At 39.8% G+C, this 72,089-nt stretch overlaps 2 protein-coding genes across 2 annotated transcripts in view; both read left to right on the top strand.

Annotated features, from left to right (window-relative positions):
• The window catches only part of LOC103054683 (cytochrome P450 2J4-like), a 16,995-nt gene extending 5,616 nt beyond the window's left edge, over positions 1-11,379 (top strand). Inside the window, exons 4-7 of the mRNA XM_025173094.2 lie at positions 5,491-5,632; positions 8,955-9,142; positions 9,953-10,094; positions 10,323-11,379. Coding sequence (XP_025028862.2) covers positions 5,491-5,632; positions 8,955-9,142; positions 9,953-10,094; positions 10,323-10,513 — 663 coding nt within the window. The 3' untranslated portion in view covers positions 10,514-11,379. The remainder of the gene's footprint in view (positions 1-5,490; positions 5,633-8,954; positions 9,143-9,952; positions 10,095-10,322) is intronic.
• Positions 11,380-43,129: 31,750 nt separating this feature from the next.
• Positions 43,130-68,253, top strand: LOC103064890 (cytochrome P450 2J5-like). Its single transcript, XM_025176069.1, has 9 exons — positions 43,130-43,300; positions 50,605-50,764; positions 58,829-58,978; positions 59,164-59,324; positions 61,116-61,292; positions 63,157-63,298; positions 66,091-66,278; positions 67,151-67,292; positions 68,063-68,253. Exons 1-9 carry the CDS (start codon positions 43,130-43,132, stop codon positions 68,251-68,253), a joined length of 1,482 nt encoding a protein of 493 aa, XP_025031837.1.
• Positions 68,254-72,089: the final 3,836 nt, after the last annotated feature.

The following is a 72,089-nucleotide window of genomic DNA, read 5'->3' as shown; positions in this document are numbered from 1 at the left end:
TATTGGGCAGGGAGAAACAAGCAGAGAAAGGCAGTGCCATAGCTTTCCAAGTCCTAAGCCATGAAGGAATTTATAGGTAACAACTCCCACCTTGAATTGCACCTGGAAACCAGCTGGTAACCAGGACAGCTTGCCAAATAGAAATGTTACATGGGCAAAATTAGGAATGCCTTTAGTTAATTAAGCAGTTGCATGCTGTAGCTTACAAGTGGTCTTCAGGGACAGGCCCATGTGGACCACATTGCAGTAGTTCAAATGGGAGACTAAGGCAACAACAACTGTGGGAATGGTCTCTAATCCAGAAAAGGGTGTTATTGGTGCCCCAGATAAGTCTGGCCAAAGGCCCTCCTGACTAAGGCTCATGCAAGCAAAGAGTTGTGGGCTGCATAAAACAGTCTGTCTTTCCCAAGGCAACCAGTGCCTTACACATTCAGCCAATGTCTGAATGCCATAAACATTCGGAGATTGTGCTACATCAGCTAAGAATTGCTACCAGGTGGCTGAAGAGAAACTCGGTAATATTCATCGAGAAAGCAAGCTTTGAGCCTCCACATTGGAATAAGAGCAACAAACAGAGCTGCATCTTAAGACCTTGGTGGGTTTTTTTTTTAAACTGTAGAGGGTTATGGACTCATGAGGTTTTGATGTCACCCTTCACATGGAAAGGGAAGAGACAGACATTAGGCCACAACCAAGGATCCTGTCTACAAATGGTCAGAGTGGAGGTATAAGAGAGATGGAATAAGAACAATGGAATGAGGAGGCCAGTGATAGGGAAGATAACTACAGCTGGGCTGGTATCCTATTCTTATCCAAAGATTCAAGATAATGGTCACAGATAGGATTCGGTTGTTAGAAACAGTTGTTCTAACCCTCCCAAGTATGCATATTCAATTCAAGCATATCTGTATTGCTGCCCAGAAAACAACAGTCATATCCATAAAGTCACAAGGATTTGAGCTTGACTTGAAAGAGATTTTATTTTGGTTTTTACTTTTTTCAAGCATCCCCCTTTCCTCTCCAAGCAAATCTGACTATTGTCCTCATATTGTTTTAAGAGGTAAAAAGGTAAAGAACATATCTGTGAAGCCCCACACAGATGAGTGAGATCAAAGAAGCAAGAACTGTGGAGTCCCTGGAGTTCTCTGAGTTTAGCTGTTTTCTTGCAAACGTTTCATTACCTGGCTAAGTAACATCTTCAGTGCTAGAGTGGAGTGGGGTTTGCTCTCTGTTTATATACAGTGGCATGCCCTGCCAGTGTTGCTGGAGGTGTGGGTTTTGTTTTGTTTTATTTTTTTCCCTCTGGTAGTTCCTTGATTAGGGTATTGTTAACTGCTTGATTGTATGTCTGGTGGTAATCTTGGTATTAATCTCTGCTTTTCTGGGTGATGATTGCTGGTGAGATGTTCTGGTCTTTTGTTTTCCTTTCTATCGTCTCTTTTGAATAGTGCGTAGATGTTGTTTATCTCTGTGTGCCTGCTGATGGCTGCCTTGTCTGAATACCAAGCTTCCAGGAATTCCCTTGCATTTTTGGATTTAGCTTGGTCTAAGATGCTGACAGTTTCCCAGTTGAAACTATGGTTAAGTCTGTCCACGTGTTGTGAGATTAAGGAGTTTTCATCGTGTCTTCTGACTGCTAGTTGGTGTTTATGGATGCGCTCTGCTAGCCTTCTGCCTTCTTTCCTACATAGTGGTTGTTACAGTCCTTACGCTGTATGTTGTAGATGACTCCTGTTTTTTCTTCTTGGGCTACTGGGTCTTTTGGTTTGCTTAGGATGTTTTGGAGGGCTTTTGTTGGTTTGTGTGCTACGGATATGCCATGTGGTTGTAATAGTCTGTTGGTAGCTTCTGAGACATTTCTGATGTATGGCAGTGTGATTCTTTTCATAGCTTGTGTTGGTTGTGTTGCAGTAGGTTGAGTGGTCAGGCACTTTTTGATAAAGTTGCATGGATATCCATTTTGTTGGAAGATGTTTTATAGGTGGTCTGTTTCCTTTTTCTGCTTTTCTGGGTTGCTGCAATGCGTTTGTGCTCATTTGAATAATGTTCTTACACAGCTCCTCTTGTGGGAGGTTGGGTTGTTACTTTGGTCATGGAGAACTTGATTAGTGTGGGTTGTCTTCTGATAGACTTGAGTTTCTAATTTGCTGTTGTTTCCTCTGCTGATGAGGATATCCAGGAAGGGTAGCGAGTTGTTGTTTTCTTCCTCTCTGGTGAATTTTATTCCTCTGAAGATGTTGTTGATAGTTTCATGTGTTTTCTCTAGTTGTTCCTTTTTTATTATAACAAGGGTGTCATCTACAAACCTAATCCAATATGTAGAGGACACCTCACAATCTCTCACATTGCATTATAGATCCTGTATATGTCCTCCTAACTAAGAACCAAGGACTGATGTCCCTTTCTAGATAGCAGGAGAATGTGACCTTGTTCATGCTCTTTGATCTCTCAGTAGAGTTTGCTACAACTGACGCTGATTTCCCCTTGGTGGGTTGGGATCTGGGGGTTGGTACAGTGGTTCTGATTCCCTTGTTGAGCCAGTTCCAGAAAAAGTGACAAAGGAATTTTGCTTGGCCTATTGGTAGTTGAAATCTATCTTGTACCCTATAATATATGTAATCTCTATGAAATCATTATCAATCATGTCAGTCATCAGATCCTGACTATCTCAGAAAAAGCTAAATGGGGTTTAGCACTTGGATGGGAGATCTCCAGGAGATCCCAGGTCTGTAGGCTACATTGAAAAGTTTAAAAACATCCTGGAATAAGGCAATGTTTACCAGTTCCATATTGTTACAAGAAAACTATGTGTCTATGTAGTCACTTAATTTTACATGCTAGCAAACTAATGTTTAGGATCATCCAATGCAGATTAGAATTCTGCATTGGAAAAGAGATGCCAGATGTTCCAGCTGGCTTTAGAAAAGGCCAAGGAATATGAGACATTATTGCTGATACAGGCTGAATAATTAAGAAAGCCAAAAAGAACTCATACATGCTTCATTGATTATAGAATGGCCCTCAGTTGTATCAATCACATCAAGCTGTGGAATGTGCTTAGAAAAATGGGAGTTCCAGAACATCTCATTGTCCTTATGTGAAACCTATATACAGGTCAGGGAGCCACAGCATGGACAGAGCATGGTGAAACAGACTGGCTCCAGGTTGGCAAAGAGTGACATGAGGCTGTGAACACTCCCCTTATTTATTCAGCCTACAGTATATGCTGAATATGTATATTGAGAGAAACTGGATTGGAAGAAGATAAGCGTGGTTTTAAAACTGGAGGAAGAAACATCAATAATCTGCTCTATGCTGCTAGCACTACTCTAATAGCCAAAAATGCAAAGGATCTGCAAGATGTAGTAATAAAAGTCAAGAAGCATGGTGAAAAATGGGACTAAGATTAAAGATAAAGTAGAGGAAACTACATAATGATAACAGGTACAACAGCAGTCTTAGACTTGACAACAAAGACACTGAAGTGGTGGATAGCTTCTGCCTTTTAGGACCAACCATCAACAATAAAGGAAAAAGCAACAAGGAAATATATAGTAGATTAGCATTTGGTAGAACAGTTATGAAGACCTTGGCCTCCTGAGAATGCTCTGGATGGGCAAGAAGGCAAACAAATGGATCATTGAACACAACCCCAAGTTCTCATTTGAGGCACAAATGACCAGGCTTAAATTATAACATTTTAGATACATTATGCGAAGATGTAGCTCTCTGGAGAAGGCTCTAGTGCCTTCTGGAGTAGAAGGAAAGAGAAGAGGAAGATCAGCAGCAAGATGAATGGACTCAGTTACAGTAGTGATGGGTTTTAGCTATTCTTTCCACTGAAATCAGAAGTTATGCCTATGTTTAATTCACACTTGGATGAGTTGGATAAGGGTCAGTACGCTGAAGCTGAATTTCACTAGGATAGTAATGCTGTAAATGGCAAGTTCTCTGGTATGAAAATTAAGAGAGGAAGCCTGCTTTACATATAGGCCTGCCTTACCTCGGGACATTCTTATGAGGAGCAGATTTATAGTCTCGGAAATTGCAATCTCTAAATACAAGTTGCAGCTTGTGCAAAATTTAATTGTGGGTTTAGGCTGGCTGGCTGACTGGCACAGCATGAGTCCTTCAAACATTGCACAGCAGAGACAGCCTCTGAGCCCTTCAAAGCTGGCCAGGTCAGGAAACAGACACTTCAAGGTCTGTAAGAATGCTACTTTATTGTTTCAGGGTATAATAACAGAATCTTGAAAGCCCACCAGAGTTTCCTTTGCCCCTTCTTATACCATGTACAATCAAAGCAGAGTTATTTTGAGTTTCTCATGCTTTTCCCTTTTCCAGGACTCAGTTGTCATTTCTTTTCCCTTAACAGCTCTTGGGGGTCAGGATTATCTCCACATTGCTCTCATTTAGGGTGGGGAGGGCAGTACTTTCATCTGTGTCTGGGATTCTGATTTAGTTCCTTGCCTACGAGCCTTGGTTCCATCAAGCTACCCTGCTCTCTATTCCTCTGACTACAGCAAGTGTCACCACTAGTTGCTGTTGGTCATTGAGACCAATTCAAAATGTTAATTTTGATACATACAGGTATAAATGGCTAAATGGAGAATGACTACCTGCTGGAGAGGTCTTCTTACTGATTCCATCGTCAACTAAAGCTCTGACTTCTGCAGCTCTTTAAGATTCTCCATGTGGAGAATCCTCAATTGCAGAGAAATAGACCTCTCTGTCAGTGAAGATTCTTTTTGCTAGGGGATTTGATTAATAATTAGGACTATCTGGCAGTGTACAATGGTGTAAGGGTTATGCTTTGTAATAAAAATGGAAAAATGGATTGAAAGGTTTTCCGTTTAACAATTTTTCCTAGTAGAAATCCCAAATAGAACCTACAGGATCTCCCTAAAAATAAATTATCTTTGTAAGCATCGCTGGAGGTGTCTTGATCAATTATAGATAGTAAGGTGTTAAAAGCTTCCCACAGACGTTTTCAGAGTCCAAAAATATTAACATGTTCATTTCTTTCACAAGCTATGTCACTACTTGTCCACATATCTATAGCCATATTTCAGCATTATAGTACATTTCTTTGGACCAATTGAAATTATTCTAGATAGTGTGCATAGCACATCAGTGGCAGATAAGGGCATTGGGGGTTGGGAATCTAACTCAATAAGGGTGTCTGAAATGACAAGATGGTGGTTGTGACTTCACAAATGAAGCCCTTCCACTTTTTGACATCTGTGCAACGTGTGCAATATACATTAAAAAGGGTGGGCTTTGATCACATGGTTGCATCCATCATCTTGACTTTTTTGCCTCCTTGAAAGGAATGGGCCCAGTTCCAGAAAGGGATCCTAGATGGAGCTTCAGAATAATCGTTTTCTGTCTCCATAGATTACTATCCCAGCTCAAAACTCTGCAGGAAGTTATCCAGGAAACAGCTTTCCTTCTAATGATATTTCACCTTCTTTCTAATGATCAATACAGAGCAAGAGTGATCCCAGCAATACCTATGATGAAGATAATTTGGCTGAGTGTATTGTCGATTTTTTTATAGCTGGGACAGAGACAAGTGCCACCAGTTTGCAGTGGGCACTGCTTTTCATCACAAATCATCCAGATGTCCAAGGTGAGAGTTAGATGATTAAAGAGGTGTTCTTTACCCCATGGGAAGGAACTTATTTTCTCTAGCAGGTAGTTGTCATCTTTCTTTGAATTCATACAGGGCAGATGATGAACATCTAAAATAATGGGGAAATTTGGGAAAAGATGCCTTCAGACTTAATAATCCAATTTAGACCTTAATGGAATCTACTTCAAGCAGGATGCATTTATTTTTTATATTTGGGAAGCACTAGAAGACAGTGGAATAACTTTGATTTTTATCCAAAGAGGAGGAAAAAATCACATTTCCTTCTCTAGTCAACTTTGATGCTACATGTTCTGAGTAAACATGTTTAGTGGAATTTTAGATATGTCTACTCACAGACAGGTCTCTTTGAATTCAGTGGAACTTACACCTAGTGTGGAATAGGATTGAAATCTTAATAGAACAAGATCTTCTGCAAGTTCAAGAGATATTTAATGTTTTTTGTCAGATACTTTCACATTTTAATCACAATTATCATTCTTTAATATATAATGAGGTCATTGAACTGGTAATAATTTATTAACTGTGTTTTCATTTTAGAAGAATGTGTGTATAAGAGAGAAGTTTGTAAGCATATGTTTTTTGTACTTGTAAAAGATACCAGTGTAACTTATCATATCCTCAGACAGGATTTATTTATTTAACACAGAGTTTAAATATAACTATTCCCCAATAATCTAGAAAGAAGATGTTGAACCTAACATCTCATTTAATTCCCATTCTGATCTATACAATGAATTCCATTCTTTTACTGTAGTTGTGCCATTTACCAAAATGGCAATGATTATTTCCCCAGCATTGATTTACAGCATCTTCTAAAGTCATCCAGTAATCATTATGACAAAATAAGAATAAGTCATGTAGCTTGTGTTGTGATGCTGTAGCATATACTTCATCATTTGTATTCCCCTCGCGGACATTTACAAGACAGCAATGGCTGGGTGATGCTGTGAAGATGTAAGTTAATGGCTACTGTCTAGGAACGTCTTTTGCCCTTTCGCTGCAGGCAGGCAATTACAATGCCATGTGGGTCCAAGTAGTAGAGAAATATTCAACTGTCACCTGAACTTTATGCCTACAAAGTAAGATGCATTGAGAGTGAGTGAGGCTGGATCAGTTATTTCCCTAGCTCCCAGGAGCCATTCTGTCAAGCGGAAGAGTTAGAACAAGGAAGTCTTCCATTTCTCCCTCTTACTCCTTAGAAACTTTTTTCTATTTTTCTCCCCTTTTTTCTGCTCCCCATCTGCACATCACCTGCCATAAAAGTCCCCCTATCCTTACCTGCATATTATAAAGTCAGTCAGCACTGGGAGACAGTGTCAGAGATGGTAACATCTCTTTGGTTGATTAAATGCTGTCAAGTTGGTGTCATTCTTAGTGACCTTATAGATAGACTTTCTCCATGGTGATCTGATTTTGTCCTGGCCTCTTAGGTCTCTCAATGGTGAATTCATTTTCTTCTAATTGAGTGTATCCACCTTGCTGCTGGTTGCCCTTTTCTTCTTTTTCTTCCACTTTTCCCACCATGATGGACTTCTTAAGGGAGGTCTTTACATAATGTGTTCAAAAAGGATAGTTTGTGCCTTGGGTGAGAACTCTGGATTGATTTGTTCTATGATCCATTTGTTTTCTTGGATAACCTTGGTATTTTCAAGAATCTTCTCCAACACTGAAAATTCAAAAGCATCAATATTCTTCCTATCCTGCTTCTTCAAAGTCCAACTTTTGCTTGCCTCAGCCAAGACCTGTTCCTTGGTATCAGGAGTGGACATCCCATGGACCACAAGTTTCCTTTTTTTCTGAAGCCTCTGGAGGGCCCCCCCCCCTTTTAGTGGGAAATCAAATATATATCCATTAAAGTTAATAACAAAAAAGCCCAATGCAGGCCAACATTCCAGTTCCATGCCTTAAATACTGTCTTTTCGTTTGATCATTGTCATGTCTGTTGTGGCTCAGTAGTATGGCTCTTGGCTTAAGAAAGATTGCTCACCTCTGCTCTGTTAAGACGGACCTGCTTCATCTTAACGGAGGCTGAAAAGAGAGGGGTATGTGCTTTTGGTATTCTACTCTTTATTCTTCTGTTATCTCTAAGGTAGATCAGTAGGTTGCATAAGATCATATGGATTCATTTCATCCAGGGTTGTTATAGCTTTACTCCCAGGACAAATAATTCTTCTTGGTTTAATTTTGTTTTTCTGAAATGGATCCCTAGTTAGGACCTCAATGATACCTTTAGGTAAATTTTAAAGCAAGAGCAAATTTCACTTCCATAATAGTTCACGGATCCCCTCTTGCTGATTCAGCTGAATTCTTAAAGAGCTAGGGAAGTAACTGAGCAATGTAAAGATGTCAGTGTTACTTGTCTTCTCATCACTGGGGTAAGATTGCCTTATTATCTTCTTCTCTCCATGCAAATTGCTCATCCTGTCTTTTGAATTTTCCATTGTAGACAGTGATTCTTCAACCTGATTTCTCCTTTGTTCCTTTTTCTTCTCTCTTGACATCCCAAATTGAGACCCTTTCTTTGTTACATAAAGCCCTTCAATTAGTTTTTTCTTTTTGGCATCTAGAAGGAGGGATAGAAGTAGGACTCTTTCCAAAACATCCACTCCTTGTGGGTTGAGACTTCTAGGGAAATGTCTTTGTTTTTGAGATCTTAGTTTATTCCTTCCAAAGAGCAAGGTAGCACTCGAGACATTTGTTTTAGAGAACATTCCTTGAAGTGGTTGTGTAATGTAACAAACTGGCCTTGTCTTCACACATCCTTGTTTGGAAAAGAACTGATGGCTCTTCTGATGGAGTTGGTTTCAGCTCTCATTATCCCTGACATGGTGGCTGGGGCTACTGGGACTGCCTCAGATAACATTTGGAGGAGAAGTTCAACATCCCTATATTATAGACTTAGTTTTTGCCTCTGCTGACATAGTTTTTGACCATTATAATTCAGTTATGACTCCTCACCGTTATTAAATCCCAGTATCTGGACCACTGGATAACATCAAGAAGAACATCTTCATCTCTGAATTCTTTTTCTCCTTATTTCCCTGACAGTGGTCCAGCTGCTGAACTCTATTTACTGATCTTGTTTTGTTGCCAGAGCCTGCATGGGACTGAGAAATAAAGATTATTGGTTACATTTTGGCCTTCAGAAGGAAGAATTGCTCCCTAGCTTAGCCAGGTTGTTCTTCAATTAAAAAGGTACCTCCCTGTTGGCAACACAAAGAGCACACAGGGATCTGGGCCCTGATGAATAAGATGAAGTCACAGATAAAAAAACACTTTGTTCTCTTGTTTTCGTCAGATAAAGTGTACAAGGAGATGGAAAATATTTGTTGTTCCTCGGGTTCAATCTGCTATCAAGATCGAAAGAAACTACCCTATACCAATGCTGTGATTCATGAGATCCAGCGTGCCTATTATGTCTTAAGTTTTGGCCTTGCCAGAAGATGCAGGAAGGATGTGAACATGCTTGGTTTTCACATTCCAAAGGTACATAGAGATACACCACATTTATACACCATTCAAAAGAGACAATAAAAAAGCTAAGAACAAGACGAAACGACCAGAACACAGCAACCAACACTCAGAAAAGGAGGGATTAACATCAGACAAATAATCAAGCAGAAAATAGTACCCTAATCAAGGAACTACCAAGGAGAAAACCATAGCCCCACCCACACTGGCGGGGCAAGCCACTGTATGTAAACAGAGAGCAAACTCCCACTCACTCACATTAGCACAGATGTTACCTAGTCGGGGAATGAAATGTCTGCAAGCAAACAGCCAAGCTCAGAGAGCACCAAGGACTTCACAGTTTGGGGTGTAGTGGGGGGTGAGCACAGAAACAGCTCACAAGGTTATTCTTATTTTTTTTAAAAAGGAAAATTGATATGTGCTTCATCATGAGCGTTGTAGGGGCAGACCAAATGAGTCTCTGTGATAGTCTTCGTTTCTGATAGTCTTCAGTACTTAGCTATTGACCAGAAAGGGCATACACTGGCTAGTAATTCTCTGTGAGCTGAACCCCTAGGCTTGCAAGCATGTAAATGTGTCTATGGCCATTGGTAACCCTGGTATCTGTAAAGAGTTAAGAATGCCTACAGCTTTTTGCATTAGCATTGTGCATGTGTGATGCTGGAATCAGAAAGGTTGGAAGGTGGAAAGGCTGGTGGTCAGGATGTGATCTAAGTAATACAGTTCCATAATTTCATTCATATACCTGAAACACATTTTCATTAAGAATAGAATAGTGGAGTATTGCTTTAGAAGCATTCTGATTCAGTTGTTTCTTCTTTTCAGGGGTCTATAATTGTCCCTGATCTCCGTTCAGTTCTTCTTGATCCCATGCAGTGGGAGACACCTGAAAAATTTAACCCCAATCATTTTTTGGACAAAGATGGAAATTTTGTGGCTAGAGAAGAATTTCTTCCATTTGGAGCAGGTAAATGTAGTTTATACTCTAACTATAACCCTAACTTCTGAAAGGAGCATAGATAGACATCCTGCTGTTTCAAAGCAGGCTGGCAAAGCTTCTTCTGAGCCCTGTTTTTGTGGCCTCCAGAGTTGTCATATGTTTCTTAAGGTCAAACTCAGAAGTGATAGAGACAACTGCTTAGAATAATATATCATTTAGTTTCTTACTTGCTGCTGTCCTCTATTTCCTTTTCAGGGGCTCGTGTGTGTTTAGGGGAGCAGATGGCGAGGATGGAGATTTTCATTTTCTTTACCAACCTGCTGAGGAAGTTCAGGTTCCAGCTGCCTAAAGGAGTTAAACAATTCAGTCAAGAACCTATGAACGGACTTACAGTGCATCCCCATTCTTATAAACTCTGCGCTGTTCCTCGCCACACTTCATTGTAAATATAAAAATAATGATAGTGGTTTATTTATTACTGTGAAATTCTAAGACTCTGATCAGTCTTCAAGCAGATCTGCCAACTGTGTTAATATGGCATAGCTGACTACAATGTCCTTCCATTCCCTAACTCCGTGCACTCGCTGTGCACAATCAGGAACAGTCATTCCCAAAATCATTGCAAAGCAGATGGGAGGCTGGCACCTTCCTTCTCATTTCTTGGTGTTTTCCTTCAGAGCAAAAAATACCTGAACCCCCCCCCCCACAGTAGCATGATTGGGGTTGAGGCTACCACAGTCAGAGCTGGAGAGGTTGTACCCAGTCTCCACCCATTCCACACCGTTTTTGACCTCCCATGTGGCTGCTACAAGATGACAACTGAAATGGCCACAAAGATGGAGTGCTGGGGAATTCTGGGAGTTGAAGTCCACATAACTGAAAGTTGCTAAGGTTGGGAAACTCTGGCCTAGAGACACCATTTGGAAATTGTTCTTGCCAGAGATAGGGGAAAGGTTAATCTTGTTTGGATGATATGACTGACCAAGGAAAGTTAGTTCAATCCCCTAAAGTCGCATGATTCTGCAGAACTAAATCTAACCCCATCAGTTTTAATGAGCTGGGTCAATTGATCCAGGTTTTGCACGCTCACCCCTCTTCCTTTGGCCCGGCTGGCTGTGATGTACAAACAGGACTGTAAGTTTTAAATGAATCAGTGTCACTGAGAATGTTTCTAAATGACCAGATCCCCAGCTGAGCCAACAGGACTGTCTTCCAATCTGTGCTCAGTTGCTGACCAACTTCATTCCACTCTCCCACCCTATATCCATGCTGAGACACCTTGTGGCTTATTTGGTCACAAGGTGCCTCAGGGATAGATGTCATAGCCCTGTCCATCATTTTATAATAACCATTGTGATTGTTTTTTAAGCTAACTTTCTTCAGGTGAAGAAGATGCTTTCTGATTTTGTTGAAACACAGCATGGAATCAAAATGCAGGACTCCAATGCAAAATAATCAAGGCTTCACTGCTGTTTTATTAGACAGTGCGCACTGGAGGGGGACCCCACCAAGGGTTAGTGGGAGACACTCCCTTACAAGCAAAAGAGATGCTCTGATATTTGTACATTTTGAAAAAGGGGAAGGGACAAATGATGCACACATTCATATTCATATGATGATGCAGGCATACATAAGTGAGTATTAGATCTCAGGTTACATTCTGCCCCTCTGCTCTTCTACTATCTACAAGGGAAAAAATAGCCTTACTGAGAAGAAGAAACAAATCAGTTCAAGGTGCCAAATGCCAGGAGGAACACATCCTCCTTCAAGACAGAAGTCTTGGTTGCTGTAGGGATGTTTGTGATCAGGTTTTTACAACCATCCTGGTTCACCCCAGCTTCAAGGGTGCTGCACGTTCTTTTACTGTATGTTTCAATTTTATTCATCTGAAGCCTCTAAAAACCTATTTTCCTCACAGTCCTCCCCCTTTTTGACCACCTGGATTTAGCCTTGTGCTCCTCTGGAGGCAGTTGTTAAAGAGACCAGTCAAACATTGCCCAGTACAAAGCAATAGGATTGTAACAGTCTGAAGAGCTAGGCATCCTAGAGCCAAATTTTATTTGAATTAGTATAGATGTTAGCTGGTTGCGTCCCTACATAGGACGGGGCTTGATGTAAGGCTACTAGTTCTGCCACTTGGGCTTAAATGGGCCGGGTGTGTGTGTGTGTCAGTGCTGTCAGCTTCTATAACGGGATGTTCTGTGGTGACTGCATAGCCTGCCATGTGCTCTCCCCCCCCCAATGATAAAACTAGTTGCATCAGAGTAAATTTCAAATTCAGCATTGAAACTGGGTTCATCTTTCAGATTCTCTCATGGCTTTGTGGCTGCTCTTGTGAAAGACAGGCAGTCTTGGTACTCTTGCATTGGAGGCAGGAAAAATGCAGCTGGATTTTAAAGAGGAGCTTTTGAAAGAGTCACACTTGGATTCTGCAAGAGTTGCATGTCGTAAGATGTGAAGCGGGATGCTGAAATAGGTAAAAGATGCCCATGGTTTAAAAGAGCCTGAACCTCACGAGGCACGTGTACAATTATATTGTGTTGGAGCAAAATGTCCTTGGCATGAGTCAATAACTTGTTGCTGACACTGCCCATAGACAAGGTAGGTAAGCTTGGGCAACTGGATCCAACTGGTAAGACAAATAGGCCAGTGGTCTTTTTGAGTCCTTGTGTTGCTGAGTTAAAACACCATGAGCATAGCCCTCTTTCTCAGCCAAAAACAAATGAAAGTCTTTAGTATAGTCCAGGAGTCCCGGGTTGGTGGTTGTACAAGGTCTGCTTTTAATTGCTCAAATGCTTGTTGCTGGGCAGGACCCCAGACAAAAGAGTCTCTGGTGGCAGCTTCATCAAGTGGTTGTAGCTTTGCAGCCACTTGTGGAATCCACGGCCTGCAGTAGCCCACTTTTCCAACGAAAGACCTCAGCTGCCTGACTGAGCTGAGGGGTGGCATTGAACCCATTCTGGATCAATAGCCTTGGCCGTGTGATATTATACGGCCTATACATTGGCCAAAAATGGCAATTCCTCCTGATGTGTGAGTCCAATAAGCACACAGGTTGGAGCGAATAAACTTTTTATTGAAGTACTTCAGCAAAAAACGCTCCCGGCTCTAAAGGAGCAAGAGCCCCTTGCCTCGAGCAGCAAAGTCTTTCATTAACCGCTATAAGTAACAAAATTACAAACTTTCCATTGATCACAACACCGCGCAGTCGCAGTAACAACCTGTTGCATAACAACCCTTCTTTACTTCCTTATCAAGGTCTCCACCTTAGGGCGTGGAATTACCTCACAAGGGGAGGGAAACTTACTATTATAATCAGCTAAAGGTTAGGAAAGTTCAGCTACTCTTATCTACACACATGTGCCATTGAGGCAACCCCTTTCTATCTCACCTTAAACCGGTATAATCTGGTTTGTGTGTGTTTTTTAGGCACGAATAGCTTCCTTGGACCTAACTTGAGGTCCTTTCAACACACTTCCAATCTACCTCACAATATTCATACATACACAATCCATCTTTTCCTGAGTCCTTGCCATCATATAAACTTGCCTTGAGTCTCAGCAAACTGTAATTTGTTTTGATTCGCTGTAGCCTTCCTCATAAAGGAACCCGAACGAGGCTAAAGTGACTCCGTGGCATGCATCATCTTCGGCAGCTGCAATCAGTACATCATCAGCATATTGCAAAATAGCGCTCTGCTTTGGCAAGGGGCTGGAAAAAGTTGCTAGACTTTTTGTAAGAGTCATTGAAAACCACGTTGGGCTTAAAGCTAAGCCTTGAGGGGCATGCAAATGCATATATTGAAGGCCCCGAAAGGTGAAAGCTAGTAACTACCAAGAATCTTCATGGAGTGGGAGAGAGAAAAAGGCATTGCCGAGCCCAACAGTGGAAAATGTTGCTGTCCCCAGGAGGGCTGATAGAATGGTGTAAGGATTGGCTACCGCTGGTGTTATTAATTGAATGACTTGGTTGATCTGCCTTAGGTCTTGCATCAAGCAATACTTGGGAGATCACTTCCTGGTTTCTTCAGAGGAGGTCTCTTTAAGTACCCGTTGCTTGAGCAGCAAATTAGTCACAGGGGAATGCCCTGTTCTGCTTCTGGTTTAAGTGGATATTGTGGCAGGCATGGCCCAGATTTCCCTGGAAGGAGCTCCAATTTAAATAGAGTGGCCCTTTTTAATGAAGCCATAATTTCCTTCTTCAGTTGCCCACACTGTCCTTAATGCTGCTAACAGAATTGAAGGCATGGTGTGAGAACTTTGGCAGATAAGAGCTGGAACACCTCTTTTTTAACTTCTTGCACATTGATGTCATCTGCTTCTGGAATTAACAATTCCAGTTTACCTTCCAGATGACATGCAATCTGGCACTTTCATTTACATGAGAGATCCCTGCCCAGTAGCTTTGGAGATCCATGATTGCCAATCAGAAAAGAAAAACTTCTGGTCTCAATTGTATATTAATCTTTAAAATCCTCTGAATCAGTGCATGTATTTGAATCCAGAATTTGCTAGCTTTTTTACATGTCCGCTGAACATGATAAAATGTCATTTCTTGTTCACATTTCCAAGATAAATTTGAAGTGCTTTTATACATTCTAGCCAATTTCTCTGGTAGCCTATACCAGTGGTATATCATTTTATAAGAATTCTCTTTAAGATTATAACATAGTGTAAATTTCAATCCTTTCAGCCGCATTGGTCCATCTGTATATTATAACCAAAGTTTTTAGCGCACATTATCATACATTCTTTCACTTGTTCTTCTGTTTCAAATTTCAGTAAAAGTTTATACATTTTAGCAATTACATGTTCATTATTTGTACACAGTTCTATTCCAAACTCAGTCTTACAATGTTCAAAACCATAAATTCTGTTGTCTACTTTAAATCTTTCTAATAATTGTAAATAAGAGAACCATTGACAACTATATCACTCTGCCCCCAGTTCTTTTGATTTTATTTTACATTCCCCTTGACAAAATTCTAGTATCTCATGATAAGTTATCCATTTGTGTTTGCCTGTCGTTTCTCTTCTATAAAATGCTTCTTGTGCTGAGAGCCACAAAAGGTGTTTTTGGGCACAATCTGGGTTTGTATCTATTCCGTATTCTCAGTATGGCATGTCTAACATAATGATATTTAAAATCCACATTAACCTTGGCTTTGTTGTACCACAAATATCCGTGCCACCCAAATCTCAGGTCGTGTCCTTCGAACTCCAAAAGCCTTCTATTTCTCAGCAACACCCACTCTTTCATCCAATCCAAACAGCAAGCTGCAAAATACAATTTGAAACCAGGTAAACCCAATCCTCCTGTTTCCTTTGCATCTTGTAACACCTTATATTTAATTTGTGGTTTTTTTCTCCTCCCACATAAATTTAGATATGTCCTTCTGCCACTGTTTAAGAGGTACATCAGTTGTCAAAACAGGTATTGTTTGAAACAAAAACATCATTCTGGGCAAGTCATTCATTTTTATGACAGAGATTCTCCCCAGCAATGACAGTTGTAGTTTCTCCCATCTTAACATCTCTTTTTAGCTTCATTCCATGTCTTCATCTAGTGATTTTGAAATAATATTCAATTCATATTTGTCATAGTGATATCCAAATATTTTACTTTCTTCTCAATATTAAAACCCATTTTATTCATTAATTCTTCTATTTTCATATATTTTGTTAACATCTTAGTCTTCTGTTTATTAATCCTGAAACCTGCTAATGCACCAAATTCTTTTAATTTGCCTATTAATATTTCAGTTCCCTTTAAAGGATCTTCCAGAACTAAACCAAGTCACTGCAAAAGCCCTTCACTTGTAAGTTTCTTTTTAAATCTTTACTCCCGCTATCCTCTCATCTTGTCTTATATCTCTATTCAGTATTTCAAGAACCAGAATAAACAAGAGAGGAGACAGTGGGCATCCCTGTCTTGTTCCTTTTCTATCTCAGAGTTTTGTTGGATCTCCATTAACAATTATTCGTGCTTTCCGTGAAGTATAAATCGATCTTATCCATTTTATAAAGTTCTCTCCAAAATTCCTATCTTCTAAAACCTTGAACAAGAAAGAAAATGTTTTGAGGATGAACTTTTACAACCTTTACAAAACACAATTAACTCTATCCTACAGGGAGGAAAGATGCCAGAGAGTTGGAAGGAGGCCAATATAGCATTAATACCTAAAGCGGTACAAGATTTGACTTGAACAAGAAACTATAGGCTGATATCATTATTGAATAATGACTACAAGTTGTTCACAACAATTCTAGTTGATAAACTGAAAATAATTTTGCAAGAATTTATTTATGAGGACCAATGAGGGTTTTTACCTAAAAGTCAGTTAAAGGACAATGTTAGAAATGTGCTGGACATTTTGGAATATTTGGAGCAACATAATGAAAAACAAGCCACATTGATCTTCCTAGATGCAGAGAAGGCCTTTGACAATTTGAACTGGACTTTCTGAAGCAACAAATAAGTTTTGTACTCTTTGCCTAGGCATTTGTTCAGAATGGGATAGATGAACATCATCTGAGATTCCCTGTAAAGAGAACAGCAAAGGACCGTGTGACTCAGGGACCCCACAGATCTGTCCCCACATGGGCATAAGTGCTGATGTAAAGAGATATTCTTATGATGCCCCCACATGATTGAAGGGAGTAGGGTAGTGTGTCCAACCTGGCCAAGGTGAAGGCCCATTGAAAGTGCAGAACTAGAAGGGAGAAAAGATAGGATGAAGGCATATGCGTAATCCATGGACTGTGGGATTGGATACCAGGCTTAGACTGATTGGGAAATCAATATCCCAGATACATTGCATAAGAAGATTCCTGGGATTTTTAAACTCTAATGAGCAGAAGTTCTCCAAAAAGAGATCTAAAGACTGGACTTTGCAGTTAACTCTTTTTAGCCAAGGTGATTTAAAATAGTCTCTAAGAACTAGTGGGGCCAGGCTCACAGGGGAAAAAATAATTTTTACCAGAAATTAATGAGATTACCATGCTCTGACACCCACAGAAACCAAACCTATCTCTAACCATAAAGCAATTTTCTTGATGCATCTCGGAACTGCAAGGATCGCTTGTATAAAATTGGACTGGACAGTTACTAAAGTATTAAACTTTGTAAAAGTACAAATATAAATTCCATAAAGAAGTTGTGAAATAACAAGAAAGACCTTGCAGGCCATGGGAATAAAATGTACTTCCTTTGAATGGAAAAATTTCAGGACAGCTGAGGAACTACGTTGGGCATCCTTGGCCCAATAAGAGAAGCCGTAAGGAGATATGCGCCTGGTCTATTAGAGTCCCATTAATTTGTCGTGTATGCATCCTATAGTAGTGTCATGCAAGAACTAACACTTTAGCATTTTGATCATTTTTGCAAGCCTTTGTAAAAATTAGGCAAAAGGAAGCCAATGCCCTCAGTGCCCTTCTCATTCCCACCTGGGAGACAATTGAAATCTCTACATCATTTGCATATAACAAAGGTGAAATTGCATGATCTGCTAACATTGAGGATGTGCCTTGAGGATGCTCTCTCCGTTTTTTAACTTTGTCTGGTAGCCTTTTCAACTTTGTTTTGCACTTTTTACACTGTTTTTACGCTTCTTATATGTGAGCTGCCTAAAGTCACTTACATAGTGAGATGGGCAGTGTATACATTTGATTTATAAACACATAAATAAATAACATTGGAAGATGATGAACAGATGATGTGAGAGCATTAATGTATTTAAATAAACTTGATGGGAGTTTCACTGTCAGCTCTAAGGCTGGTTGCTGTACCAGTAGTCATTAGTTTGGCCATCTTTATATTTAATCATTGTCCCATTTTTTTCACTGGGCTCCTTGACTGTCATTATTGGAGCTTGAAGATCATTTGCATTTTCAGTTTTCAGAGTAGTCTCATTAGCATAGCACAAATCGTGATGTTTCTGTCTCCAAGTTTAAAACCATACTCTTCTTCCAAACCAGCCTCCTTACTCAGCATATAGATTGAAGAAATATGGAGACGCTATACAGTCATGTCCTACTCATTTGCTGACCTGGAGCCAATCTGTTTCAACATGTTCCAACTGGACTGTGGCTTCCTCTTCTGTGTATAGACTTTTCATGAGGACAATGGGATGTTCTGGGGTTCCCATTTCTCTAAGGACATTCTACTGCTTGATGTGGCTGACGCAATTAGAGGCCTTCTGTAATGAGTGAAGCACATTTTGACTTCTTTTTGGTATTCACAACTTAACCAACCAGGTTTTTTTATTACAACTGGTCCTACATCTACATATATTTAAACTTTATGAACCTCTAATATTTACTGTATTCATTTCTTGTCTATAATTCTTGTTGTCATTTTTATGAGAATGCTTTTGTTTTAACTAGCTAACTAATATAGAATATTGTCAGTAAGCCCCAACCTGACAAAATTGAGTGCTGCAGGCATAAGTGAATCCTTCCCGAAGGGGGAGGAGGGGCAAGATTGCCAGTGAATGCCAACTTTTCTGGAATCCTGGCATGTCAAGAAATTGTGATCAGAGGCAGCAAATCACCCCACCAGGACCAAGGATCATTCTTCATGTGTGGAACTCTAGAACAGCAGGTCAAAAAGAGCTTACCTTTTTACTACATTTTACTTTTAAGATGAAATGTTGAACACAAGTTGGGTTTTTTACTGGCCAGTTTGGAAGCTGCTGTGCTGTTTTTTCCTCTTCCTCTTCAATCTTTGCCTTAAAGGAGATGCAGGGGAAATAGTACAAAAATACTGTGATGAAACCCTTGAAAACAAGGGTTACTGGTGGGATGGATGATCCTCTAATGGACAGAGGCATTGGCGAATGTAATCCAACTAGGTTGGGAAGGCAACTTAGTTTTCAATCATGATTGCTTTGTAAAGATGATTAATTATGCTGTTTGCTGATTATATCACTTTCCATGTGTCAGTGGAAGTTCTGTATGTAAACTAAGATCCTTATCATGCTATAATAGTGAATAGCTGATTTAGTGAATCAGCTCACTAAAATAAATTAAAAGATGCTTGCTTCTTGGGAGGAAAGCTATGGCAAACCTAGATAGCCTATCAAAAGGCAGAGACTCTGGCTTGACCCTGCAAATGCCTCTGCAGTTTCTTCTTGCGTATGTGTGCGTGTATCAACATTCTGCCTTGGCTTGTTTATGGCTCAAAGTTGCTGTGACCTAGAATTTCTCCACTGCCAGATGGCATTGCCAGTGATCTAATTGAATCCATGAATAAGCTATTATTATATAAAGCCCATATTGAAATATTTCATATTTTTAGGCTGCGAGGAGTCTAAAACAGATCAAGTAGTTTCGAGTAAGGTGTTGCTTGCTGTTATCTGGAAATCTCTTTTTTCTCTTTTTTCATACAGACTGCAGTGGCTATATGTTAAAATAAATAATAACCACATCGCTTTTCTTTTATTTCTTTTTTAAAAAACCTGCTGCACGTATATCAATATGAATTGATTTTATATTCTAAGTTGAATCCATATATTTGACACCAATAATTGATTGTCTATCCCATTTTAAAGTATTCTGACTTATTGGATGGCACTAATTTTAATATGTTAGGTCCACTGGTTTGTATGATCTTTTGTTTTTACTCTCCTCTATGTAGCGTCATGATAGGGATGACAAGAGATGAAAAAAAGATTATTATGGAAGTGAGTTCAAATGACAGCTGCTGGGGAAACATGCCGTTCTGGATAAAATGTCATATTTTGGGGGTTATTTAGATTTACATTTTCTCTTAGGCTTAGAATTGAACATCACTGGATGGAACTTTATGTACATCCATAATTTGTATTTTTAAATGCTTTGTTGTGGAATTGTCTTGTGATCTGGACCCCAGGTAGAAAACAAAATGTTACATTATTCTTGGAGTTCAACATTTTCTCTTTCAAACTAAGTGTCTGAAAAATGATGAAAATGATTCAACGGAGCCTTTTGGAATCTTACCAGTTGGATCCTATGGATCCTATGGATACTGGAGCAAAAGCAGATGAATATGAGAATGAGAAATAATGTTGGAATGCTGATGAGATGATTCTTTATGGAATTCCTGGGAACAAAGGAGTGGAAAGCTGGCCTGATGATCCCATTGAACCAGAATTAAACCAGGAATGTAGGCATCCAGAAAGTCCAACAAAGTTATTCTTGATTCAGATATTGGTTCAGGAATGTGTTAGGTGGGGACAAACTGCATATGGGAGTGATGGGTGTGAGTCGGAGTCATGAAACCTATCTGTGATGAGTCATTAAAGGAAGAGGATGAGATGTCCTGAAAGGCTTTGGAATGTTATGGGATTATGGAAAACAGGAGGAACATGGAATGGGGAGGAAAGAGCGTAGGTTAAACTATTTTTAAAAACGGCAGTTGGGATTGAGGTGGAAAAGTGAGGAGGAGCTAAGGGGTAAAGGGTGAAAGAGGAAGAGAAATGAAGTAGCAAGGGAGTGAACATATAGAAAAAGTCTGTGTTCACACATGTTTTACCAGCTCAGATTAAAAACCCAGAAGCTGCATTTGCACAACATGCTCAGCTTAAGCAGTGTTAATCTTAGCTTTATTGTGGTGAGGGTGCTGTGCAAAACAGTCCCTTTGATTGGTTTGGGATTTAATGAATAGGGCAACCCTGAAAAAAAGGTTAATTCAGTAACCTAGTTAAGTGTGGTACGAGGAATGGAGCAATACTCATGAAGGCCAAAATTCTCCGGCAACAGCCTCCTGAAAAACCTGTGAACATTTACTCCAATATGGTTTAGGGTGAGGACTATTTATGTTTCCTTTATATTGTTATAGTGGGTATTTGTTAGTAAATGAATATCATGTAAATAATTTCTGAAACGAATGCCAATCTGTCCCACCCAAAAAAGTCAGTTTTTTCTCACTCAAGGATGGGTGGAGAGCACTTCATTAGCAAGTGATGTCACCACTTGGCAGAGATGAGAGACCTTGAAAATTATCTTCAGATCTGAATAGATGTAGGTTATGGGAAGAAGTGATCCATGTACGTAACATTTTAGGGGGTGGAGGAATATTAAGTTTGCTTGTACTTCTTGTGATGAAGATAGGAAGTCATTTCTTTAAATATTGCTTTATTTTTTCTTTTTCCTTTTTTCCCTCCCTCCCTTTTCTTTTCCTTTGTACTTTTTCCTTCCTTTTTTTCCTATTCTTTTCTCTCTTTCTGATTTCAGCTTATATTTTATTATGGTTAAAATCCTTAATAAAAATTATATTAAAAAGATCTCAGTAGGGGTATATAGACTTGTATTGGATGAGACACTGCTTGGGAATCCTAATTGCAAAGATGAAAATTAATACTCTGCATTGGTTCAAGAAACAGGTGAATGTGGATCACAAGCATTTCAATATGGAAGCAGCCCCACATATCAGTAATGCAGACAAAAAAAGGGGTCATAAGAAAGAAGGATGGATGTTAACAGAGATGACAGAACTTGAAGCACTTATTAAAAATCTTTTATTGGATGGAGGAATGGTTGGTTAAGATGGCAGAATTTGCAGAGGTGGCAAAACTGACTTGTCTGATTAGGGAAAAGACAATAGCCACAGTTGTGAGTGACTGGATATCGTTTATGGACTTTTTGCTGAAAACAGAAAAAAATGAACTTGTGATTGATGGGTCTGATGATTAGAAAGAGTAGAATATGGAAAGAAGGGAGCCACAATGCAACCTAAGAGAGAGAGAATAAAATATAAATGCATTTATAACCGCTGTAAAGAGGATCGGAAGTCGCTCTTTATATCTTTTCTTTTTTCTTTCTTTTCTCTTTCCTTTCTTTGCTATTTACTTATCACATTTCTTTACTTTTCTTTTAAAAAAATTGTATTGTTGTTATTCTGTTTTTAAAAATAAAATATTTTGATTTTGTAATAAATTTTTAATTTTTTTTTTAAAAATCAAAAATAATTTTTAAAAAAGATCATTTATTGGGATGCATGTATAAATTGTTACTGAAACATGACACGGGGACAGAACAAATTCAAAAGTAATTACAGTGGAACCATGGGAAGAGTAATGGAAAAAAATGAGTAACATTCAATCCAAGCTACAATCTGATGGAAAATTGGTACAAAATGTTTTATAGATGGTATATAATTCCTCCAATGATTACCAAGATGAACAACTGCTGGAAATTTCTTAATAATAAATTTCATAATAAAGAAAGAACATTCTATTGTATGTGATGGCCTTGTAAAAAAAAAAAAACCCAAAGTATTGGAAAGAAATACACCAAAATATTAAAGAAAATTAAAAATAACTTTTGAATTGAAACCCCAAACCTTTTTTATTAGGAACCATTCCACAGAGTATAAAAGAGAAGTCCCATTCTTAATTGAGATCCATGTTGACAGCTGCAGGAACTCATCTGGCACAACTCTGGAAAAGTGAAATCTTGCCAACAATACAAGAATGGGAGACCAAAACTGGAGAATAGGCAATGATGGCAAAATGGACTGTAAGTATTCATAACAGAAGTTTAATTAAATTCAGACAGGAGTGGCTTCTCGATATATGATATATTTCATGGCAGGGCCGGTTTAGACATCTGGCGTACGGCTTCTAAGAAGAAGAACCAAGAGACCAAACAAAGATAAGAAGAAATGGTTTAAATAGTTATATTTAAATATATTTAGATATATTTAAATAGCAATAATATCTATTCCTCAAAGAAAAGTACAAACACAGTTAGTGGTTGGGAACAATGGAAGGAAAAGGGAAAACGTGCTATTGAAATATTTCCTTACCTTGTTTTTATGTTCTGTTTCTTACTTTGCTTAAAGCATTTCACTTTTTGGTACTGAAATTCTTACTACATGCTTGTAATATAGTAATGCAAATGAAGAATACCAGAATGTGTTTAATTATAGCTAGGATAATCTTGTTTGACATGTTTTATAATTTCAGTTTAAGCTGATAAACTATGTTTTGCTCCAAAACAGCTACCTGAACCAAGAGTAGTTCTAAACTATGAAGCTGGTTCATTCAGGAAGTAGCAGCTGAACATTCTTTACCCAGGCAGATGAACCCTAACCTTAATCCTAATTTTATTCTCATTTGAATATGCTGCTTCCCTAATCTATCATGAACTGCTACCGAGTTTTAACATTTAGTTAAAAACAACAGCAACAACAAAACACTTTGGTTTAAAGTCAGAGGTTTAAATTATTCCAATTTCTACATGCTTCAAAAATCCAGGAAAAAACTGTAGGGCCACGTTCTTTACAGTTTATATGCCACATACACTTTAAAGACTCTGCTCAGTTTTATATGGCATTATAGATGTAGAAATCAGAGTTCCTGTAACTATTGTTTACATAGTTTAGATTGTGTTTCAGGTCAGCTTTCAGTTGGGATGTGTCCAGACAGATATTTCAGAAATGTACTCCCTGAAATTATGATTAATGCACCTCTACTGATATGATGCTTCTCCAAATTGCAGCTAATGTTGTAATTGTCAAGAGCCAGTTTGGTGTAGTGGTTAAGGTACCAGGCTAGAAACCGGGAGACCATGAGTTCTAATCCTGCCTAGCTGTGATGGATAGGTGGTGGTGGTGGAATAGAGTGGTCCCTTCATCTCTGCCGTGCTGTGCAGGATGGCCACAAGGGTAAGATAGGGAGGGAGGGAATAGGCGGATGGGGGGAGTTGAAGCGAAAGCAGTTCGTGCAGAGTAGGAGAAGTGAGTCGGCCTCTTCTGGCTCAGTGATCCCCTGAAAATGTCCCTTACCTTCAAAGAACTGAGGCTTGGGGCCGGGAGGGACCAAGCCGGGAATGGCTTGGATCAGAGTTGGTCCTCGCCTAATGACCGTGCAAGATTCGCTTAACAATGGCAACCGGAACTGCCGGAACTGCTGTCACTAAGTGGTGTGGTCACATGATGTTTCACTTAATGACCACTTTGCTTAGCAATGGAGTTGCTGGTCCCAATTAGGATCATTAAGGGAGGACTACCTGTAATCAGAAAATGGCAAGAAGCATTACCTTCTTTTTCTTTATCTTTGCCATCTAAGACCCATCCAGATTTTTGTAGCCTAAAAATGGGGCACTGATATGAATGGTCAGGGTAAGGTAAGTTATAATGGCATTTGATGAACTGTGGAACACCTAAATGGAGGGACCCAAAATTCATAGTGGATAATGGGTGGATTTTTCTGGGGTTGGGAGGAAGTTTCAATAATTTTATTGATTTGTTAAAAGTACAGTATGTTAAGGCTATTTTATGATCTAATTTACAATTTTAGATCACGTGACCACAGGATGCTGCAATGGTTGGAAATGCGGACCAGTTACCAAGCGCCCGAATCATGATCATGTGACCCCAAGGGCACTGTGGTCGCTGAATGAGTGGTTGTTAAGCAAGGACTATCTGTATATCATCAGTTTCTTAGCCCAAAAATTACCTTTCTTTCATCCTTAGTTGAATTATTAGTCCTGGCCAGCAGGCCCAGATTTAGATATGATGAGGCCCTAAGCCATGAGAAGCTGAAGAGGTTCCTGGCTTCGGTTGAACCTTGACAAGATTGAATGGCTGTGGATTTAGGGCTGCAGACCTGGTGAGTGAGCCCTAGTGAGTTTCTGTTGTTAACTGAATGGGGTTGCATTCCCCCAGACAGTATGAGTATTTTTTTCCTGGCCTCCTAGCTCCTGCTTGAGGAGCAGTTGACAACCATGGCCAGGAGAGATTTTGCATAAATACATCTTGTATGGCAGTTGTGACCATTCCTAGATTGGGAGCTGTTATATTAGTTGCTTCTCATTTGGACTATTGCAATGTGCAATACAGGGGGTTGGCTTTGAAGAGCATTTGGAAACTTCACCTGGCCCAGAATGCTGAGGCATGGGCAATTTGGGGGCACCATGGTATGCCCATGTAACACTGATGCTGTGAGCTGCACTGGCTCCCAATAGGATTCTGGGTGCAATTCAAAGTGCTGGTTGTCACCTTTAAAGTCCTATATGACATGAAACCAGGTTATTTCCTGGACTGTCTTTTCTCAATGGTTTCCACTTGTTCCACTAGATCTGGCCGAGTGGGCATCCTCCACAGACCCTCAGTGAAATAGTGTTACCTGGTGGGTCCCAAGAAATGTGCCTTCTCTGTCATGGCACCTATCCTATGGCTCCCTCCACTGAGGTATAAGATGGCTCCCAACACTATTGGTCATTCAGAAGGCCGTGAAAACTTGGCTGTTCCCCCAGGTGTTGGGGCTGAAATGTTAGTGACAAGAGCTTTGACCTGGGTATATGTGACATGTGGTGACTAAGATTTTAATGAGCCTCAGTTGAATGAGCCTCAGTTGAATTTTTTGTTTTTTTTACTTCACTGTGTCAGAGATTTTGGGGGCCAAGTGAAAAGCACTTAACCCCAACACATCTTTTGAAGGGAAACAAAGCACTGGCTTAGCTATGTGGTGTCAAGTTGGCCAACTACACCATTACAAAAAAATTTTTTTCCAGGAAAACTGCACTGTCAGCTTAACCACAGAACATTTAGAAGGCCACAGAATACTGTCCTAGTCATTTATTTCAAATTACTACAGGTAGTCCTTGCTTAATGATCACAATAGGGACCGGAAAATTGGTCATTAAGTGAGGCAGTTGTTAAGCAAGTCACCACATGACCGAATCCAATTTTAAGATCATTTTTACAATGAATCACCATGGTCATTAAGCAAATCACATGGTCATTAAGTGAATTTAGCTTCCCTAATGGACTTTTTTGCCAGAATTTGCTTAATAACCGTCATGAAAAAGGTGGCAAATCGCAATCACGTGACCCTGGGGGGTGGTTTGATGGTTTGTGATGGTTGTAAGTGCAAGTACAGGTCATAAAGCACTGTTTCCAAGGTTGTCATAACTTCAAACCATCATTAAATGAACGGTCATTAAGTGAGGACTATTTGTATATGAACTGAGCCTTTTCCAAAGCCACAGAATCTGATCAGAGGTGGGTAAGATATTCTGAACAATGGTTTTAAGTGTTCTGAGTGCCCCATAAAATCCCTTGTTCCAATATTTTTGTCCCTAACTTGGCTTGTTGCTTTATCAATTGCAATTAGCTTGTTGTTTTCAATATAGTAAACCTCTCAGCATTAACTAACAAATCACGAGCAATTCTGAGGTTAGGCTGAATACTTCCTCCTTTAGCACATTGTTTCCAGTCTTCACTTTGGGCAAGCTGTTTGGTCCCAGTAGAGCAGAAGCTAAGCAAAGTCTTGGGTAGACCAGCAGCTGTTGAATATCATTCTCTGCAGGAGGATTTACAATGTTGGACAGTATTGGGAGACAATCAGAGATCAATTTGAGGGGCATGAGGAAGGGCGAGGATCTTTTGCTGGGACAAGCAGAGGAGTAATGCTCTGGTCTAGTTGGCCTCTGCTTCTTCAATAACAATCCAGGGACTTGGGGTCAAGAGGAGGAGATAATGTCCCCTCCTGTTGCCAAGTCCATGGATAGTTCTGCCAGGAGCCAGGCAGAAGCACCAATGGAGCCCCACCACAATCAAAAGGCCTGCGATGACAAGCCCATGACTATGTTGCACAATCCCATTTTAAACTTTATTTAAATGGTTCTGCATAAGCATCAGGCAGGTGTTCTGGCAACAGATGACAGCAGTTGAAAACTTATGCTGTTAATTTGTGGCAAGCAAACAGCTCTGAAGTTGAGCAAGGTGTTAATCTCTGCTTATCTGGGCATTGGCTGCTGGAAAGGATGCGTTCTGGTTGTTTTGCTTCCTTCTTAGCTTTTTATTGTCTCTTTTGAATGGTGTGTAAATGTGGTTTATCTCTATGTGTCTACTGATGGCTGATTTGTCTGAATGCCGAGCTTCCAGAAATTCCCTAGTGTTTTTGGATTTAGCTTGGTCTAGGATGTTGATGGTTTCCCAGCTGAAGCTATGGTTGAGCCATGTGTTGTGAGATTAAGGAGTTTCCATTGTGTCTTCTGATGCTAGCTGGTATTTTTATGCTGTATGTTGTAGATGACTCCTGTTTTTTCTTCTTGTGCTGCTGGGTCTTTTGGTTTACTTAAGACATTTTGGAGGGCTTTAGTTGGTTGTGTGCTACAGTGATGCCATGTGATTGTAATAGTCTGTTGGTTGTTTCTGAGATGTTTTTGATTTATGATAGTGTTATCCTTTTCATAGCTTGTGTTGGTTCTGCTGTAGTGGGTTGAGTGGGATTAACACCAGACAGAATCAAGCAAAAAACTATAATCAAGGAACTATCAAGGAGAAAACCACACCCCCACCAACACTGGTAGGGCAAACTAGTGTATATAAACAGGAAACAAAGCCCACACTCACTAGCACTGATGATGTTACTTAGTTGGGTAATGAAACGTCTGCAAGCAAACGACCAAGCTCAGAGAGCACCAAGGACTCCATAGTTCAACCCTGAGCTACAGAGATTCTCTTCTATTGGAACTGCCTCTTTGTTCTTTCAAAACCCCTTTGTCTTTGTAGTCATGCCCCATTACTTCATAGTTACACTCTAATGGCTTCACTGGGTTCACTAGATGCATGATATATTATATCTAATGAAATACCTGTTCACATATGATTCTATCCAATCATATGTGCATTCTAATTTGTATAAGTCTATAAAGGGGGACTGTAATTCCACCCTCTTTAGGTTAGACCTGGCCTCCAGGGCTGTCAATAAACCAATTTGTGCTTCAAGGTAATGCACCTTGGTGTAGAGGGAAGAGGGAACAGCCTTGAGGGACAGGAGGAAGAGCAACTACCAAGGCAATGGTCAGAAAAAAGGGGTCTGAATCCTGAGCAAGAATAGACCATAAATAAACATCTCAGATGAGACCCTCCCTAGTTCTCATGAAGATAAAGGGAGGGAGTGGGGAACTGCATTCAGAGTTGCATGTTTCTGTTACTATAGCTTTACAATAAAAGTAGTACTGATCCACATGACACTGGATTCCTAGTCTGATCTACCTTGAAGGGCTGACATCAGGTGTCTGGTCCAAAGGTACCCCTAAGATACTCTATTATAATTGGAATATTTTGTTTTGATTCTCTTCACCACCCAAAATTTCTTTGGATAGATAGTTAAACATATAAATTGGATTAATACATACATACATACATTCTTAGCAAGTGCTAATAGATAATAAGGCTGTGTAATTACACAGCTTTGCAAGAATTCCACCAAATTGCATAGGAAATCTGTGATGGGCTGGGGAAGGGTCCTCTTTGAATGCAACAGAAACAAAGCATATCTTAATCAAGTAATGGGGGTCATGTGAGCCCTCCAGAAGGGCTTAATTTACTTTCATATATGAAATTATAATAAACCTGTAACAAATGACAATTCTACATTTTGAGAGGCTCTTTCAGACTTTGAGTCTTTAGGCTGCAGCATGTTTAGCTTACACCGAAATCTGGTTCTGCTGAGCAGTCTGCTAAGGAATTCACATTGCACAGGTTCAAGTATCCATAAGAAAAGCAAACTCCTGTGAGAACAGCAACCCACACAATTTCAAATGACTAGCTATTATCTCAATGGTATGGGAGGAACTGCAGGATCTGCTCTGTCTCAACTGATAAGAACATCTGAAGGAAAGTGTAGATTTTCTTCCTACAAAGCATTTTGGTTTTAGGAACTCATTTTGAGAGTGCATTTCATTTCTCTTGTGTTCCTCTTGTGCTCCTCATGTTAATTCAAATGAGTTGTGATCAGGGAGAGATGAGTTGAATTATTTGAAGGAAAAAGCTAGAATTTTGACTGGGAATATTTTGTTTGCATGACCTGGAATTTAGTTCAAATGCTTTGCCAGCATTGCATCAGTTAAGAACATATGATCATCATTGGGTGGAAGAACTGAGCGTGAGTAAATCACAGCCCATTTGCTGTGTTCATCATAACCAGTTTATTGTCCAATTATGGAAATCTTCACTAGGCATATAGTCTTCTATCAATTGTTACAACTTCAGTTTTCAAAGTGGTCTTTCTATCTATTAACAGGAGAATTGCTACGCCATTTTAACAACATGTTGTAGTTGCTTTCAGGAAGGTTATTTGGAACAATATGCACAGTACCAGTTTGAAGGAAGCCATCAATATCTTCAGTTTACAGCCAATTAAGAATTTTGACTATGTGATCCTTCTCTCTTTAGGCAGTGTAGTTATAAAATAGGGACAGCCATCTTTTTTCCCCAAGGATTATCCCAACAGTAAAGGAACCAGCAGTCAAGAGATATGGCACAGCCTAGCACTTGGTAGAATAGTAATGAAGGCCTTGGAAAAGATATTCAGATGCCAGGATGTGTCGATACCTACAAAGATCAGAATCATGGCTTTCCCTCTGATACTCTATGGAAGTGAAAGTTGAATTTTGCAGAAGCAGAACAGAAAGAGTATTGACATTTTGAATGTTGGGGTTGGAGAAGGAATACTGTGGACATCCAAGAAAAGAAACAAATGGATCATTGAACAAATCAACCCAGAGTTCTCAGTCAAGGCACAAATAACCAAATTCAAACTATGATATTTTTTTACATATTATGTGAAAGCCTAGCTCTGTTGAGAAGTCTACAATATTGGGAAAGGTGGAAAGAAAGAGAAAAAGAGGATGACCAATCCGATGTACTTTGTTAAAGAAGCAATGGATGCACCACTGGAAGATCTGGAGGGCCAGGTTGGGGCAGAGTGTCCAGGAGAAAAATCTATGTGGCTGCTAAGAGCTGATACCGACCTGATGGCACATAATCAATCAATCAATCAATCAATCAATCAATCAATCAATCAATCCCACAGATATTTGACCTCCTTGTGAGTGGTTGTTCAGTACTCAAAAATCAATTTGTAACTCTGTATTATTTAAACCATTAGCTTAACAGTGACTAGACATACGTAAAGTTTTTGAAATGTACTATCCAACTTTGAGATTTGTCTCTTGCTATCTTAAAAGAAGAGTATTTATCTTTAAATAATTATTTTAGATAAAACATGTCTTTTTTTTATTAAAACCATTCTAATAGCATTGTCTTCTATCAAAAGATTAGTTGTTGTTGTTGTTCAGTCGTTAAGTCATGTCCGACTCGTGACCCCATGAACCATATTGCGCCAGGCCTTCCTGTCCTTCACTGCCTCCCTGAGTTGGCTCAGTTTCATGCTCATTGCTTCAGTGATACTATCTAACCATCTCATCCTCTGCCGTCCTCTTCTCCTTTTGCCTTCAATCTTTCCCAGCATCAGGGTCTTCTCCAAAGAGATCTCTCTTCGCAAAAGATTAGTATGGCGCACCATTTACACAATTAAATCACTATGGCATTTGTACATCAGATTTCACAAATCTATTTAAGCAATAAGCTTATTTAAGCAATAAGCAATTTAAGATTAACAGATTTATTTAAGCAATAAGAAAAAGGAACTGAGCTTGCCATTCAGATAGCAGATCTTCCGAATCTAATCTTCAATTAGCTGCTCCTTTCTCATGTTTGACAGATACGTACCCACAGATAGCTTGAGACTGACACCATCTTTTCTCCCAAATCACAAAAATTCTCATGTCAAATATCTGTCAGTGTTTATTTTCCAGATGCATTTATATATGTAAACAGTGGTACTCCGAGTATTTAGAATATCTGTTCAGTGCCTTTGCAACTTTTCTGTCACTTTCTGGAGGTCAATCTAAGAATCAAACAAGGAATTGATGACTCTAACAGTTTTCATCTGACAGTCCGTCCAAATTTGAAATCCACTGATGTAGTGTCAATAAATACCACCGTCTTAGAACAAGGAATCTATCTTCCTTTCTATCCTGTAAGTTTCTTCTTCCCATAATCCTTTGTATTTCATTTCATATTTAAATACTTCTCTTGGAGATGTTCCAACATTTTTATCCAAATTAAATGGTGCAGAGCATGCTTTCTCTCAGGCACTTCATATAGACAGTATTTGACAGCTGCTTAGAGCTGTAGTTTAGCTCAGCTTAACATTTTTTTAAAAAGATAAATGTCTTGAAAGGCAAATACTCTCAAATCCTTTCGGTCTCCCCTTCTAGTCACTCCTGCAGGCTGCAGTCAAGGAAGGACAAAAAATCACCCAGATGTCAATGAGGAGTTTTAATGCTAGAATTAGAGGTCAAGTACAGAATCTTGGAAGCCGAGATAGGAACCTCCAGCCTTCTTTCATAAAAGTAGAGTCATTCAGTGGAGTCTCTTCTGATGAATTGAATCTCTTCTTCCTGGGATTTTTATGGCTTGAACCAAGTGGCTGTTCATGGGATGTTACTAACAAACTCCTTGGCCTTGTCTGTTGGTTGTATTTATGTCTAGCATTCCTCCAATTACTTCCCAGCATCCTCATGATTTCTTGCAAATAAGCACAACCTTACCTTTTGCAGAGCAAAACAATCCCAAAATGTTATCAGTAAATATGTTGAAGACAATCAAATCCATTTCTCCATGCCGGGTCATCAGACAATGCTGAGTCTCCCTTTTGTGCTTCCGTTTCAACAGGGCTGGATGAGACAAAATTGAAACTGAATCCCAGTAAAGCAGTTGTACTCATTGGAGTCATCATTCCAGATCTGTGATACCTCTGCCTGTTCTGGATAGGGCCCTACTCTCCCACAAACAGCAGGTACACAGCTGGGCAGTGATTCTGGATTCAGATCCCTCCCTGATCCCTCCGGTAGGGTTCATGGCTGGAACTGATGAAGCTGATTAAGGTTTCTACTGACAAGCCATCTCCATCCATTCTTAGATAATAATTATCTGAAAAGTGGCACATTTATTGATTAACTCCAGGCTTGATTTCTGTTATGCATGCTACATAGGGCTGTCAGAGGATGAGAAGAAAAGAGCTACACATACACCATTCTCTGAGTTACACCTCAACATTACAGTGACAGTTCTTTGTTACGGTGCGTTTAGGTAAATACTTTGTGTTTACTTCTCACATATATGGTGGCCTTAGTTTAACAAACTATACAGAAGTTCTATTCAGACATTTTTATATGGAGCTTTTCACACTTTCTTAATTGTCACTTCCCACTCTTCCTGGTTCCCATAGATGTTTCTTATCACAGCTTTCATAGGGATTCCAGCACCTTGGTCAAGCGGTCCTCAAGCTGACATCTGCTCTGTCCTTTGTTCTTAGATCTTTGGGATTTTGTAGCCTGTTGATGGGTAATTGAAAAATCAATCAGTCAAACCAATGTGGAATAAGGAAAGACACATCACTATGACATATGAGAAGCTCTGAAATTCTTTTCCTCTCCAAAAGAGCAACAATGATGCTTGCTAAAATTTAAGAGTATTACTTTTTAAACCCACCATAAAAACGGATACATTTCAGAGTTTTTTAATCCAGTGGACCCCAAACCTGGACTGTTCATACAGCTTATAGAAAAAGGTCCCCACCTCTACTATTCCTGCTGTATCAGAAAGACTTTTCTATCAATCTCTTTAACTTAAGAATTTTAAAATATTGTTTATTATTTGATGGATACATGATATGTAGAGATAGTTTTTAACCCTTTGTTGTTATTTCTTTCTTGTTTAGTTTGTTGTTGCTTTTTTGTTTTGTTTTCACTTTGTTTTGTTTTTGCTTTTTTCCCCATTTTTGTGTGGGGTGTTTTTGGAAAGATTTGTCTAAATCATTAAAAACTATTTTTTTAATGAAGGCAATTTAAACAACTGCCCTATTATTATCTTATAATTTCTATGATACTGGGAGAACATCAAGTGCTTGAGAAGCATCATCATTTAAGTTAACCCAGAAGTAGCTGTTATCAAGTTGGATGATATAGAAGGGACTGAGTCAACTCTATAATGCTATACTTCATTGAAAGAGATCCCACTCAGAAATAACAAAGGAAGTACACAACTTAATGAAAGAATTTCCTACAGGTACCTTATACAAACACACCTCCAGAGGCACAACCACAGCTCTTCTGCTATCCAAAATATGCTAACCATCAAGTCTGCATAGCTTAGATAGTTTCTTGCAATGATCGGAATTAAATTTAGAGAAGAGATGCAGGTCGCCTTTCTTCACCGAGTAGCAAGCTTCCAGCCTGATACCTAAAAAAATGTGGAAGGAAAGAGACATGAGTTTTGACACTTCCTACAGAGCCTTATTCTGAAATTGGGTACTTGCTGGAATTTGGTTATAATTTAAGTCTTCCTTCTGATAAATACTGTTAATCAGAGCTCTGAGATTCTTGTTCCTGAAGTTAACTGCTTCGAGTCTAGACCACAAGGAAGGAAGTTTGGCAATCAGACTAGTTGGTCAGGCTGCTGATTGGAATACTTTACATGCTCGCATCATTCCTCTTTCAGATGTAGGACTACTGACTTCTTGAGGGATCTACATAAGCAATCTGCCAGAAAAAACCCACCATTTTAGCTACCACATGGGTTGGGGTTATTTCTATCACCATCTTTCCCAGAAGTAGGCAATTGTCCATCAGAAATTATGATCGTGATGATGCAACAGCTCTGTTATTTTGTAAACTAAGTCAGTGTGGCTATGCACTTTATAGACAAATGAAAGTACAAATAAATTGCATAAGCTTTGGGAAGAAGCTGCCTTTTTATTTCCCTAGCATAGCTGGGGGGGTTTACTTTGACCTACTGAATGCTGATGTCAAGGCTGATTAGAACAATGCTTCCTCCGGTCCTATATTTATACCTATTTATTATATAGGCTCAGAGACAAGATGCCCTGGAAAAGTTTAATCAGGACTTAAGTAACCTTTATCCACCATCACACTAGAACAATCTACTTATCAGGGTTTGTTTCCAGTAACTTAGTGGCTATATAAGTATCATCTAATATCAGAAGATGACATCATAATTTTAAAAAAATGTTGGGTTTCGAAATTCCGAATTATAACAGTTTGATGATCCACAGAGACATTATTCTAGTTTTCTTAAAGAAAGTGTATTTTTAACTTTCCACTCTGCTCTGCAGCCCTGAAACTCTACCATATTCTCTCATCCAGATATCAACCAGACCCGCTTCTCATTTTTTTAAGCCCAGATACGTGCTCAAGCTAAGATGTGTGTGCTATCACCAGCTAAGATTTATTTTATGTTCAGAAACCAAAAAATATGAGGCTTTTTGTTTCCACGTGACATTCTGTCAATATCAGTGACTATGCATAGGACAGATACTGAGGATGTTGTTGTTGTCGTTAAGTCATGTCCAACTTTTCGTAACCCCATGAACCATATCGTGCCAGGCCTTCCCGTCCTTCACTGCTTCCCTGAGTTTGCTCAGTTTCATGCTCATTGCTCAGTTTCATGCTGATGCTATCTAACCATCTCATCCTCTGCCATCCCCTTCTCCTTTTGCTTTCCATCTTTCCCAGCATCAGGGTCTTCTCCAAAGAGTCCTCTCTTTGCATTAGGTGGCCAAATATCTGAGCTTGAGCTTCAGTATCAATCCTTCCAATGAGCAGTCAGGGTTGATTTCCTTTAAGATTGACTGGTTTGACCTCCTAGCAGTCCAGGGGACTCTTAAGAGTCTTCTCCAGCACCACAGTTCAAAGGCATCAATTCTTTGGCGCTCAGCCTTCTTTATGGTCCAGCTCTCACAGCCATACATTACTACTGGAAAAACCATAGCTTTGACTATGCAGATCTTTGTCGGCAAGGTGATGTCTCTGCTTTTTAATATGCTATCTAGGTTTGCCATAGCTTTCCTCCTAAGGAGCAAGCGTCTTTTAATTTCATGGCTGCAGTCTCCGTCTGCAGTGATCTTGGAGTCCAAATAAATGAAGTCTGTTACCGCTTCCATTTCTACCCCTTCTATTTGCCAGGAATTGATGGGTCCAGATGCCATGATCTTAGTTTTTTTAATGTTGAGTTTCAAGCCAGCTTTCGCACTCTCCTCTTTCACCCTCATCTAGAGGCTCTTTAGTTCTTCTTCACTTTCTGCCATTAGGGTGGTATCGTCTGCATATCTGAGGTTGTTGATGTTTCTCCCTGCAATCTTAATTCCGGCTTGTGATTCCTCCAGCCTGGCATTTCTCATGATGTACTCTGCATATAGGTTAAATAAGCAGGATGACAGTATACAGCCTTGTTGTACTCCTTTCCCTATTTTGAACCAATCGGTTGTTCCATGACCGGTTCTAACTGTTGCTTCTTGGCCTGCATACAGATTTCTCAGGAGACAGGTAAGGTGGTCTGGTACTCCCATCTCTTTAAGAATTTGCCACAGTTTGTTGTGATCCACACAATCAAAGGCTTTTGCATAGTCAATGAAGCAGAAGTAGATGTTTTTCTGGAACTCTCGTGCTTTCTCCATGATCCAGCAAATGTTGGCAATTTGATCTCTAGTTCCTCTGCCTCTTCAAAACCCAGCTTGTATATCCGGTAGTTCTCGGTTCACATACTGTTGAAGCCTAGCTTGTAGGATTTTGAGCATAACCTTGCTAGCATGTGAAACGAGTGCAATTGTGCGATAGTTTGAACATTCTTTGGCATTGCCCTTCTTTGGAATTGGAACATAAACTGACCTTTTCCAATCCCGTGGCCACTGTTGCGTTTTCCAAACTTGCTGGCATATTGAGTGCAGCACTTTAACAGCATCATCTTTTAGTATTTTCAATAACTCAGCTGGAATACTGTCATCTCCACTAGCTTTGTTGTTAGCAATGCTTCCTAAGGCCCACTTGACTTCACTCTCTAGGATGTCTGGCTCAAGGTCAGTGACCACACCAGTGTGGACATCAGGGGCATTAAGATCTTTCTTGTATAGTTCTTCTGTGTATTCTTGCCACCTCTTCTTAATCTCCTCTGCTTCTGTTAGGTCCCTGCCTTTTTTGTCCTTTATCATGCCCATCTTTGCACTAAACGTTCTTTTGATATCTCCAATTTTCTGGAAGAGATCTCTAGTCTTCCCCATTCTATTTTTTTCCTCGATTTCTTTGCATTGTTCATTTAAGAAGGCCTTCTTATCTCTCCTTGCTATTCTCTGGAAATCTGCATTCAGTTGCTTATATCTTTCCCTTTCACCCTTGCTTTTCACATTCCTTCTTTCCACAGCTATTTGTAATGCCTCATCAGACAGCCATTTTGCTTTCTTGCATTTCTTTTTCCTTGGGATGGTTTTAGTTGCTGCCTCCTGTACAATGTTACGGACCTCCGTCCATAGTTCTTCAGGCACTCTGTCTACCAAATCTAATCCTCTAAATCTATTCATCACCTTCACTGTGTACTCACAAGGAATATGATCTAAGTCATACCTGAGTGGTCTAGTGGTTTTCCCTACATTCTTCAATTTAAGCCTAAATTTTGCAGTAAGAAGCTCATGATCTGAGCCACAGTCAGCTCCTGGTCTTGTTTTTGCTGTCTGTATAGAGCTTTTCCATCTTTGGCTGCAAAGTATATAATCAATCTGGTTTCGGTATTGACCATCTGGTGATGTCCATGTGTAGAGTCGTCTCTTGTGTTGTTGGAAAAGAGTGTTTGCTATGACTAGCTTGTTCTCTTGACAGAACTCTATTAGCCTTTGCCCTGCTTCATTTTGTACTCCAAGGCCAAACTTGCCTGTTATTCCGATTACTCCTTGACTTCCTACTTTAGCATTCCAATCCCCTGTGATGAAAAGGACATCTTTTTTTGGTGCTAGTTATAACAGTTATAAAAACACAAATCTATATTAAAGCATTCTCTCCTATCATACAATTACATTGATGCAATGGACTTTGGATCATTTATCTAATTAATCTATTCAGTAAAATTATGTATATGGTGTCATTTGCATATGCATATGCATATGTTGATGTTGCTGATGACATACTCTCCAGTTTAAGGCACACCTGGGAATAATGGAACCCTTCTCCCAACTGGTTGATTGAATTGAGATTTCTGTACATCTGCATTCACACAGAAAAGCAACACAGATCAATGGATCAATGTGATTTAAATAAATTTGATTAGAAATATCTGTGATGCACTGCTTCTTGCTTGCTCATCAGCCTAATTAATTCTGTCTCAATTGTTGAGTTAGTTGCGTCATGGCATTTTTCAGGTTAGTTATTTGTAAATCCAGCTGTTGTTGGTGTTGCAATAAGGCTACAGCAATGTGTTCCATGGAAAGTGGAGTGCCCTGAGGGTCAAATGGCATCTTAACTAGCAAAGGTAAAATCTTTGGCCTCTCTTGAAAGAGACTAGGAGACCTGCAAGATTTACATCAGCCCTTCAGGGTAGCCCAGGTCAGGAAACAGATTCCACAGGAAGACAAGAACTATACTTTATTGAGATAGGATATTGTAATGCATGTGGGAATGACCTTGGGAAACAGGAGGAAGAGCCGCAGACTGAACAACCATCACGTAAAAGATATCTCAGTCCACAGAAGGAGGGGGTGAGTGGGTGGGAAGCGTGTCAGAAGGGATCCTCCCTAGTTTTCTGAGGAGTACAAGGAGAGGAGGGGAGAAATACTCTGTCTTGCAAGATTCTTTAATGTAACCTTACAATAAAGATAGAGCTGGTTGTGTTTCTTGTCTGGAGTACCTCAAAGGGCTAACAGTCTTAAACGGTATCAGTCTTAGATGGGAAAGTGCATTAATTAAGACAAGTAGATTCTCAACCTCCCCTCCGAAAACCCTAGGGGAGAAATTTATCAATCCCACCTCTCCCCCTCCCCCCTTATACACAATCTTTTATAAAATGTTAGGGTGAGATATTCTACTATCTGGGTAAATATGGAGATATGGGTTAGTATTTATGGTTGTGCTTCTTGTCTGGACTATCTGGAAGGTTTAACAGATATAATAACAGAATCTTGCAAGTCTATTTGTGTCTTCTCTTCTCTCCCTCTTATACCCTGGGGAGTTGGGAGGGGAGGCTAGTTTGAGCTCATTTGTAACACTGTCCCACTTGTCTGTACTTAATGCACATTTCTTCTGCACCTGGTCTTTCCCTAAAGAATCTTGCTAGCTCTCTGCATTATTAGAGATCATTTTTGATTTCATCAAAACCATACCATGCAGAATTTTTTTCCTCCCTTAGCTTCTTCAGCTGGTTTCAACTCATATGTTAGGTTTTTTTTTAATTAACTCCAGATACCATACTTTATCATTTCAATCGTTTTTGACACCCCTTTCTAGATGTTTTCGATATGTAACGCTGAATAACTTGGCAGCCATTAAATTTAATAGTGCCCTATTTTTTTTAAAAAAAAATCGTACTAGAAAATAATGACAAACAACATAAATATTACATTTTCTCTATGTTCTGATTAGCAATGGATACCATTTCCAGAAATACTGTATCAAGTACCAAATTCTTTTAAGATCAATCAGCCCCTTTCAGGGTTAGAACCCTTTCAAAATAGTACCAGAAGTGTTTTTAAAGTGAAATTGAAGGCAGAATTGATGAGGGAAATGGAAGTGCCTACAGCAACACATTGGAGCCACTCCTTTGATGACTGCAATATCCCAACAAAAATACAAAAGCTGCAGAGCTTGTTGTGTGACGACCCTTTAATGCTGCTTTTGTCATTTGCTTGACCCATCCCTCATGGACACTTTTAGGTGGAATCTGGTCATCTGAAAATGAAGTTAAAGGCACAGACAAACCTTTAGCTGGTTATCTAAGAAGAAAACAAATCAAAGCTCTGGACATCAGTATATTCAGAAATGTTGAATATATCTAAACAAGGGTTATTATGAATTTAAGAATGATCCTTAGCTTTTAGGCAATGCTTCAACATGCTGCAGGACAAATATTAAATTAGAATTTGAAATCTGGATGATAGGAAAGTAGCCCTATGGCAGTGTTGTCCAAACCTGGCCACTTTAAGATGAGTGGAGTTCAACTCCCAGAATGCTGGCTGGGGAATTCTGGGAGTTGAAGTCCACTCATCTTAAAGTGGCCAAGTTTGGACAACACTGTCCTATGGGGAGACATCTTGAGTTCTTCAGTTGCTGCTCAGCAATGTTTCAAACGTTTCTGAGATAGACAGAAATCTTGATTAGTCGAAACCCATTGCTGATGCATAAAGATGCATCAGCCCAGCACCAAAGAAATATAGAAAGCTATCCAGAAGCTAAAAAAGGGAAAAGCCAACGCTGGATGACTTTGCCAGATCATTTTACAAGGTATGTGCTAAAGATTTAGACAATGGCATTCTTTGAGGAACGGCAGGTCCTGACTGACAGAAGCTGGGGCAACTAATAATTCTTTTGAATCCAAATAAATAAGCACAACAATATGGGCTCTTACATAATCTACGGCAGCGTTTCTCAAGCTTTCTGCAATTGTGGATCATAAATCAATATATGTAAAATGAAGGGGCCACCCAGTTAGACAAATACCTTCCTGCTTTTTCATCTTTAAGACCATGGGAATTTGCATTTTTCAGTGAATAACAATGATTCTAATTGCAAACTTGTATACCTTGCCATAGGGGGATGCGGTGGCGCAGCGGCTTAATGACGCTGAAAGTTGCCTGCCAGAAATGGCTGACGCTTCGGCGGTTCGAGTCCAGCCTTCGCGTTAAACAGGGTGAGCTCCTGTTTCCTCCCCAGTTCCTGTCAACCCAACAGGTCGAAAACTCACATGAGTAGATAAATGGGGACTCTCACTCCGGTGGGAGGAAAAATGCTGGCGGTGCCTTGCAAAAAGGAGTCGGGAGCAGTTGCCGGTAAGCGTGAAAAACCGCGCGTGCCCGAAAAGGGCGCGAAGCAACGGAAACCCGCCTCCTGCGCTCGCCAGCTGGGCTCTGCTCTAGGAAGGAGGCTCTGGCAAACCACTTCCAAAAAACAATTGCCTTGAAAACTGCAAGGACTCATCCAAGCAGTCACTGCAGGGTCAGCAATGACTGAGCGCAGACAAAAAAAAAAAAAACCTTGCCATCCCTTCTATTTTAAAAAGTTTTTTAAAACTAAATGTGGACCAAAAAGTTAATCCAAATGAAGTATTTATTTACCACTTCAATTATTTTATTGCTTAATACCTCCCACGTCATATAATCACAAGAACTCTTAGCATAAACTGGTTAGTCAATAATGTTCAATAGAACATTGGACTGAGTGCTAAGGGTCCAGAGTCAAGTGGATCTTCAAACCAGTGAGATCCATTTTTAGGTATTCATAATTGTATTCCAATCCACACTTTTCTTTTGGGGTTGCTGTGATTAATTTTTTGAAACGTTAGTACTTACATTGCTACCTGCATCGTGATTTATTTGCTTCTCTGAAACAGTTTTCAGCCACGGATCTGTTTTTTGAAACTAGTGACAATCACCCCAGGCTCAAGTGGGACCATTTGGCTGATGGTGAATTCAGGGATGTAGGTGCTGGAGTGGTGAGCAGGATCTAGCTGGTGAATATGGAGAGGCTGTGGTAGGCCACCTGGTGGAGCTTTGTGAAGCACCAGTGGCTTGCAGACTACAGTTTGAGAATCCCTGCTCCGTTGAACCAGGTTGCTAAGATCCTGATGGCAGATTTAACTAAATGATTGGCTAAATTTATAACTTGAGATCAGACAGCAATTATGGATGGGGAACAGATGGAACATTCCATCCGAAGAGTATTGAATACTATTCTTTTTGAAAACTACCACATCCTTACCCTTGTTTCTTTCATTAGATGCTCATAAAACATTTGATCAACTAAGTTTGCTTCCTTTGCTTATTTAAAAGGTTAAAGAGAGTTCAGTTTCTCTTTTTTCTCTCCTTTATAAGGGGTCTAAAAGCAATATTAACAGTCAGATTCCAAGCCATTTAAATGGAAAAATGAGGTTGTCTTCTCTCTCTGCTTTAATTGGTTATTGTTGTAGAATCCCTAACGTGCATGATACAATTGAATCCCTTAGAAGATTGTGAAATCCACAGTGTTACTCATGCTATCAGTATCTTTCCTGATGATATCTTTTTCTTTATAACGAATCTGGAAGAGGTAATTCCTACCCAAACAGTCCTATTGAAACAAAGAGCAGAACAAAAATAATAGGTTGAAATTAAAAGGCAGGAGATTCAGGATGAAAAGCAAGAGGAATTTCTTGATAACAAGACTTGTTGAGCAATGGAACAGCTTGCCTAGGATAGTGGAGGACTCCTACTCCCTTGATATTTACAAAAAGGAATTTGGGTACCACTTGTTGGGGTTGGTTTAGCGAATTTATGAGCAGGAGTTCGGACTAGAAGCCTTCAAAGGTCCCTTCCAAATTATACCATCTACAATTCTTGAATTTTTTCTCATGATGTGTTTATCTGGGAGCATTTCTGCGTCATGTCACACATGTTGAAGTTTCTGTTGGCTGTTGGAATTGTTGAAGGATACAGATTGATGAGGCAACACAGTGCTTCATTTAAAGCATTGTCAAAGCAAAGCACACCTTCAAATCTTTGCGTAGGCCTATTATTTCTACAGCCCTTTTTGTAACCTATTTTTTCCTCTTTATTTACATCTAAGACAATGAAACATCTCCCTCCCACATTATCAATGTGAGACTAGGAGGAAAAAGGCAGAAAGAATGAAAATAAATGGATCTTACATATCCCAACAGACAACCACAAGAGCTGCTTAAAAAAATATTTTTGGTCTGGATTTTCAACTCACAATGAGCAGAATTTTAACTCAGGGAGGTAGTTGTGGTTATACTCATAAAGCTTTTGTATTAGGACTCTCAGTCATCTCAAGCAGCACATACCACTTTCCATAATACCTAGAAAAGGTAACTTGCATTTGCATAACCAACCCATCATCTCCCCATTCCCTCATCTTTCTGCTCCACCCCAATTTAAATCCTACATCCCAGTGTTCCTCAACCTTGGCAACTTTAAGATGTGAGGACTTCAATTCCCAGAATTCCCCAGCCAGCTGGAAAAAGGCTGTGAATGTACAACATACCAATTTATGCTACCTTTTCAAGTGTATGTGACTGTGGGAATACATACTGTGAAGAATGTAGGCAGCTTTTTCAGCTAAATTTGGAGATACATTTTATAAGAATCTCAAGTGGATGTCACCAAAATTCTGGATCCTGCTCAAGCACATGAGATATCAGAAAGACATGTTTAGTTAGATGAAAAACTAATCCTCTCCACACAGTTAGAAACTGTCGATATGCTCAAGAAATGCTACATCAGAGGAAAAAAGAAGTAAAAAGAAGAAACTGTCCTACTAGTGGCAGAGTCAGTTACAGTGGTACAAAGAAACCACATTAACAGTATTTCATTTACATTTAATTTTCTTTTAAATCAAATCCTATTTCTTTTGGTCTTATAATCATGTGCTTCCTGTGGCATGGGAACTTATGATGCTGAAGCTGTTTTGTGTCTATTTTGGATGTGATGTGATAGGAAATGGTTTGGAGTGGTTGAGAGTAAGGAATTGTAGAGAGTAAGGGAGATGACCTTGATGGAGACATGCAGGAACCATTACTTAGGCAAAAGGGGATAAAGCATTTTTTAAGTCTAGAACAAGATAACATTCAGAAGTGACTCTGGCAGATGCGTCCCGAATTCACTGAACTATAAGAAGGAGGAGGAGTTAACCCTAACCCCATCAGACTTCTGTTATGAGAGCCAATCTCAATAAGAGTAGTTTTAACCATCTTATGGAGTTGATTTCCTGGTCTGGTCTCTCTAGCGGGGCTGACAGGTGCCCACTCATCTGATTTTTCCATGCTTGCAGATCACAAATCCACTGTTCACACAGCAGCCTTTAACTGAGATGGACTGGCCACCGAGCTGCCATTGTTGTCCATCTGCTGTTCTGGGCTGGGTGAACATAGCATTTGGCATATATCACTCCTCCAATAGTAATAGGTATGCCGAATTCTCTTCCCTTCAATTAGGCAAATGAAGGGCAACCTAGCCTTAACTATGTTGATCACGTTCTATTACAACAGGTTTGGAGAGAAGGCATTCCTATTCTAATTGAATAAGGTGATAAGAAGTGTTGTTTACATTTTTAACCCGGAGAGTATAAAAGGCTGAAAAAGAAAGGCGTCCTCTCTCAGGAAGGCAAAATCTACAGAAGAAAGCAGATCCACCTTAGCCAGCTTGAAATATACAAAAAACAATTTAAAAAAAAATGGATACAATTGGACAATTGTTGTTTGCTCTGTTCCTGGCTGGGGTAATGTTGTATTTCCTGAAACAGCTTTGGTCCCGCAGAAATTACCCTCCTGGGCCCTTTCCACTTCCTTTCATTGGAGTCGCATGGCAGACTGGAATCCGAATAACTCCGACACTTTTAATTAAGGTATTGTCTCCCCAAACCAGTGACTTAAATCATGACGTTCTTTAGCGAAGAGAAATATTATTTTCCTGCTAGGTCAATCAAACTTTCTGGAAGGTGGTTATGGAAATTGGCTTAGCAGAAATGCTTCCTGGTAGAGCTAGAGTTGCATTCACCAGATATTGACCAGATGTGGTACCATAGCTCTGTGTCCTATGGTTTATTTAATCATTTATCACCACCCTATCTGGTATATAATGAGTCTTCTGCTACTCTACCTGTCTACCAATAATCAAGTTATTTTCTTATAAAACAACAAAATGACTGGCTGTATGATTTGCTATGTTTAATGTGTATCTTAAAATGGAAGTAAGTTGTGTGTAAGTGTGTGTACATGTGTAAGCTTATTTTTTAATCTGGTGTCTTTTATAGTTTATTATTTTTACAGGTAGGTTTCTGTTTTTATGTTTGTTAGCTGGGTAGAATGATTTGATTAAGATGGGTGCCCGTATAGGTTTGTAATAATAATAGTAACAATAACCTATCATCTCTCTCTCTGAATGAATGAATGAACGAACGAATGAAATATCATTAAAGTGGAAAGACAAGTAGCATTTTCTGAAAGTTATTCTGGGTTGTGCCTTTCATCCTATTTATTAATTCTTTAACCTTAACCAGAACAGCATTACATGATGTATCATTCAGATTAAAATCCCCAAAAGATTAAGGCACTTTCTTTTTCTGCGCATTAATTCTGCTTAAGGCCCTCAGTATTCTGGTAGCACAGTTCTCTCAGAAATTACAGGAATAAATTCATATTACCTTTAAGTTGTGGACCAATGTAATGATTTTTTTTTGGCCATTTTTTTTAGTTTTCTTTTTTCAGTTCTTTGTTATATATTTTGAAAGCCCACAAGAAATAAGTAGATGAAAATCAGGTAGAGACACCAAAATACAAGTGGATAAACAACAGATCTGAAATATCATGAAACTAATATATTCTAATGCATCATTAGAAGCTTATAATATATTTAACACCCATTTTCTGGTCAAAATCCAGTATCCCTATTGAACATTAAACTAAAAAAAAAAAAAAATTGGTTAACATTATTCAAATGATTAAAACCAGAAGTAGTAAACAATGCATTCTACCAATTCTATAAATTATACAATGTTACAATTTGAACTTTAAAAGCCAATTTGGGGCACGGCACAATTCCATACTTAATATTATAGTCCAATGGTTTCCATTTAAAATTACATTCTGAATTGGATTTATTTTTGAAATACAAAGTTATTCTAGACATTGAGGCATACACCTACAACTGGTTTGCCATTTTTCTAAACAGGGAATCAAAGGTCTTTTCTAATAAAAGGCACGTAAAATCCTGGTATCCCTTAACATATTCAGTGATAATTCAATATATTTTGAAAGGATGTATGGTTTGGTAAAATTTAAAACAAATATCTCAGGTTGCAATAGGATGGCAACTTTCATAAAATCTATTCCAGTCAATATAATGATCCTAAGTACAATTCATACAGGTAACTATTTGGTGCATATCTTAATGTGGATCCCCAAATTTGCTTTCACTGTTGATGTTTCTCTGACTTTTAAGGTACAAAGGACGGACTTCATCCAGAAACAGATAATGGGACTTTTTCAGTTACCCATCAGGAATCTAGATAAAAACTTAAATTTTCCAAAGTTTGGCTCTATGGAATTGATAGCAACACAGATGAAAACCTTTTGCTAGCTAAGTAACAGTAGTATTTTTTAAAAAACAAGGAAATTATTTTTCCCTATCTCACTTAGGAAAGTCTTTTTAAATTATGCTGGCATAAATGTTTTTGTTAAAACCCCAAAACCAATGCAAATGAATATATTCAACTGGGCTTATGGTGTTAATACCCCTTTTCTTAATTTCCTTTCTGTAATATTTTGCAATGTAGATAGATACAGTATGCTTTGTAATCTATCTGTGTGGATGCTAGGAGTCGAAAATGACTTGATGGTACATAATCAATCAATCAATCAATCAATCAATCAATCAATCCTTGGTTCAGTTGTTCAAATACCCTCAAACCAGAACCACCCAACCAAATCATGCAGCTGCTTGATTCAAGTTCCAGTTTCACCAAAAAGCCTTTATAATTCCAGAGCTTTTTAAGAGCATTCTTTTCCTTCTTTTCCTCTCTGTCTCATTTTTTCCCATGTAGACCTGACTTCCTTCATTTACCCGCATCTGGTTCTTTGCCTTCTGTGTCCCTTCTGCCCTCTGCTGTCTTGATTGCTTTGGAAGTTTCAATTCTTGGAGATCAGCCAGCCATTTACCATTGTCAATCATTCCCCAGCTATGAGACATTAGCTGTCTGTGAAGATGAGTTGCAAGTCATCAGTTAACATTCTTCACATATATCTTTCCTTCAGTGTTCATCCTTCTCATCTCTTTGGTCCTTCATTCCCACAGTCAACCCCAAACACCATAAATAAATAAATAAATAAATAAATAAATAAATAAATAAATAAATAAATAAATAAATATCTAATTTTGTATGCAAATGCCCTGCCATATTTCAGAAAACCTACATAGTCGCAAATCAATTATCCATCATTACAGCCTGGCATTGTGTCAGCTTATAGTCTGTTATTACACAAATCGCTGCGTGATCATTTTGGAGTTGGGCGGACTAGAAGTTTGACAGATAAATAGAATAAATAGAAACTATTAGTTTCTATGGTGCCTATGGAAGATTTGTAGTTTACATCCTTGGTCCCCTCTAGTTTTGTGTAACTGGAGATTTTAATTGGACTGGTGAAATTGGTATTCTGAGTCATTTTTTTAAAAAATGTATTCCCCCCTCCCACCAATGGGGAGTGGAACATTGTTTCATGGACATTCTGAATTGGCTTGCATCAAAACCTCCTAGCTCTACCAGAGCTACTGATGAGTTTGATTATTCTGGCTGGTTGCAAAGTTGTTGTTTTGGACAGTCCAAGCTGTTACTGGTGGATTTGGGTGTTAGAGGGTTATTACAAGTATAATTTTTAAAAAATTTCAGTTTTTAAAGAATGTGCTCATTTATCTCTGCTACATTTCACTTTCTGCCATAAGTTTTCTTTCAAAAGTGCCTTTTCTGGTCTATTCTAGCCCATTCTATCTTTATATCAGCTCTAACTCACCTGTTCATTTTCTAACAAGTCCCCTGGCCTAGAATGCAATTATAAAGTCTTCCTCCCAAAAAGAAGAGGACAACTTCCCCTGCTGATCATTAACATAGACAGCCACAAATGAAATATGCCTTCCTCTCCGTCCTCAGTCCCCCACTCTGTCCTTACTATTTTCTAAAATGTGCTACAATATTAAGAACTGATTTCATTCAGTAGAGAACATAAGATCAGTCATGATAGATCACAACTTGGTCCATCTAATCTAGCATTCAGTGTCACAATCACCCAGGTGAATTTAGAAGCTCACAAGAGGTCTATAGTCCTTTTTTACTGTTGCTTCCACAGCTGCTTTTCATCTGTGCTGCTTGTGATTCAGTTGGTAGCATAGAAACATCAAAATGAATAGACATTGATTGACAAGTCCTCCATGAATTTATCTAGTTCCTTATTTAAAACTGTCTAAATTGACGGTCATCATCACATCTGGCAGCAGTGAATTCCACAGTTTAAATATGCATTGGATATATAAGGACCTTGTTTTATCAAACTTGAGTCATGCTGCACTTAATTTCAGGGGATGATCCTGAATTCATGTTTTGCAAGAGAGAAAGAAAAACTTCTCTCTGTCCAACTTGTTCCCTAATGTGCATAATTTTAATACTTCTATCATACCCCCTTTCTTTCTGGAAGCACAGAAGTCCATTAAATCATACAATTGATTAGAAGGCCCTCAGTTCAATTTGCATTGAATCCATTTACAAGTTGATTCAAGGATTCTGTCTGAAACAATTTGACTCAACTGCATTTGATCAGAAACCTGGGATCAATGCTTCATAGGGTTCTGTTGGGTTCCTGGCGTTCTCTGAGCTTGGTTGTTTTCCTGTAGATATTTCATTATCAGGCTAGGCAACATCAACAGTGCAGGGAAGGTGGAATTTGCTGGTTGTTTATCTATAGTAGCTTGCCCTATCTATCTTGGTTGGGAACTGATTTCTTCCTTAATAGCTTCTTGATTAGGATATTGGTTCTTCCCTGATTGTTTAACTGGTGCTATTTACTGCAAGTCAACATTCAGGCATAAGGAAAGCAATAGGGTGCCATTATGTCCTGTTCTCTGGAAAACACTATCTTCTTGGGACTCTGGTTGGGGTCATGTGACATGCCACTGAGTAATTGATGCATAGTGAGCATTGGCTACCCAAAAAGGAGCAGTTTCTTCTCACCATCCTATAGCTTAGGGAGATAATGCAGAGTGCATTTCTGCCCAAGGTGCCTAGAGATGCCTCTTTTTTCCTGAACAAGATGTAAAGCATGCCACTCTTACAGGAGGCCAGCATGCTTATGCTCACCATGAAAAAACTACTTCTAGAATTAGCTGATGCTGAAAGTAGAACTTGCCAACAATGTTCAGCTTTCTCCGTGTGGACCAGCTCCCTGGCCTCTGACAGGACCATCCTTACATCTTTCCCCCTTGTGTCTGTCATTGCTAATGTTTGCCAATATATAGAGGGCATCATTATATAAGGCTTCATAGGGTACATAACTGAAGATCTCAGACCATTTGCTATGACTTTTCATTCCCCACATTTGGACTTCTTCTAGATGTTGCTTAAAGTCTCTTCTAGGAAATTGACCAAGGTAGCTCCTGACTTAGCATGGTGTTTGTACTCAAGAAGTACAAAGAGAAAGAGAATTACTCAAACAAGGAGAGAGCTTGAATTGTGCAGCTACTGCTCACCGTCACTGTGCCTGGATGGCTGCCTTGAAGGTGTGGGATCATTGTCGGTAACCATGAAGTAGAACTTGAGATTTGTCTGTGTGGTTGTAAGGTGTCTGCCATGAGAAACATGGCCCATCCAGTCATCTGCCTTGTGGCTGACATCCACCAACTCAGCATGAAGCAGCAGCCACTTATGCCTATTTGTGCAACAAAGGATGTGCTGGCAACAGTAGTAATGTCCCTTCTCATTTGTCTCATCTCCATGAGGTTATAGCGAAAAAGAGGCAAGCAGTGCTCATGCCCACCCATCCTCTCCCAAGGTTGAGCAGATGGCCAATGTAGAGTACACATTTGTGTTGAAGCAATCCCAATACTTCTTTCTATCCCTGATATAGGAAAGATACCATCTACCTGATGAAGGTAATGTAGGGATACTATAGAAGAGAATATCTGTAGTTCAGGGTTGAACTATGGAGTCCTTAGTGGTCTCTGAACTTGGTTGTTTGCTTGCAGACATTTCATTACCTAACTAGGTAACATCATCAGTACAATGGAGTGTTGGGTTTGCTTCCTGTTTATATACAGCAGCTTGCCCTGCCAGTGTTGGTGGGAGTGTGGTTTTCTCCTTGGTAGTTCTTTGATTAGGGTATTGTTTTCTGCTTGATTGCTTGTCTGGTGTTAATCCCACTCAACCCACTACAGCAGAACCAACACAAGCTATGAAAAGGATAACACTACCATATATGAAAAACATTTCAGAAACAACCAACAGGCTATTACAACCACATGGCATCACTGTAGCACACAAACCAACTAAAGCCCTCCAAAACATCTAAGTAAACCAAAAGACCCAGTAACCCAAGAAGAAAAAACAGGAGTTATCTACAACATATAGCGTAAGGACTGTAACAGCCACTGTGTAGGACAAAAGACTAGCAGAGTGGATCCATGAACACCAACTAGCAGTCAGAAGACATGATGGAAACTCCTTAATCTCACAACACATGAACAGACTCAACAATAGTTTCAACTGGAAAACTGTAAACATCCTAGACCAAGCTAAATCCAAAAACACTAGGGAATTTCTGGAAGCTCGGCATTCAGACAAATCAGCCATCAGTAGACACATAGAGATAAACCACATTTATACACCATTCAAAAGAGACAATAAAAAGCTAAGAAGGAAGCAAAAAAACCAGAACGCGTCCTTTCCAGCAGCCAATGCCCAGATAAGCAAAGATTAACACCTTGCTCAGCTTCAGAGCTGGTTGCTTGCCACAAATGAACAGCATAAGTTTTCAACTGCTGTCATCTGTTGCCAGAACACCTGCCTGATGCTTATGCAGAACCATTTAAATAAAGTTTAAAATGGGATTGTGCAACATAATCATGGGCTTGTCATCACAGGCCTTTTGATTGTGGTGAGGCTTCGTTGGTGCTTCCTCCTGGCAGCACCATCCATGGGCTTGGCATCAGGAGGGGACATTATCTCCTCTTAACCCCAAGTCCCTGGATTGTTATTGAAGAAGCAGAGGCCAACTAGACCAGAGCATTACTCCTCTGCTTGTCCCAGCAAAAGATCCTCGCCCTTCCTCATGCCCCTCAAACTGATCTCTGATTGTCTCCCAATACTGTCCAACATTGTAAATCCTCCTGCAGAGAATGATATTCAACAGCTGCTGGTCTACCCAAGTCAGATATATTCCCACTCCTCTGCCTTTTAGCATGATCAATTCTTCCACTGCTTTCATGAAAACCAATTAAAAGAAAAGGCACCAATGTTGCTAACTATTAAAGGATTAATAATATGGAATTCAGATAGGCCCCCAAATGTTTTGTTCTCTGCTCTTCACAAGGAACAAAGCCCAGCATGGTCTATTTCAACCTGAATGTATGTTTATATATTTGCTGTTCCTCCTCATCCTGACCCTCTACTTACCTAGTTTAGATTTACCCAATGGCAGCACAAGCAATGTCACCTGCTTTTGTACATCTGATCTAAACAAACTCTAGTCCCTTAAAAGGGTGTGTGTGTGTGAGTGTGTGTCTATTGTTGGCTTTGTTTAGCTTCTGCTCTACTGGGACTGAAAAGCTTGCCCAAAGTGAAGACTGGACTGGAAACAATGTGCTAAAGAAGGAAGTGTTCAGCCTAACCTCAGAATTGCTTGTGTTTTGTTATTTAATGCTGAAGGGTTGACTGTATTGAAAACAACAAGCTAATTGCAATTCATAAAAGAACAAGCCAAGTTAGGGACAAAAATATTGGAACAAGGGATTTTATGGGGCACTCAAAACACTTAAAACCATTCAGAATATTTTGCACACTTTTGATCAGATTCTGTGGCTTTGGAAAAGGCTCAGTTCACACAGTAATTTGAAATAAATGACTAAAATTGAATGTAATATTTGCATTTTCTGTTTTCATTCAAATGGCAGCTGGCTAAGCGATATGGAAACATTTACACAATATGGTCAGGACATATGCCTATAGTAATATTCTCTGGATTTCAAGCAGTAAAAGAAGCCATAATCCAAACAGAAGACTTTGCTGAGCGGCAAATGACTCCTTTTGTTATAGATGCCGTTAAAAATAAGGGTAAGTTAAGAGGTTATTTATCTTTTCTCCAGTAAAATAGCAGAGAATTTTCAAGCAACTGAGAACAAAGGAAATATCTGGATGCATCAGCCGTCCTGAAGTGTTTTTCTCTAGGACTGGAATTGAGGTTCAATTCATTTCCAAAAGGTGCCATTTTAGACATTGAAACTGTCAGATCCAGGCTGCTGGTTTAATCTGGTGTCCCCTTTCCAAGGTTTCCAATTTTTTTCAGGCTGTGGAACCTATTAGTTAAAAAAAAAAAATTCTGGAATCCATTATTAAGAAGCAAAGCTCTAAGAATGGAAAATTGATGTGCTGAAGTGAACTTTGCCTTGAGTCTTTCATGGAAATACATTAAGTTCTCATCTGGGGTCCACAGAATACAATTTGAACCACCATGCTGTAGTCCATGAGTTGACACAGAAATATGCTAACATAATTTGCTCTGTTCCAAAACTGAATTCTGTCCTAACTCAGTAATGAGGCCAGTGTGTTGTGCTCTCCTTACAGCTTTACGGGGGACAAAGAAGCAGTTGGATCTTGTACTGGTGGGAAAAACAGCCAACAGTTAATCTCTCCTACACAGGGTGTTAGGAAGCATATAAGCTATCTTTATTAAAGAAGACAGAGAATCAAAGCATCAGATAGATTGATTTGGGCCAGAGTCTTGGGCCAGAGTCTTGCTTTGCAAATCCTTCCAGATTAGGGCAGATGATATATACTATAAAATAGTATAAAGAGTCACCCGTTGGGGGGAGATGGGCAGCATACAAATTTAATAATAAATAATAATAATAAAAATAAAATAAATAAGAACAAGGGAGCAGGATGGGAAAAGCCCTGAGAAATCAAACTGGAAATCCGGTGTGCCCCTTCCCTCATGGCCTTCAGAAAAGGGGTTAAATCCTGGCTCTGCCAGAAGGCCTGGGGGCCGGATGGGGGCTCGCATCTGTGGAGATGGCTGGTGGGGTGATGGGTTGGCGCCCCCCAGCATCCTGAAGGTTTTAGGGCTAAAATTTATAGGGGGGTTTTAGGACATTTTTAATGCATGTTTCTATTTTTAATTATTTATGGATTTTAGCCATTGTTGGAGGGATTGGTGTTTTTTCCTTTTTTGTTATTGTGAGCTGCCCAGAGTCACCCGTTGGGGGAGATGAATGGCATAGAAGTTTAATAATAAATAAAATAAATAAATAAATAAATAAAATTCTCATCAATATGCAGGAGGATCAGATGGAGAAAGTGGTGATGGTAAGTACAGGGGGTTGGAAAAACTGGCAGTGAAACAATGGTGGCAGCTCCTTTGAAGGCAGAATATAGAAGTCATGTATGAAGGAGAAGACTGGAGCAATCATCTGGGACTTTCTTGAGTTGTATGCAACCCATAGGATTTTCATTTGTGGCTTAGAGCTTCTGTGCACTCGAACTGCTTGTATCTTTGGCTTCCTAACTTACTGCTGGATTGGCTGAGTCAGTGGCACTTGGGCTAAAAATGACAGAATGTCTGTCTACAAGTCTTGTAGTGCAACTGATTGTTTCTTGCAATATTTGCGGTCTTGGAACTAAATAAGAAGTGTACATGGCCTCTTGCTTCTCTAGGGCAGATGGGAATGTATTTTTACCCCCAAAAGAAAAGAAAAATGTAGAATAAGAAGGACCTGGGTTTTAGCATTACTGTTTTTCAAGGACTGTTGGACTAATAGCAGATCATCAGATCATGTGGCTCACATAAGACTGTGAGACCTGGATAGATAAGGAGCCCACATAATGCCTGACTGGCAATGTGAGCAGTTGCCCATTGTTTCACCTGTCCTTCTGCTCAAGCCATGGAGGAAACACCATAAATCATGCATGTAAGAAAGCTTGTGGTGGGAAAAAATGGGAAACACTGGAGCAGGTAAATTAGAAAGTGAGGATGCCTTACCTATGGGTTGGGAATGAGATGAAAGCTATGTCATGAAATCATGTCTTCAAAGAATGGTTAGCAAGGCATCTTCAAGGCACAGATAAGAAGATAGGTGGATGGCCTCTCAAGTCTGTTATAAAAACTTATTGTGACTAAAGCCTTTTGTGGGTATTGAAGAGTTATGAAAAGAAGGAATTGTGGCTAACAAATATAAGAGAACAGAACAGAACAGTTCTGTCAAATATAAGAGATTGTGGAGAGTCTGGGAGAATAATGGAAGGAATGTTGGACATAAACATTCAGGCTTATTATATGAGATAGGTGGCCATATAAGTCCTGCAAATGAATGAATGAGATAGGAAGAGAGTCCATTGGTAACTTCACTCATAACAGCAGCTAAGTCCAGGTAGAAAAAAAATCTGGGAAGAAATAGTTCAAAATGTTCCAAGAAACTCTATTTTAATAAATGACAGTTGGAAATTCTATTTGCAGTTTCAAATATTCTGTATTTACCCCTAATACTAGCAGTAAAGATACCTTACTGAAATCTGTGTAATTCTTGCTTCCTTGATCTTGCTCAGCTTGTAGGGCTTAATCTTCAAAATTGCAAGAGGAATTTTGCACTTTCGTTTATCAGTAAGTTTACTAAACTGGAGTCTCCCTCTATCTCTTAGTTGTTCATGACTAATGTTCCTTCCGTTATTCCCCTAGTTTCCCCACAATTTCTTTTAGCTTGAAAGGAGCAAAAACCTGTGGAGGGATCTGGGAGAAACTCTCAGGGTTGTTTTCAGAAAAGCATCTACTTGTAACAAGGCCTAATTTTGTTTTATTGGAATTTGTAATGGAAGTTACCATGAGGGGCTTCTGAGCAAAATACCAATCGATGTAGAGTTGCTGAACTTGAGACAGTCCCATAACAACATTTGCATCAAGCAAAATTGGCTATATGCTGTTCTGTAAACATTTCCCCAAATTTATCTCCCTTTGTTTGCTGTTTATGGAGACAGGCTGTAAAAAAGAAATCAGTTCACCAAGAATTAAAAGAAAGGAAAGGGTCTACTTTTTCCATGTGATGATATATACAGAAGCCCTGCTATACATACCGTATTTTTCCGACTATAAGATGATACTTTTTTCTAAAATCCTTACGCTAAAAATTGAAGGGCGTCTTATTCAAGGAAGTAAGTTGAGGAGAGAACTGCGTGGTTGCAAAACTGCCCATACTTTGTCTCTGCAAACAGGCTTCCTCCTTTTTCTAGCCTCCAATCACGAGTGAAATAGCTTGACTCTGCAAACAGGCTTCCTCTGATCACGAGCCTCCAATCATGAGTGAAACTGCCCATACTGTCTCTGCAAACAGACTTCCTCCAATCACGAGCCTTATGTAACTGACGTCAGCTGATGCTGAACAAACCAATTGGAGGAAGGCTGTTTGCAGAGACAAGCTATCGGCAGTTTCACTCGTGCTTGAATGTAATCAGTTATGCAAAAGAGCCTGGAAATAGAGCTGCAGAGAGACGGTTTGGACCTCCTCCCACCGAGTGTATCAGGTCAATGTTAACTAATTACTAAATAAAAATGTGTTCTGCACTATCTTTAAAATATTGATTTCTTAATTTTGGGTTGGAAAAGTGGGGGTCGTCTTGTACATGGGGGTGTCTTATTGACGAAAAATATGGTACCTTCTTTCTGAGGTTCTTTCTCTGCTTCCCTTTTGAGCTAAGAATGTTGTCTCCTTTCCTTGTAGGAAGGCCCAAAAGGGAAGGGGAAGTTGAAATAGTGAAGTTGGTGACTGCAACCACAGAATCAAAGTGCTATTCCTTTTGTTACATGCATTGTGGGTGTGATACACGTGTAAAGGAGTGAGACTTTGATCATACAATCATGACCACTATCTTGACTTTTTCTGACATCCCCCCCCCCCCAATGCTCTCTATTGCTTCTTCAATTGAGGTTATGCAGTTTAGCACCCTCCAGTTGCTTTGAACCAATTCTCATAATCCCAAACTGGCATGGTCAGTGATGGGAACTGTTCTCCAAAACATCTGGAGGGCACCAGAATACCTGCTTTTTAGGTAAATTAATATTATTGCTTTTTTTCCTGACCAATGGCAGTGTTTCTTAACCTCAGTAACTTTAAGATGTGTGGACTTCTGGGAATTCTGGGAGCTGAAGTCCACACATCTTAGAATTGCTGAGGGTGAGAAACACTGACCTGTGGTAATGAAAGAGTTCCATTTGCTCAACATGCTGTTAGGTCATCTGGGATTTTAGGGTGAGGTGTCATTAATAGGCTGATATCAGTCCTAGAAGGTAGACCAGACTAAGAAACCAATGCCATATAGTTCAGAACTATTTTTATTGAAACAACTACAGTAACAGAAACTTGCAAGTCTGAATGTGCTTCCTCCTTTCCTCCTTTTATTTTTGTGTGAGCTAGGGAGGGGTTTGCCTGAGACATTTTCTCACATCATTTTCTTGGCCCAGGCTCAAGCCCACTTATCTGGCCATTCCCTTGGTAGCAGGTCTTCCTCCTGTCCTTCAAGTCCATTCCCTATGCCCTCTTCAGCTGAAGACAGCCAGTCCTCTTCCATCCAGCTCCAAGGAAGCAATCAGTACCCTGAAGATTGCCTAAATTTGATAATAGACTGAGAAGGAAAATGAAATTATGTTAGAAACAGAGATATTGGCAAAAAAGAAACCGGTCTTGGGTACTGAGATTCAATGTGGTTGGGTGGGGTTGCTTTCTTCCTGAAAGAGCAGATGTGTCATCTGTGAGTAGTCCTTGATCTTCAGCTGTTACTGGATTCACAGGTGGCTGCTGGGGCAAGAAGTGTCTTTGCACAATTATGTTTAGTGTGCTTGCTGTATTTCTTCCTGAGCCAGGTGGAACTGATGATGAAGGGGCTATGTAGGGTTGTCCTTGAAATTCCTTGAAGTTGCAATTGGTATAAAGCAGTGTTTCTCAATCCTGGCAACTTTAAGATGTGTGGACTTGAACTCCCAGAATTCCCCAGCCTGCATGCTGGCTGGGGAATTCTGGGAGTTGAAGTCCACACATCTTAAAGCTGCCAAGATTGAGAAACCCTGTTGCAGCATAGGTTGCTAACCAGCATAAGGTGAAGGGATCACAGGATATCCACACTGAAAAATCTGTTCTGGTTGCCAATTGCTTACTGGGCATTTAATGTTTTAGAGCCTGGCTATTTAATTTTGTTTATTTATTTATATATTTAATTTCTATAGCCACCCGTCTCAACCAAGTGACTCTGAACAATGCTAAAACAATAAAAACAGTTAAAAATAATACAAAAAATAATATATACAGCAGCCAACAAAATTATCATGATAATTATCAATAGAACCAAGAGACAGGGCCCTTAACACACTTGAGGCCCCAGGCCCGAGCACATAGCCAGGTCTTTAAAGCCTTACGAAAGGCCAGCAGGGTTGGGGCAATCCTAATCTCTGAAGGGAGGATGTTCCAAAGGCCAGGGACTACAGCAGAGAAGGCACGTCTTCTGGTCCCTGCCAGCTGACAATCCTTGGCTGATGGGACCCATAGCATGCCCACCCTGCTGGACTGGATTGGATGGGTAGGAGCTATTGGGAAAAGACAGTCCCTCAAGTAACCTGGTCCCAAGTCAAGCAGGGCTTTAACGGTGACAACCAGCACCTTGAATTGTACCCAGAAACACACTGGCAACCAATGCCGCTCACACAGTAGTGGTGTTACATATCTGACACCACTTGCTACCCACGTAGCCGCATTCTGTACCAGTTGAAGCTTCCAAACACTCTTCAAGGGCAGCCCCAGGGCCAACTTCTCCCATTAAGAACCTGTCCAGCTGTTAACATCTGTAGGAGAAGCCTAGAGCTTGTCTATTTGGTATGCAAGAGAATGAGAAAAAAGAGAAACAGCAAAGGGGGACCTGAAGACAGGATTAAATCCTAGGAGCATTTATCTCTGGAATACAGGAACATCACTGTAGATTGAAGAAACAGCCCTGCGGGAACTTGGCAAATGGAAAAGATATTTTCTTCAAGTTTGGGGAGTATATTAATTAATCTTACTGGTAATATTGGGGGCTTTGATGTTAAAGATGTCTGGAGGAAGAGGTAGAAATCCAATGCCTTGCCATCCCAGTGCCAACGTGGATCTTTTCAACGTTATCTCCCTCTGCTGGAAAGACAGGGCAGCATCCATGATCAAGCTGTTCTTTCGACAGCTTTGAAATAAGATGCATGAAGCCTGGAGATCATCTCAACAATTCCTAGAATCCCAATAAGCCAATGTCTCAAAAAACTCATTGTGCCTATAAGGAACAAACAAAAGCTTTGAATGTAAAGACATCAGAGAGTAACTGTTTTAAGATATATCCCCAGATATCTTGCATAAATGAAAAGAATCTAAAATATATGTTGATGAACTAAGAAAAGCAGATTTCATCTTTTAAATGGGATTTTCCATTTAAGCGGATGGTCTTTCGTGGAAGGTAAGGTCTCACAGCAGCTGAAATATGTCCTTTGGTGCCACAAAATCCTTCAAGCTTTAGAAATTTGATCAAAGCGCTTCGGCAATCAGAATACAGCATTTTGCCTCTGTGAAGCAGAAAGGAACCCTTGCTTTATTTAGATGCGACTGATGCTATCCTGTGTGAAACTAGCCATTTACCCAAAATATGAGTGGTCAGCTAATCTGGGGTCCTGCCATCTTTTTGCTGTTATTTATTTTCCTAAAATCATAGAATTGAAAAGGACCACCGAGGCCATCAGGATCAACCTTCTGAAATGTTATCTTTGCAAATCTTAATTCTACAGAACTTCCATTATATTGTATACAGTTACTGTGAGGTTGGAAATAATCTTCTGAAGCATGAATCAGACAGGGAAGGCAGGTTCATTCTTGCAAATGTAAAATCACCCTGGACGAATTTTAGCCAGACAAGCTGAGTGATGTACTGTTTAATTTACTGTACCTAAAGAAAGAACTCTTCTCTGGAGCAGGTTTTTTTGTAGTTCCCTTCTCCTTCCTTCCCTCCCTCCCTTCCTTCCCTCCCTCCCTCCCTCTCTCTCACCCACCCATCTCCTATCTTCCTTCCTTCCTCCCTGCCTCCCCCCTCCCCGATGCTATGAAGTTAGAAGTCATAGAATCATAGAACTGTGAAGTTAGAAGGAATCCCAAGGATCAGTTAGTCCAACCATTTGCAGGAAAATCAATCCATAAAAACCTTCAGATAGATAGATGATAGAAGATAGATAGATAGATAGATAGATAGATAGATAGATAGATAGATAGATAGATCTACTACTGATAGAATTATGTCTCAATTTTTTCATTAATTCAGTGCCTTACCACATCAGATAAAATCTTTATTTGACTTAATATTGTCTGAGTAAGATAGCTGGTAGCTGTAGAGTAAGAACATATGCACAATTCCACCATATCATCATTTTTCCAGATACCTGAGATAGAAAAGATTCAGCCCCAGCTTCCAAACATCCCATAGGCCCATTGAGATTGTGCCCAATGAAGACAGGCTGAAGCAACTTGGGATGTTCAGTCCAGAGAGAAGACTAAGGGGAGACATGATAGTCAAGTTTTGCTTGGTTGTAATTGTACCTGGAATCAAATTATTTAATGATAAGGCTTTTTTTTTTTTTTACAGGGGAGGACCTATAGGCTTTCCCCATAAGTGAAAAGATCATAGACTCAATAGCTTTGGAATATTTGAGCAAAGATTTCAAACAGAAGTTTTGGGAACCTGCACAATCAACATGGAAAAATCCAGTTATAACTTTGAAAAAGGCAGATGTGAGACATAATTGGCAGAAGATAGTGCAGGGAGGGGGTAAAGAAAACCATATAATAATGGCTGAATATTGTAGGCCTTTGACTTCTGTGTCTCTATTTAAGATGACGCATGCAATTTCAGATCGGATGCAATTTGATTCTGATAGTCTCCCTTGCATCACTGGAACAGATAGAAGCTAATTTTGCCTGACTGACCATATTGTTCTTAGATACTGAGAAAAGGAGAGTTCTGGGTTGTCCAAGCATAATTTGCATGAAAACAAACTTCATCTAAGCTATCCAACAATATTTTAGTGATCCATTTTTATTAGTATAATTTTTCACTGATTTCCGATGGCTTCAGGTATTATATTTTCAAATGGTCCAAGTTGGAAGCACCAGAGGCGGTTTGGTCTAGTTACTATGCGGAAACTTGGACTGGGGAAGAAAGGCATGGAGGGTCAAATAGAAGAAGAGGCCCATCGGCTGGTTGAGGTCTTTGCCCGTGCAAAAGGTATGTTATGTACAATCTCTGTATGTTTCAGAGTGATATTTCTGTTTTTTTTTAATGGTTAAACATAAATGTTAATTGATGGTTTCTCAGCTACCTCCTTTCTTCTGTCCTGAAATCTCACGGTTGATATAAATAGGCAAAGTACAATAATATCAGTCTGATGGTGAATTTTTATTCATTTCCAGAACAGCCGCTAGATCCTTCATTGCCCATCACCAATGCAGTCTCCAATTTGATATGCACTGTGGTTTTTGGATACAGATTTTCTGTTGAAGATGAAAAATTCCAGAAAATGTTACAAGACTTTAATTATTTTGCAAAATTTGGAGGCAGTTTTTTTTATCTGGTGAGTTGTCTTCTTGCTTACTGAGTTAGACAGGTCTTCTAGAGATCATTATCCCATCTTCCATCATCTTTCTGATAACTTTTATTACAGAGATTCATTTATCAATGTAAACAAAAGAGTCCAGGGTTTAAAACAGAGTTTTAGCTGTGGAGGGCATGATCCCAGGAAGGCAACTGTTTTAAGGACTCATTGAGAGTGCCCCCATGAGCAACTCCATGCACCCCTCTTCAAACCTGAAGTTCAGCAAAACCCTAAAGTCTTTACTGGAATTATTTTGGGGAGAGGTGGGATAAATAGTATAATAACCGATCACTGAATCTTGAATTCTCAAAGATTAATGGTTTCAAACAAAGCAGGAGCAAGATAGGCTTTAAAAAATTAAGGCCAGAGACTCACAGAAAAACCTATCAAAAGCCGATGCCACCTTTAGGTGGACCCAGTGCCCCAAATAAGTGAAAACTTTTCACTACCGTTTCAGGGAGGTTTATCCTCCTCCTCCCCCCACCCTATGTGTGCCCTGCCTCTATAGGTATATGTGCCTATAAGTATTTTTGACTCATAGTCCAGTCCACCTACTTCATTGCCTCCAATACATTGGAATGTGGAATTTGGAACTTAAATCACCACTGATGCCCTCACTGGGGACATAGGATGTCTTGGTAGCAGCCTGATAAAAGTTCTAGTAAAGTGTCCTTAAGTTGGCCTTGATCCGGAGAACTATTTGGACATGTCTGTACAATTTTATTGGGAGAGTGCAGAAGTGGCTTGCTATTGCCCTCTTATGAGATGCTTTTTCAACATCCATTGTGGTCTGCAGCTCTGGAATTTCCAATTATAACACTACCTTTTATGTTAAGGATGGGGTGGAAGTTCAACAATATGGCTCACCAAACTCTAGTTCAGGCTTTGTCAAACAAGTGCCACATCTGATTTCTGTTTACCCCCCTTCCTCCCCCTTTTATCACTGGACTCACAGAATCCAAAAAGGCTTGGATTATGGATTATGCCATGTACTCTGTAAGATTCAAAATGAATACCCCTTTCCCCCAAGCTCTAACGTGATCAGAGAAGAAGCATCAGAATAAAAATCAATATAACTGTTATTATAAACTCTTTGAAAATGTAGGAGAGCCAGTTTGGAGTAGAGTTCTTTGTTTTAAGCATGAAACCAGCTGGGTGATCTTGCGCTAGTCACTCTCTCTCAGCCCTAGGAAGTAGGCAACAGCAATCCACTTCCAAAAACTGGCTAAGAAAACTGCAGGGACTAGTCCAGATGGTTGTCAGGAGTCAACACTGACTTGAAGGCACACACAGACAGAGAAAATGTAGACAAATAATTGCTCATAGCAGCATCTGACCATTTCAGGATCTCACCTGAAGAAAGAAGATAAGTCAGCAGAATATTCCCAGAAAGATCGTGCCTTGGTTTTGGGGTCAGCATGGCCGATCCATCTACCGTATTTCTAATCATTCAAGTTTAATCTTTGGAACTATCTTTTAATATAATCCTAAGAAGCAAAAGTTACAGTTCTCTAATGTGGATTCATAATCTAGGTGTGATGGACGAAGCCTTCCAGGCAAAAAGTGAAACACGTGAACCGGTCCAATTAGGTAAAAAGTGTGTCCCTGATCAATTCTGCCCCCTGGCATCCAAGAGCAATTTAGTGAACATATACAAGCCATATAGCCTAAGAATTATGACTTATTCAGACCATATTATCAAAGTGCTAAACTCAAGTAATTGGCTGATTATATTATCATGACAGGATTTTTCTTTCATCTTTTCTTTAGCTGTATGAGTTGTTTCCACGGTTGATGAGATGTCTTCCAGGGCCTCATCAGAGGGCATTGTGTTGCTTAGGCTGTATTATTTCATTTGCAAAGGAAGAGATAGAGAAGCACAAGGAACTTCAGTCACTACATGAGCCCCAAGATTTCATTGATTACTATCTTCTTCAGATGGAGAAAGTAAGTGTCTGGCCCCATGGAAAAATTTTTTTGTGGGTCTTCAGAACTCAGTACAGCATCCCACTTTGCTAGGGCCAACATATGGGACAATCTTGCTGCAGTGTTCAGATATACATTCCTTCCTTCACTTACCCTTCCTGCCATTTTGTTGCTTGAAGCAAATTGCATGTCTGGATTGATTGATTAATGAAGTATGCATTTTTGTGTGCAAGTATCATTCCTCTGAGGAATCAGCCCAGCTGTGATGAAACAGGAACATCTGCAGTGCCAGCAAGAGATTTTTATGGGCTTTAGATAATATTTGCATTTAGATGGTTCCCAATCACTTTCACCTCTGTAATAGAATGAAAACGCCTAATGTAGTCTTTCGTAACTTGGCGCCTGCGAAATATGATGGGGATTCTCTAGCACATGGAGGTCATCAAGTTGGGGTGAGCTGGTCTAATGTATTCTTTTCAAGGATACAGGTATGGTCTATGTATGCTGGATTTGTTGTGGTCAGACTTATGGAAATAAGCTCTCTTGAAAGCTGTTTTCGAAAAACAAATTTCTCATTCCATCAGAATCTATTTTGATTCTAAATACAAAAAAGCTTACCAAGTTCTTCAATCCAACAGATTTAAGCTAAAATGGCTAGTAAGTCTTATATATAAACATGCATGAAAATAATTGGAAAGATTTGAGTATATTTCACTCCCCCATGATTGGATGAGATGTCTCATGATTCCATGTGGCAACTGATATATGTTAAGAGAACCTTCCTATGGACTTCGATTTATGTACTTTAAAGTGCTGCAAATTAGAGTCCATTCCACATTTGAGCTTGTCCTAAGGCATAATTAATGTGAGCAACATTTTAAGGCATAGAAGAAGGCCAGCTATTGCTTTGCAATCAGGGACATTTGCAGTGTGTGTGCGTGTCAAAAAAGTCAAGATGGTGGTTGCAAATGCATGATTGAGCTCCACCCTTTCTACATGCACCTTGCAATTACATCTTGAATGTTATGCAATTATTGGGGAGGCAGTTCCAAATAATATACCATAAGGTAGAAAGACAGAGGTTTTGGAAGCTGCAGGAAAGCTTTGGGTATTAATCAGTGCATTTAGGATGATAGCGAGTTGTCCAGAATAGACCTCTGTAAGTTTCTCCCTAAAGAAGCAGAGATCTACCAACCATATCTAGAACCAAACTGTTCTGAGCAAAGAAATGTTTTGCATTCTGCAACTGAGCAGGGGTTTCAAGTATTTTCATGCAAATGCCAACTCCTGCTGAGCTCAAGCTTTCAGGAATACCTATTTTGGGAAGTGGGGTGCACTCATTTCATTAAAAAAGAATGGAAAGACAGTAACAAAACAGGTAATCAAGTACAGAGAGCAAGGGAGAAAAAAGAGGACACTGTCCTATCTTTTTATATACTTTTTATGCAATTCGAAGGAGTTGTTTTTTGTTGAATGTGCCTGAGAGAGATTTCAGAAGGCCTTTCCCAATGCTGAACTGACATGTTCTCCACCCATTTGCAGAATACTCTATTGGCATGACATTTGCTGCCCCCTTTGCCAATCATTATCCCCCCTCTGTTGCTCTGTTTCAAGTCACAACTAGACCCAATTCCCCTCCGTGGTAATAGGTGGCAAAGCCTACATTGCTTCTCAAAGGAGATTCAACCTTGAATCCTAAGCAAAGAACCCCCAAAGATTTGTGGACCCCTTTGAGATGCAAAGATATTTTTTACATATGGAAAGGCAATAAAAGAGGTAGTCAGCCTACAAAGGGAGGAGCTCCCTCCAACGCAGTAGTAAATGATGAACTGGGACTTTTAAGTTGATTTAAATGAGACTTCATATTTTCTGTTATCTACAACAGAGCAAAGGTGATCCTGAGCCTGCTTATGACGAAGACAACCTAGCTCAGTGCATTGTTGATTTTTTTATCGCAGGGACAGAGACCACTGCCACTACCCTGCAATGGGCATTGCTCCTCATGGTGGCTTATCCCGAGGTCCAAGGTGAGAATGATATATTACAAGGGCGCAAAATGGTCTTTCTTGGTTCCGAAACGGATGTTTGCTTTTGTTTTAGTGATAGATCCCAAGTTTTCCAAGATTTCCTGCTTGAGCAGATGACGGATTTTTGCTCATCTCTAACAGGCAACTATAAACAGGAAATCCCAAACTGCAAGACATACTACTTAATGGAACCGACTGCAAAGTGAATGCCTTCTTGACTGGTGTCTTGAAAGGACATAAGATAGTAAACTCAACTCAATGTCTTCGATATGCATTTGATAGGAATATGTATTTTCTCCTGCTTTTTTTTTTTCCTACATCAGATTTTCCCTCCTTCTCATAACAAGAGGACTACTCTCTCTGAGCTGCCAAAATCCAAATCCATGCCAGATGGTCATAACAGAACTCTATCCTGCCATTTATTGGCTGTCTAGATTTTGCAGCCCAAATATGGCAGCCCTTCATAAGAGTAAACACGCAGAACATAGGTCCTAGGATTCTTTCCAAGTCCTTACAGCAGCTCCACACTGGGTCACGTGGCCAGGATGGATGACAGAGAGGCTTAAATAAATATTGTTCAAAGCGTTCTGACTGCCGCTTTCATACATTGGGTTAGGATTAGAGCTAGGGCTAGGTTTAATTTTTTTCTAGATGTTTTCCTCCACAGCACGTGGGTGGATCTGGCCTATTTTGAGACTTGATCTTTCTTTTGTTGGCATCTCTCCACACACAGATTTGGTCCTGTTCTGCACAGCTTTCAGAGAGCTGTGATGGACAGAAAGATAGACAAGTAGATGGACAGAGCCCCTTTACATAACCCCTTTACATTCTGTGGGGTTGGGAAGGACACAAAGTCTCTTTGAAGTCAAGCTTAGCTCATATGAACATGTCCTTGTGTTCTTGGCAGTGTTTCAGATGCAGCTTACTGTTTTCTTCAGGGATGTTTTTCATCTTGCCTAGCTTGCAGCCCTGGGATTTCTTGCTTGGCTATTCTGCTCAGACATCTTTTGAGGTGCTGCTGTCTCCACAATGCTATCTTAGATTCTATAATATTAGAATATGTTACTCTCCAAAACTTCTCTGGATCCATCCTTATCATGCATAAGAATGGATCTTCTTTCTTTTCATTGAGACAGTATTGAAGCAAATTTTCCTGCCACTGCAGGAGAGGAGTCTTAGCTCACACAATTTGCACTGCCTTGGATAATAACTTCTATTTTACAAGTCTTCCCAGTTCTCTATATTTGATTAAAATTTGCCATACTGCAGATCTTAATCACATATTGTGATGAAAACTGATAGCTAATCAAGCTCCATAACTGATAAAGAAGATACTGTATTGGCATGTCCACATATCCTACACACAATGAAACTTTAACTTGGCAGGTCTTGAATCCACAGACTTTGCACGCAGTAGACCAAATTTACGTCATTTGCATGATACTGGTATGCAAATAATGCAAAGGATGTCATTTGCATCATCTGCATGAAGCAAGTGATGCCAGTTACATATTAACATCATCACACAAATGACATCAATTGCTGTGGTGTTGTGCTTTCATATTTTATGGGCATTTGTGAATAACTGATGCTTTCTTCACCAATTAGTTTATAGAAATGAAGATTCACTGTATGTACTGTATGTATGTATATCTTTGTGAATATATGACCCATCCCTACCCAAGGAGAACAAGAATTCTGCTCACCTAAAATTCATGGTTTGGTTGTGGTTACATCTAAAATGAACAATTGGCTCCAAAATAATACTCTGAAACACCACTAAAGACTGACTTTTTGTCTTTGTGCAATAAACCAAAATTCTCAGGAATCAGCTTGTTTCTTTCAAGACATTCAGATATATCTATGCCTGAGGGCAACTGAAGCAACGGTTAAATGTTGCAAAAGTCCCTTTGTGGCAATATGAAACAGGACTCATTTGTCATTTCTTGAAGGGACCTTGTTGGCTGAAAAAGAGGGAGTTGAAGAGAGAATTTATGGAAGGGAATGGAAATTTAGGGATTCAGCAAAATGAAGTAGCTTGGTCACAAAACACAACAGATCAGCATTCTTCTTCAGTACTTTTAGGTCTGCTGTTAAGTTTGCAGATACAGTGTCAGTTATTCTCATAAATTAAATCTAGAAAAAAACAATCTAAATATTCTTGTGCCTTCAGTTGTCCCTTTAAGGCATCTTCCCCCTGCCTCGATGCCCTCCAGGTGAACTTCACCTCCCTCAGTTCTCTCCAATGGCTGTGCTGGTTGGGGAATTTTGGGAGCTGAAGTCCACAAATCTATGGGGCATTTCAGTTGAAGATGGATACTCCAAAGCATTAAAGGAAAAAGAAAATACTTTGTGCAGGTAAAGACAAATATGGCAAAATGAAAGTGGCATTTGAAATGAGTTGAGGACACAGCTCTCCCAAATAAGTGTTCCTGCAAGTTTCTGCAGCTCACAGTTCATTTTGATGTATTTTCTTGTTTTTATGTACAGCAACCAGCTTTCCTTAAAACACCAGGGTCCTCTGTAGTGGTGTTTCCCAACAAAGGCACCCCCCTGATGAGTCAGTTTCAGGTCTCAGAATTCCCCAGCTAGAATGGCTATTGTTGAGAAATCTGGGAGTTGAAGTCCACCTATCTAGAAACTCCCCAGGTGTAGAAACACCAGCATATAACCTGCATTAAACCTCAGTTCTTCCTCAGGTTCTTTGTGGAATATATCCCATGTTCTTCAGTGAACACATCAATTGCAGTGGAGCATCTGAGATAATTTTCGTTTTCTATCATGGCCTTCAGAGAAAGTCCGCAAGGAGATAGAAGATGCTTTGGATCCCATTCATTCAATCTGCTATCAAGATCGGAAGAAACTCCCGTATACTTATGCTGTAATTCATGAAGTTCTTCGTTTGAAATATGTCCTAATTGTTGGAATCCCTAGGCAAAGTGCCAAAGACGTGAACATCTATGGGTTTCACATCCCAAAGGTACTAAAGCTGGTAAAGAACAATTAACATATGAGAGGACACTTCATTCACTAAGTAATTTCCTGTGCAATGGACATGTTGAAACCCATTCCTATATTTTTTTTATCTGAAAGTCAAGAAATTCATGCACTGAATACAAGTAATGATTCAATTGTTGGGAAACATAAGGCATAGACTTCAGATTTGGTCTCTTTTTTCAATAACTTGAAAAACTTTACTGCAGTCATTAACAAGCACAATTTTTCAGTAACATACTGAATCACCAACATTTTAGTGATCAAGAGTCACTGAAACCTGCTGCTATATTTCATGAGAGCCACATTAGCTTCATTTAACTTGGTTATTGACTTAATCCATTTTCTGTGTTTGCACAATACATTGAGCCATAAATTACGAAACAGGCTAGGTTCACACAGCACCCTAAGCATCACAAAACCTAACCACGGTTAAGACTGCCTACTTATAGCATGTTGTATGTACGCAGCCACTAAGCCTGGAGCTGATCTGGTTAAGTGCCTTGTATGAACACAGTCCATGAGAGGTTGCTGTCAATAATGACATCCTGCATGGGAGGATTCTACTTCTCTAGCAGGTTTCCACCCCTATGTTCCTCCTTTGCACAAACACATTCACTTGTTCCTTGTAAAAATGGTGGGTAATGGATTTTCAGTTGACTTTCAAGGAACAAATACCTTTAAAAATTCTGTGATGGGGGTGGTGGTGGAGGAATTGCCTTAGCTTACATTTTAGTCAAGGTGGCAAGAGGAGGTAGTTACCATGTTCCTTATGCACTTGGAGGAAATTGGTAAGGAATGAGGAGGCTCTACAAACTTCATCAGTTGTGTATTGAAATACATTTTTTCTCCCTTCAGGGGACTTTGGTTGTTACAGATCTGAACTCAGTTCTTCATGATCCCAAGAGATGGGAGACCCCTGAAAAGTTCAACCCACACCATTTTTTGGACAAGGATGGACATTTTATATCTAGGGAAGACTTTTTGCCATTTGGAGCAGGTAAATCGGTAACACATGTTTACCAAAATACTTAAAATAAGTTCCTCTGCTGTACAAAATGGGCTATGGCCATTTTCTTGTGATTTATAACATCGTCCAGCCACTGTTGTGCTGAGATAACAGTAATAGAGAGAGGCTGTATAACATCTTAATGGTGGCTGGTGACCCTCTAAGCTCATCCAAGCCCCCCTTGATATGCTTTCCTCCAGTTCTTCAGACCAGCGTTTATTTGGCTTGTCCAGTTTTGTCCATAATTTTAAATACCATAAGCTGCTTTGAATGCTTATGAAAGGAGCAGTGTGGGCTCTAAATTCAATATATAGATAAACAGAAATAAAAGAAATCCTTCTATAATTGATAATGAAATGTTGGAACTTTACTGGCGGGGATTGGGAGGTTGCTCATCACTGACTGTTCTTGTCATCTGGGCTCTTCTGGTTGTGAGAGATATTTTTCCAAAGGATTGCATTTGATGAACAATCAAAGGAAACCACAAGAAGGATATGCTTTACGTATGCCAGCCCCTAAGCTATGAAAAGACCCTTTCTTTTTGAAACTGCAAGCTATGGGGACAACTGTTGGTGGCCAAGAGGTTGAAGGCAAATATAAAAGTGGTGGTTCCAACAATAGAATTTTAGAGCAGACCACTTGAAGTTATGAACTCCAGCCTACCAATCCAAATTCTTCTGTTAGGATTGAAACTAGAAGCGTTAGTGAATAACTGTCAATCACTTCTAACCATTTCTGCTTTCTTTATCTTTCCATTGCAGGGTCTCGAGTATGCCTGGGTGAGCAGATGGCAAAGATGGAGCTCTTTCTTTTCTTGACCATCCTGCTGAGGACCTTTAGGTTTCAGCTGCCAGAAGGAGCCAAAGAACTCAGTCAAGAACCTGTTGTGGGAATGTCATTGCACCCTCATCCTTACAAACTCTGTGCTGTTCCTCACTGTAGGACACCATAAAACCAAGATAATTACTATAAATTGGAATGTTGGTCTTTACCCCTTGACTGAAATTCCACGCTGAACATATTTCTCAGCTTTGCTTGCCCTAAAGGTTTTCCAGCCTCTTAGAACATCAGGGGCTATTCCTATTCCTTACCATTTGTTTTATTTTCATACTGTTCTTTCTCCCAAAAGAACCCAGAGTAGTATACAAAACATGATAAATACAATCTGCTGTAAAACTATTACAGTCAAACTACAAACAATTAAAGCAAACTCATACAGAACAAACAAAAAAGGAATACAAGAAGCATTAGTGAATAACTGTCAATCACAGTTGGAAATTCTGTGATTTAGTAAAAGGGCAATTGGCCTTGCTGGGGCCATTGTTACTCTGCTAGTGCAAGGGTGAAAACCATGTTTTTAATAATGTTTAAAAGAAGATATGCCAGAGACCACTTGCTTTCCACCAGAAGAGAAATCCACAGCTGTAGCTCTGTCACTAATAAAGCCCTTCTTTTGGCCCTACATTCCAAAGTACACCCACTGGTGGACCACGAACATGGCCTCCTTGGCTGTTCTTAGTGCGTGAGTTAGGTGGAATTGGAGAGGCATATATTTACCATATACAGTGATACCTCGGGATACGAACGCCTCTGCTTGCGAATTTTTCGGGTTACGACCAGCTCTGGCCCCAAAATTTTACCTCGGTTTGCGAACTCCGCCTCGGGGTACGAGCCATTTTCCGCCCGTGCCACGTGGTCCGTGGCCATTTTCTGCCCGTGCCACATGGTCCGCGGCTGTTTTTCCGGCCCTGCCGCGTGGTCCGCGGCCGTTTTCGCGCCGCGCCGGGCTGTTTTCGCGCCGCACCGCGCCGCGCCGCGCCGTTTTCGCGCCGCACCGCGCCGCGCCGGGCCGTTTTCGCGCCGTGCCGCGCTGCACCCGGCCATTTTCGCGCCGCACCACGCCGCGCCCGGCCGCTTTCCGTGTGGTCCGTGGACGCCAGAACGGATTAACAGTAATTACATTGAACCTTATGGGAAATTGCCTCGGGTTGCGACCAAATTCGGGCGGAGGGCAGAACGGATTAACCGGATTTACATTGAACCCTATGGGGAAATTTGCCTCGGGGTGCGACCAAATTCAGAGGGCGGAACGGATTAACCGGATTTACATTGAACCCTATGGGGAAATTTCCTTCGGGTTATGACCAACTCGGGATACGCCCAGAGTCACGGAACGGATTAAGTTCGTATCCTGAGGTACCACTGTAATGGGTGCATGATACAGTATACAGTTCTGAGAAAGGTGGAAGATCAGGGAGATGTGATCCATCTAACACTGGTGATGCATTATGCAGAACAGCTCATTCAGCAGCATTCCTCTGTTTCATGGAATTGGAAGGAACCATACAAATAAAACAGTTACAATTACAAAAATCGAAACATACAGCAGCCGAGAAATACAACTATCATTAATCATCAGTACAACCAGGAGATGGGAACTTTCACACACTTGGGGCCCCAGGCCTGGGCACAGAACTGGATCTTTAGGGCCTTGTGAAAGGAAGCAGGTTTCAGGGCCAACCTAATCTCTGGAGGGAGAATATTCAGCGGGCCGGTGCTGCAGCAGAAAAGTTCCTCCTGATGTCCAGCTTAAACCAGCTTCCTTGTAATTTTAAGCCGTTAGTTCTGGTCCTGCCCTCTGGGGCAATCGAGATTAAATCCATTTCTCTTCTGTGACAACCCTTTAGATATCTGAAGATAGTTATTCCATCTTCTTCAGGTCTAGACCATCATGCATAAAGAAGCCTTTATTACATAGGAAAACCAAAATCCCATAAAAGCTGAACCACATTTGTGCTGGACATACATGCTCTCTCTGGACCGCTGAATTCCAAAATGCACATCTGTACAGATAAAATGTTCTGTATTTGTGTGGAGAGGAGAGGAAGATTACTTAAAGATTGATACCAACGTTTTTTTCCAGTTGATCAGTCTTCAAAAAATACAAAGCTACTGAGGCTGAAGGGCTTATAGCTCATTAGTTAGAACAGTGTTTCTCAACCTTGGCAGCTTTAAGATATGTGGACTTCAACTCCCAGAATGCTGGCTGGGGAATTCTGGGAGTTGAAGTCTATGCATCTTAAAGTTGCCAAGGTTGAGAAACATTGGGTTAGATGAATGGAATATTGTTCTCGGCGATGATGTGACATCCCATAGAAGAATAAGCAGAAGGACGCAGCCTTATTGTGGATGCTTTTATGAGGTCCTGCAGACTAGACACAGGGTCCAAACTGCCGTCTGAGTCTGCTGTAGAGTTTGATTCCAGTTTTATGTATCATTTTGCCATCATCTATTATTCTAGCAAATAACCATTGCAGGATGAATACCTGCCTATGAACAAGTACGCTGTCTCCTCTTTGACAAGCAACGTTGTCTGGGATGGGCCTTGACAATGTGTTTGAGTGATTTTAATGATGTCCTGTAGTTCTCATAACAGGGGATCTTTCTCCTGCACCTAACTTGTACTAGGTAGACTGTTCTTGTATGCTCACCTAATGCTAGTGATGTGTTTGCTCCCCCCTCCTTTCACTGGAAATCGGACAAATGCCTGATTTAAATTATTTGATTTTGGGTCTGTATCTGATGAGTTAAACAGATATGTCTCTGCCTTAAGGCTTGGATTTGAGATATACTCTGGATATGTCTATTTATTTAACAGTATTTATAAGCTTCCCCAAATGTCTGGAATGTATTTACTTATTGATTTGGCTATTTATTTACACAATCTATATCCCACCTGATTCTACAAACTCCAGGTGGCCCACATAAGATACTATTAATTGTGGAGTCCTTGTCTGAGTTTGGTGGTTTGCTTGCAGACGTTTCATTACCTGACTAGGTAATTTCATCAGTGCGAGGGAGTTTGCTCCCCATTTCTATATAGTAGCTTGCCCTGTCAGTATCAATGGGGGTGTGATTTCTCCTTGCTAGTTCCTTGATTAGGGTATTGTTTTCTGCTAGATTGTTTGTCTGGTGTTAATCTCTGCTTATCTGCGTGTTGGTTGGTGGAGAGAATATGTTCTGATTTTTTTGTTTCTTTCTTAGCTCTTTTGAATGGTGTGTAAACATGGTTTATCTCTATGTGGCTATTGATGGATATCAATCAAGATAAGCAGAGATTAACACTAGACAAACAATAACAGTTTATGGATTTTGTTACTTACTGATATATTTTTTATTAGTAATATATTCTGCAAGTTTTTATTTGAAGTATGCTGCCTGGAATTGTGGTTGTGCAAGTTGGTTGGCTGTAGAAACCTTCAAAATAAATAAATAGAAACTGTGAGTCTAGGCATAAGTGAGTCTTTCCCGGGAGAGGCCAAGATTGCCATTTGAAATCCTGGCATGGCATGTCAAAAAACAGGGATCAGAGGCAGCAAAGCATCTCACCCTACAAGGCCCAAGGAATGAATGAATGAATGAATGAATGAATGAATGAATGAATGAATGAATGAATTTATTTATTTATTTATTTATTTATTTATTTATTTATAACATTTATATAGCTGCCCTTCTTAAAAATAACTCTGGTCAATAAACAATACAAAACAGTATAAAACTAACAGCAATAAAACCAAAAAGAGAACAACCTGGCACCACAGCCACATTTCTCTGATGCACCTCCTTTCCTGCCCTGCCCTGACCTCGCCCTATCCCAGTGCCTGGGGAAGAGCCAGGTCTTGAATGCTCTTTGGAAGGTTAAAAGTGTGGGGGCCTGTCGGGTCTCCAGGGGGAGGGGGGTTCATAGGGCAGGGGCTGCAATGGAAAAGGCACGCTTCCGAGGACCCA

Source organism: Python bivittatus, unplaced genomic scaffold (genome assembly GCF_059951505.1).
Source record: "Python bivittatus isolate LINGU-HERP-01145 unplaced genomic scaffold, Pbiv_v1 ctg000980_np1212, whole genome shotgun sequence".
Classification (NCBI taxonomy): Eukaryota; Metazoa; Chordata; class Lepidosauria; order Squamata; family Pythonidae; genus Python; species Python bivittatus.
Note: the sequence above shows the minus strand (reverse complement) of the source record. Positions and strands in the feature narration are given on the sequence as shown.

What these genes read in the sequence shown, in the direction of transcription:
- LOC103064890 (XM_025176069.1), top strand. Translation starts at nt 43,130, where the DNA reads ATGGATACAATTGGACAATTGTTGTTTGCTCTGTTCCTGGCTGGGGTA. An exon ending in ATCTTCTTCAGATGGAGAAA is followed by an intron (nt 61,293 to 63,156) that starts GTAAGTGTCTGG and finishes TATCTACAACAG; the next exon opens with AGCAAAGGTGATCCTGAGCC. An exon ending in ATGGGTTTCACATCCCAAAG is followed by an intron (nt 66,279 to 67,150) that starts GTACTAAAGCTG and finishes TTCTCCCTTCAG; the next exon opens with GGGACTTTGGTTGTTACAGA.